Raw genomic sequence first — 72,089 nt, 5'->3', positions numbered from 1 at the left:
TTGCATATAGTGCCACACAGCTCCCTCTTATATATAGTGCCACACACACCCCCTTGTATATAGTGTCACACAGCCCCCCCTTGTATATAGTGTAACACAGCCCTCCTCCATTGTGTATAGTGCCACACAGCCTCCCCCCTTGTATAAAGTGCCACAAAGCCCCCCTCCTTGTATATAGTGCCACACAGCTCCTACTTGTATATAGTTCAACACAGCCCTCCCTCCTTGTATATAGTGCAACACAGCCCTCCCTCCTTGTATATTGTGCCACACAGCGATCCCCCCTCCCTGTTTCAGGTAGTGTCACCCAGCTTCTTCCCCCTCCCCTTGTATATAGAGTCATACAGCTCCCTCTCTCCTTGTATATAGTGTCACACAGCCCCCGCAAAAAATACAATTCTACTTACTTTGCCTTGTTTCTGCAATGGACGGAGTGCAGCATAGCCTCCAGGTGGGACACTTGCGCAGGCCAGTGTGAAACTGTGACATCATCACTGCCGGCCTGCGCAGGGAGCCTTCCCTTTGCCTTATAGGCTGCTAACGTGGCCTGCAGCCTATAGTATTCAATTATATCTGCATCCTGAGATGCAGATACAATTGAATCTGGCTGTTGCTAGCATTGGCGCCCCCTCTGGTGCTAGCAACACCATTGTGCATGAGGGGGCCCATGCTGCCCGGCCCATAAATGTTATGTGTCGGGTGGCGCAGGCCTCCTCATGCCTCGGGCATGGGGGCCCTGAGAGGATGGGGGCCCTGTGCCGATCTATGCGAACAGCGTTTAGGGCAGCTGAGTGGGCCCACACCCCCTCCGGGCCCCTGTGCAGCCAAACCGGCTGCACAGGCGACATGTCCGCCCCTGGTATCGAGATATAGCAGAGCTTTTATTTTTGAATTATGATAACTCTGCGGTAGGTTTATCTAACCACAATACTATGTAAAACCCATAATAACATATTGTAAAATCAGATAAAAGCCAAATGGAAAACTAAGCCCTGCTGCAACTGTCAAACTCAGCTCTGCTCCATCTGTAAAATGAATTCCAGAGCAAACTTGTCAATAGGTTTTTTGCACTTCCATTAAACCATGAGGGGACTGAGAAGTGCTTTTCCTGCACAGCATGTATTCTAAACTGATTTCCTTTCATTTGCATAGAAACATGAACTAAGCCTAAGTGAAGTACTGTATAATGTATTGTATATAAAGCAGTGGCACTTTATTCTGCTCAGCAAAATAACTAGAAAAGTAACAGCTCTATGTAAAAAAAGATGGCTGCTATTGCACATAGTGCAGTGGGGTTAATATGGGCACATTGTGTTACCTTACAGGGCAGCTTTAGGGTCTATTCACACTCGGCAGATATTTTGCAGACAATTTTGACATTGAAAATTTATTTCATTCATCTGAATTGGGTTGTTTGTGCAGCATGTGCATGGATTTCAGGAAGGCCCATTCAGATGAACAAGACAGTCGCAGACATTTCTGCAACAAATCTGCTGCATGTGAACACACACTAATGCCCTCTGCACAGGGCCCTGCCCATAATCACGGCTGGCCACGTACAGTTGCCTGCATTATAAAGTATGGGAGCACGGTCCGTAAAATAAAAGAAATAGGACATGACCTATTTTTTGCGGGTAATTTCTACAGCCCTGACACCTTCTCGTAATTATACATACGGGAAGGTGTTCGTGGGCCATAGAAATGAATGCAACCGTATTTTGATCCGCAATTATGGTCCGTAATTGCCGATCAAAATTACGGTTGTGTGCACGGGGCCTAACACTGTAAATGAAGTTGCTAATTCAGCTAATCTGATTAGTTGCTTTGTAAAAAGGTCTTTATTTTACTGCATGGAGTCAGTCTGCAGTTTGTAATCCTTATTATACGGAGATTTCTAAAAACATGAGCAAAGAGAATTGCATGAAGCAAGATCACAGCATTTATAGAGTTGTTAACTGTCTGGACGCCATGTCAAACACAACTGTGCATTAACTCCTATAGATCCACCCTGTGGGGACAGTGCAATTGAGAAGTAGCAGAAGCCGGTGTTGTCTATTGCAACCAATCAGCTCTCATTTTCAAATCTCAAGTATGAGAATGATATCTAATACCGGCTTTGTCATCATAGATAACAATAATTTATGGATCTGATGCTTAAAAATAGAGCAGACAAAAAGTATTAGTGGTCATTATAGCAACTATAGCAATAAGATTTCACCTTTTATTTTTCCAGTGCAATTATACAATAAAAGAAGGGATGTTATTGGTTGCTATGGACAATGTTGACATTTGTTTGCACTATTTTTTATGTATGAGGCCTATTATGCACTTTTTGGATAATGATCAATCTTGAAAATAACAATGTTAATATTTGTTGAAATAAGTTAATGGTGTATTGCATGCAGAAATGAAAATCGTACTAATGAGATTTTACAGAGGAGAAGAAACAGGTTACGGATTTCAATCTTCATATAATTAAGTGTTACAGTGCAGAACGTGGCAGCCCTTTAATTGATTTGTTTACTTCTGATCATTACTTGTTGGTTTAGATTGAATTTACATTGCTAGAAAAATATTTATTCCATTAATTGTATGCTTTTATCTTCTACATAACTTTCTTAACTTTTATAAACTGCAAAATAATACAACTACAACTGTACATAAATCTACATATATATATATATATATATATATATATATATATATATATATACACCAGTAGAAAAACGGCAGCACTCTGTTTCCAAATACGAAATCAAGTAATAAAGGGTGCCAGCTGATAGTCCTGATCCAAAGGCCTAACACATATCCAAGAAGAAAATTCAGCAGCACTCCGATGATGATGAAAAAAGTGAAGTTTATTGTGCCAACATGGCAAATGCAACGTTTCCGTCCCACCTTGGGACCTTTCTCATGCTTGAGAAAGGTCCCAAGGTGGGACGGAAACGTTGCATTTGCCATGTTGGCACAATAAACTTCACTTTTTTCATCATCATCGGAGTGCTGCTGAATTTTCTTCTTGGATATATATATATATATATATATATATATATTTATAAATATATATATATTTATAAATATATATATATATATAAATTTTTATATATATATATATATATATATATATATATATATATATATATTAAAATGTACAACACTATATTCATAAATTATATCATGTTTGTACACATTTTTTAATTACGTCTTTGGTTCAGTGTTCATAACTACCACATGTACCAAAGGAATAATATTTCATCACTGCTATAAGTCTTGTACAAGCTATTTTTCAACTCTACCTGTACCTGCAGTAGCTGGAAGAATAATTTCTCAGATTTTTCCACTGGTTGCAAACTTATCCCTCTTGCCAAATGCTAGAATGTACAAAAAAAAAGAAAGTTAATGTTCCTGCTGCAAGTTATAAACTATACAGTACATCTACTCTAAAACACTTTAGGAAGCTGACATGTAAGAAGCAATTGGGTCCCTGTTTCAGTAGCTGCAAAAGAAATTTAGTATTACTCACTAATAATTAATATAAGAAGCTGACCATATAATACAAGGACGTGTCAGGTCTGCCAGAGTGAAGGCAGCTCTTCATCAGTGTGTTTCCCTCTGTCTAAGTGCAGTTGCACATGACCGAGTGCCACTCGGGCAGTTTTTTATTCGATAGTTTTCACGGACCCATTCACTTCAGCGGGTGAATCGGGTTGGTGAAAATTGACCCGACCCGACGAATCCCTGGAAAAGATATCTTTTCACAAATCACGGACGGGAGACGGCCGGCACAAAATGGTCATGTGCATTAGGCATAATAGGGAGGGTTCCTAAGCAGAGGACTCCCCTCTATGACATTGCCATGCCTTAATAGGAGATAGGAAAACGAAAGACTCGTCTCTGGAATGCTGCCAGGTCGGGAATGAGACAAATTCAATCTTGCTTTCCTTTTACAAGGATTCTTTATTTGGGTATACTGCTACACGTTTCAACCCTTACAGGTTTCTTCATCAAGCATGTGGACAGAATGGTAAATGTCTGACTTATAAATACACACAACTGGGGAGATGATAATTACCGGGATATTAATTGGTGTCATGGTTCGGCTTCAACTGCAATGGGGAGAAATTTCCTCAACATGTTGCAGGAAAATTTTATGGCCCAGTGTGCGGAAGACCCGAGGTGAAGCTCTGTTGGATCTGGTCATTTCTAATAATGCAGTGCTTGTTGGGAATGTCAATGTTCGTGAAAACCTCGGTATCAGAGATCACAATATAGTTATATTTTACCTATACTGTAAAAAACAAACACAGGCTGGAAGGGCAAATACACTTAATTTTAATTATGCCAATTTCCCCAGGGTTTGGGCTACAATTCAGGACATAGACTGGGAACAACTAATGTCAAATAATGGCACAAATGATAAATGGGAGATCTTAAAATCTACTTTGTATAAATATAGTGCAAAATTTATTCCTATAGGTAACAAGTATAAACGACTAAAATTAAACCCCACTTGGCTTCCACCTTCTGTAAAAAGGACAATATATGACAAAAAAAGGCATTTGAAAAATATAAATCTGAGGGTACAGCTGTAGCCCATGTAAATTATAAAGTGCTTAATAAAATCTGCAAAAAATAATAAAATTAGCAAAAATACAAAATTAAAGGCGGGTGGCCAAGGATAGTAAAACAAATCCCCAGAAATTATTCAAGTATGCAAATGAAAAAAAGCCAAGGCCTGAACATGTAGGACCCCTAAATATTGGTAATGGGGAGTTGATCACATGGGATCAAGAGAAGGCAGAGTTACTAAATGGGTTCTTTAGCTCTATATACAAAACAGAAGAAAGAGCAGCTGATGTAGCCGGTGCCAGTGCAGTTAATACATCAATTAATATACTGAATTAGCTGAATGTAGATATGGTCCAAGCTAAGGTAAATAAAATAAATGTGCACAAGGCCCTGAGACCAGATGGGTTACACCCCAGGGTCCTTAAAGAGCTTAGTTCAGTTATTTTTGTCCCCCTTTTCATAATATTCAGTAATTGTCTAGTGACTGGTATAGTGCCAAGGGACTAGCGCAGGGCAAATGTGGTGCCTATTTTCTAAAAGGGCGCTAGGTCTTCCCCAGGTAATTATAGACCAGTTAGCTTAACATCAAACGTGGGTAAAATGTTTGAGGGGCTATTAAGGGAGTATATGCAGGATTATGTGACAAAAATAGTATTATAAGTGACGGCCAGCACGGTTTTACTAAGGACAGAATTTGTCAAACCAACCTGGTTTGTGTTTATGAAGAGGTGAGCAGAAGCCTAGACAGTGGGGCTGCTGTGTTTATAGTGTTTTTGGACTTTGCAAAGGCATTTGGCACTGTCCCTCATAGACGTCTAATGGGTAAATGAAGGACTACAGGTTTAGAAAGTATAGTGTGTAATTGGATTGAGAATTGGCTCAACGGTATCCAGGGAGTTGTGGTTAATGATTCCTACTCTGAATGGTCCCCCTACTCTGAATAGTTATAAGTGGTGTACCCCAGGGTTATGTGCTGGCACCACTATTATTCAACGCATTTATTAATGATATAGAGGATGGGATTAAAAACACTATTTCTATTTTTGCAGATGACACCAAGCTATGTAGTATTGTTCAGTCTATGGAAGATGTTGGTAAATTGCAAGCTGATTTGGACACACTAAGTGTTTGGGCACCCCCTTGGTAAATGAGGTTTAATGTAGATAAATGTAAAGTTATGCACCTGGGTACGAACAATCTGCATGCATTTATGTCCTAGGGGAGCTATACTGGGGGAGTCACTTGTTGAGAAGGATCTGGGTGTACTTGTAGATCATAAACCAAATAACAGCATGAAATGTCAATCAGCTGCTTCTAAGGCCAGCAAGATATTGTTGTGTATTAAGAGGCATGGACTTGCTGGACAGGGATATAATATTACAACTTTACAAAGCATTAGTGCGGCCTCATCTAGAATATGCAGTTCAGTTCTGGGCTCCAGTTCATAGAAAGGATTTCCTGGAGTTGGAAAAAATACAAAGAAGAGCAACGAAGCTAATAAGGGGCATGGAGAATTTAAGTTATGAGGACGTAATTAAAAGACTTAAACCTATTTAGCCTTGAAAGGAGACGACTAAGGGGGGGACATGATTAACTTATATAAATATATGAAAAAATATTGTGAAATCCTGTTCCATGTAAAACCCCCTCAAAAAACAAAGGGGCGCTTCCTCCGTCTGGAGAAAAAAAGTTCAATCTGCATAGGCGACAAGTCTTCTTTACTGTGAGAACTGTGAATCTATGGAATAGTCTACAGCAGGAGCTGGTCAAAGTAGCTACAGTGGATGGCTTTAAAAAAGGCTTAGATAATTTCCTAGAACAAAAGAATATCAGCTCCTATTTCAATGTGTAGAAATTTTTACCTTCCCTTTTTCCATCCCGTGGTTGAACTTGATGGACATGTGCCTTTTTTCAACCGTACAAACTATGTAACATATCGATCACTGTTAAATTATTGTTGAAAACAAGGGTAAGAGGCAGCACAGGGGGAGGGGGGAATTACACAACAGGTAATAAATAAATGATCAAGTTATCGCCTTGGTACAATGGAACGTGTATAAAAATTGCTATTTGAAATTGTTTAATAGTTACAGAAAAGTACGCGGGAATGCCCCAATAAAAACCAACATATTATGCTAAGAAAAATATATGTGTCTAGAACCATCTAAAAACATGGTGGTGTAAAAAGTGAATAATGTAAAGGTTAAATCCTTTATCTCTGTAGTATTTAGTTATGTCCATGTGAATTGTAAATTTATCGTAATTATCGGCTGAGGGGTCATGGGGTTGGCCTTGGTATCACAATTGTTTTTGAATTTCACATGTCGTCCCATACATATTAATTGTTATACCTCTAATGCTGCTAAAACATATGCTTTCAACTCCTTTGTGTTGTTGGTTTGGAGTTAGCATCTGTTGGTTGTCTTGCAACCTTAGAGGTACGGAAGCCATAAAGATGCATCTAAGTTTATCTTGACTCTGATAACTTGCTTCAGCATGATATCACACAACAAAAGCCACTGAAAAGTCAAGTCAAGTTAAAGTTTCTTGCCACTGTGTATTTAAGGTGTTAAGAGTCAAGATGAAGATAGCTACATCTGCACATATAAAGGCATAAAGAGCATTCACTCCCGTTTTTTCAAACAAATTTTTTAAAGCATTTTGAGGTTGTTAAAGAGGCTCTGTCACCAGATTTTGCAGCCCCTATCTGCTATTGCAGCAGATAGGCGCTGCAATGTAGATTACAGTAACGTTTTTATTTTTAAAAAACAAGCATTTTTGGCCAAGTTATGACCATTTTTGTAGTTATGCAAATGAGGCTTGCAAAAGTCCAAGTGGGTGTGTTTAAAAGTAAAAGTCCAAGTGGGCGTGTATTATGTGCGTACATCGGGGCGTTTTTAATACTTTTACTAGCTGGGCGCTCTGACGAGAAGTATCATCCACTTCTCTTCAGAACGCCCAGCTTCTGGCAGTGCAGATCTGTGACGTCACTCACAGGTCCTGCATCGTGTCGGACACATCGGCACCAGAGGCTGCAGCAGCATCGGCGTTAGCAGGTAAGTCGATGTAGCTACTTACCTGAAAACGCCGATGCTGCTGCAGAATCATCTGTAGCCTCTGGTGCCGATGTGTCCCCGCTCGTCTGACACGATGCAGGACCTGTGAGTGACGACACAGCGTGATCTCTTGAGAACACGGCTGTGTCTGCACTGCCAGAAGCTGGGCGTTCTGAAGAGAAGTGGATGATACTTCTCATCAGAACGGCCAGCTAGTAAAAGTATTAAAAACGCCCCGATGTACACACACAATACACGCTCACTTGGACTTTTACTTTTAAACACACCCACTTGGACTTTTGCAAGCCTCATTTGCATAACTACAAAAATGGTCATAACTTGGCCAAAAATGCTTGTTTTTTAAAAATAAAAACGTTACTGTAATCTACATTGCAGCGCCAATCTGCTGCAATAGCAGATAGGGGCTGCAAAATCTGGTGACAGAGCCTCTTTAAGCGAGCTCCTGACTACAGTTTGGCATTTGTTAGTTGGCTACCAACTGTCGGGATACGGAAGCCCAGGAGGTTCCATAAAATGTTAAACATGAAGTATGTTCCGCTCTCGGATTTGAAAGAGCGTTGTAAGGTTGCTATTCGACCTCTCGACTACTTCGTGATAACTTGATTCACACAAACAAATCTAAGTTTTTTTCTTCATTAGACTGGGGCGAAAAATAGGTAGACTTTGTCCCGTTATCACAATCTAAAGGTCAAGCCTATGGTTGTTCCAGGGTGTGCCCCCTGGGAATGGTGTGAGGATATCCTTCTGCGGATTGGTGAGTTGTTTGTTCGTTAGCCTGAAGTTACATAGTTACATAGTTACATAGTTAGTACGGCTGAAAAAAGACACATGTCCATCAAGTTCAACCAAGGGAAGGGAAAAGGGAAGGAAAAATTTCTACACATAGGAGCTAATATTTTTTTGTTCTAGGAAATTATCTAACCCTTTTTTAAAGCCATCTACTGTCCCTGCTGTGACCAGCTCCTGCGGTAGGCTATTCCATAAATTCACCGTTCTTACTGTAAAGAAGCCTTGTCGCCTCTGCAGCTTGAACCTTTTTTTCTCCAGACGGAGGGAGTGCCCCCTTGTTTTTTGAGCGGGTTTTACAAGGAACAGGATATCACCATATTTTTTGTATGTGCCATTAATATATTTATATAAGTTAATCATGTCCCCCCTTAGTCGTCTTTTTTCAAGGCTAAATAGGTTTAATTCTTTCAATCTTTCCTCATAACTTAAATTCTCCATGCCCCTTATTAGCTTCGTTGCTCTTCTTTGTATTTTTTCCAACTCCAGGGCATCCTTTCTATGAACTGGAGCCCAGAACTGAACTGCATATTCTAGATGAGGCCTCACTAATGCTTTGTAAAGTGGCATTATTACATCCCTGTCCCGCGAGTCCATGCCTCTTTTAATACACGACAATATCCTGCTGGCCTTTGAAGCAGCTGATTGACACTGCATGCTGTTATTGAGTTTATGATTTACAAGTACACCCAGATCCTTCTCAACAAGTGAATCCGCCAGTGTAGCGCCCCCTAGGACATATGATGCATGCAGGTTGTTGGTACCCAGATGCATAACTTTACATTTATCTACATTAAACTTCATTTGCCAAGTGGACGCCCAAACACTTAGTTTGTTTAAATCTGCCTGTAATTCATGAACATCTTCCATAGTCTGAACTATATTACATAGCTTGGTGTCATCTGCAAAAATAGAAATAGTGCTATTAATCCCTTCCTCTATATCATTAATAAATAAGTTGAATAATAGTGGTCCCAGCACTGAACCCTGGGGTACACCACTTATTACCGGGGACCATTCAGAGTAGGAATCATTGACCACAACTCTCTGGATACGGTCCTTGAGCCAATTCTCAATCCAATTACAAACTATATTTTCTAAACCTATAGTCCTTATTTTACCCATTAGGCGTCTATGGGGGACAGTGTCAAATGCCTTTGCAAAGTCCAAAAACACTAAATCCACAGCGGCCCCTCTGTCTAGACTTCTGCTCACCTCTTCATAAAAACAGATTAGGTTAGTTTGACAACTTCTGTCCTTAGTAAAACCGTGCTGGCTGTCACTTATAATGCTATTTATTGTCACATAATCCTGTATATAGTCCCTCAATAGCCCCTCAAACATTTTCCCCACGATGGATGTTAAGCTTACTGGTCTATAATTACCCGGGAAAGACCTAGAGCCCTTTTTGAAAATAGGCACCACATTTGCCCTGCGCCAGTCCCTTGGCACTATACCAGTCACTAGAGATTCTCTGAATATTATGAAAAGGGGGACAGAAATAACTGAACTAAGCTCTTTAAGAATTCTAGGGTGTAACCCATCTGGTCCCGGAGCCTTGTGCACATTTATTTTATTTAATTTAGCTTGGACCATCTCTACATTCATCCAATTCAGTATATCAACTGATATATTAACAGCACTGGCACCGGCTACATCAGCTGCTCTTTCTTCTGTTGTATATACAGAGCTAAAGAACCCATTTAGTAACTCTGCCTTCTCTTGATCCCCTGTGACCAACTCCCCATTACCATTATCTAGGGGTCCTACATGTTCAGACCTTGGCTTTTTTGCATTTATATGCTTGAAGAATTTTTTAGGATTTGTTTTACTATCCTTGGCCACCTGCCTTTCATTTTGTATTTTTGCTAATTTTATTACATTTTTACAGATTTTATTAAGCTCTTTATATTTTACAAAGGCTACAGCTGTACCCTCAGATTTGTATTTTTTAAATGCCCTTTTTTTGTCATGTATTGCCCCTTTCAGAGAAGGTGTAAGCCATGTGGGGTTTAATTTGAGTCGTTTATACTTATTACCTGTAGGAATAAATTTTGCACTATAATAACTCAAAGTAGATTTGAAAATCTCCCATTTATCATTTGTTCCATTATTTGACATTAGTTCTTCCCAGTCTATATCCTGAATTGCCGCCCTCATCCTGGGGAAATTGGCTTTCTTAAAATTAAATGTTTTTGCCCTCCCAGCCTGCGTTTGTTTTTTACAGTATAGGTAAAATGTAACTATATTGTGATCACTGTTACCGAGGTTTTCACGAACATTGACATTCCCAACAAGATCTGCATTATTAGAAATGACCAGATCCAACAGAGCTTCACCTCTAGTCGGGTCTTCCACAAACTGGCCCATAAAATTTTCCTGCAACAGGTTGAGGAAATGTCTCCCCTTTGCAGTTGAAGCCGAACCATGACACCAATTAATATCCCGGAAATTAAAATCTCCCATTATCACTACAGTACCCGCCTGTGCAGCCCGCTCCATCTGTTTATATAGCTGAACTTCCATCTCCTCAGTTATATTGGGGGGTCTATAGATTACACCAAAAGTAATTTTTTCAGTGTTTACCTCCCTTTCTAGTTCCACCCACAAGGTTTCAACCTCCTCACAGTCTTCACCCACTATTGTCTCTTTCACACTCGCCTTCATATCACTTCTCACATACAGACATACACCACCACCTTTCCTATTTGTCCTGTCTTTACGAAAAAGTGTAAAACCCTGTAGATTTACAGCCCAGTCATGTGAAGAGTCCAGCCATGTTTCAGCAACACCAACTATATCTATATTTTCTTCCAGTATCAAGGCCTCCAGCTCCCCCATTTTGCTTGCTAGACTTCTGGCATTTGTGAACATACACTTTAACTTGCCTGTCAGTTTTTCACTTTTATTATCAGAAATGTGATTTGACATTAATCGGTCCTTTTTATTTACACTGATGTTTTGTAACGAAAGGATCTCCTTATCTTGTTGTCTAGTCCTCTCCCCACATTCTGTTTCTCCCCCCACCAATATAGTCTGACCCCTCTCTAACCTGGCTACCCCTTTTTTTTCTACATTGACCTCCCTCCTCAGCCCTAGTTTAAATACTCCGCCACCCCAGCTAGAATTCTCTCCCCCAGCACAGCGGACCCCCTTCCATTTAGGTGCAAATCATCTGCAGAATACAGTTTGTACCCCAATGAAAAGTCAGCCCAGTGCTCTAGGAACCCAAATCCTTCTCCTCTACACCAAGACTTCAGCCATGCATTTAACTCCCTAAGCTCCCGCTGTCTTTCCTGTGATGCGCATGGCACAGGCAGTATTCCTGAGAATACAACCTTGGAGGTCCTTCCCTTCAGCTTGTAGCCTAGTTCTTTAAAATTATTCTTAAGGCTCCTCCACCTACCATTTATTCTGTCGTTGGTACCGACATGGACCACGACAGCTGGATCATCACCAGCCCCTCCCAGCAATTTGTCCACCCGTTCCACCACATGCCGAACCCTGGCACCAGGGAGACAGCAAACCATTCGGTTGAGGTGGTCTTGGCGACAAATAATTCTATCCGTCTTCCTGATTATAGAATCCCCTACGACTATCAATTGTCTTGGCTTACCTGCATTACCATCCCGCCGACTACTAGCTGGGCTGTTCTCCCGGCTGTTAGGGAGATCAGTATCCACTAGGGCTGCCATTTCTGAGACTGACACCCTCGCATCATCACCCAACTTGGCAATTTTGCCTGGAATGTCACAAACCGGATCGGCCTTCCTTGTCTTTGACCCCTTTCTACTGCCCCTAACTACATTAACCCAGCTACTTACCTGATCCTGCTCACCCATGTCTTCACCCTCCAGTTGTAACCCACTAACTGCATGCTCTGTGAGCAGCAAGCTCCGTTCAAAATTGTCTATCCTCCTCAGTGTTGCATTCTGCTCCTCCAGATCTCTAATACGAGCTTCCAGGTGAACAATATGCTCACATCTGCCACAGAGATATTCACCCTGGAACTCCGGCTCCAGTCGTGCATACATATGGCAAACTGTGCACTGAAGAAAACCTCCAATCTTGCTGTCCATTATCCCAGTTACAAAAAAACAGCGAACAGGTGTTAATCAAAAAGATAAAGAAGTAGAAGAGCACTTACCTGGGCTTTAACTCCTCTTTTGAACTCCGGTTTTTGGAACTCCACTTAATATACAAACCACTTGCTATTCAAGCAACAGAGTAAACTGCTATTTATTCGTCCAGACATGATAGACGGTTATGAATAAATTTTCTGTCATATAGTTATTAGTTGTTTAGTCAAAAAACAACCTCATCGATGGGAATTATGTTTGTTGTTGTCGCAGTGGATGTGATCATACGTTCTCGATTGCATCATTCAGCCCATCTGGGCTCCGACATTGAAATTTGAAAATCCAATACGATTCCCGCTTATTTAGAATAGTTAATCAATTTTATTGGTGCGCTGGGATTTGTTCTAGTGGGGCAATTCTGATGCCAGCAAAAGAGGATTTACGATATTGTAAGAGATGTCTAGACAGACAGTTTTTCAAATAGCCTATCTTGGCATTGAACCTGTAGATGTTGATTCTCATTTATAGTGTTTATGTGGTTCTGCCTATATACGGTATAGTAGACCACAATCACGCTCAATGAGATAAATTACAAAGTCCAAACTACAATTCATGAAAATTTTTATGATTAACTCTTCTTTCGTTACATTAGACTTCACGGTCTTGCTTTGCGCCATAATATTGTGACATTAGAGGCATTTTTTCTTTCCACAGTGCTCTCCTTTTTTATGGAAAGAGGTTGTCTTCATGAATGGATTAAAAAAAAAATAATTCTTTAAGAGAATAAAGACAGAAAAAATAGGGCTGATCCTTATGAACGTTGACTTGTCTCATAAATGGTTTCGAAAATTAGCACGAATAAAGAGGTGGTCAGGCATGCGCATTACCGCTCCATTCACACAGAGGACACGGGAACCTGTGTTCTCATAATTGCTGGGAGTACCAACAGTAAGACCCCCTGCAACATTTAAATTTTCCTGTGGACAGGTGATAAATGTTGTTTATGAGAAAACCCCTTTAAGCAACATATGCAGAAAAGGTGATCAACCAGTCAGGAATGCAAGTAGTTACTATGCAACCTAAACTAAAATAGACAGAAAAACACACTTAGGCAGATCTGAAGGAAGAAAACGTAGTTATATATGGGCATTTTTTACATAGAGCACATCCACACTAGAGTTTGTTTTGTGTTTTTTGCTGTTTTTTTTTCTTTTAGAATTTTTATGAATCTTTACTGTCATTTGCAAACTGTCATTTAAAAAAAACTTCTGACATATCAGCCGCTTAAGTGCTTGGTTGAACATCGATTCTGATTTTCCGCCTATTCTCAGATAGGTGGAGTTAGTCATTAAAGCCTGTACATGACTCTCCATGGAGAGACAGATAATTTCGACATGAGTTGAAGGGGTACAGCATTCTGCACCTTTGTTCTATGGATTGGTTTGATCTCAGTACCCAGACCCTGATAAAAACTTCTGAAACATAAAAAAAATTTTGTATCACTTTTTGGGGGATCTGGTTTTATTTTAGTTGCCAAAATTCATACAGAACTGATACAAACTGATGTTTGTTTGCATAAATTGGCATGCCGTAGAAATTGGGGAATACAGAATAAACAGTAAACACATCCTTCCCTACCTAATATGTCAAATAAATATTTGCTATTATTCTAAATCTGGCTATGGACACAAGATATTTTTCAATAGATCTCCTTTAATCATCTTTTTTTTTTTAAATAAATGTTCTTTTTTCGATTCCTGTTTAGTCAATACTCCCAAAGGGCATTTTTATGGTATTTTTATTGGAGCCTGAAAGTATCCCATATTATTTAAAAAGACTTGACCTGTAGACTCTTTTCTTCATAGAAGCCATGGAGTGCAGCCAAAATGCTGAAAGTGATTGGAACAAATATGAGCTGACATTTCCTTGATCCACTCTTCGTAATGGAGAACGACATCCTAGTTTAAATACACTTTCTTTAATGATCACCTGACCCGACTAGATGATTGGGAGGACACATGCTGATTAGGAATTCACCAGCAAAACCATAAAAGATAAATTAGAATAAAATGCATCCTGTAGGTGAATTAGTACACAAGCAGAGATTATCAAATAAAGTTAAAAAAAAAGACATACAGGTTTAATATTACATGTTAGGGCCTGTTCACATCACCGTTCGCTTTCCGTTCCGGGGTTCCGTCGGAGGTTTCCGTCAGGCGAACTTCGCAACGGAAAGTCAAACTGAAACCACAGCTTCCGTTTCAGTCACCATTGATATCAATGGTGACGGAAACATTTCTAATGGTTTCCGTTCGTCACCATTTTGGCAGGTTTCTGTTTTAATGACGGAATCAATAGCGGAGTCGACTGCGTTATTGATTCCGTCAAAAAAACGGAAACCTACCGGAATGGTGACGAACAGAAACCATTAGCAATGTTTCCGTCACCATTGATATCAATGGTGACTGAAATGGAAGCTGTGGTTTCAGTTTGACTTTCCGTTGCGGGGTTCACCCGACGGAAACCTCCGACTGAACCCCGGAACGGAAAGCGAACGGTGATGTGAACAGGCTCTTAAATGGCTTAAACATCTTTAATTCTATGAGCTTTGAGGCATACACCGCCTTTATTCAAGGTTTTCTTTTTCATGTTTATGACGATCTGTTCTTTTGTTCAGAAGTTAAAGCTTTTTAACAACCTCTCACTTTTAGGTAAAAAAAGATATGTATTAATTTCACCGTAAATCTGAGCTCCCTACAATTTCCCTGCTTCTCTTCACACAGCCATAGAGTTAAAGGTTACAATTTTGTCTGACTATAGCCACCACTTGAGGGAATGTGGGAGCGTACTGAATATACATTTGTTATTGAGCTGTATAAGGCTGAGTTCACACTGTCTGTTTTTTGTACGTTATAAGCATGGATTTTTTGTTTTGGTAGATATATGAAAGTTCATCAACTAAAATGGAAAAAAATGCATGCTAAAAACACAACAAAAATGCACAGTGTGAACCCAGCCTGTCTGTATGCAGTAAACTCTTTAGCTCCCTCTAGTGGTGGCTACAAGTAGCTAGGATTTTGTCATAAATCTCCTCAGGCTATACAGAGATTTTGTTAGTTATATATTTTCAGATCCCTTGGGCATCAACAACTCTACATACCCAGTAAAAGTAAATAGCTTATGGAGTGCAAGATTGCAGGTGTTGTTTCTTTAACCATTTCTTAGCACAATAGAACACATGTATTAGTATTATATTTGGGACATGTGTAGAATCTGTCATAATTTTGAGCAATGCCTATGATATATTTTTTTAAGTTTCAAAGCTTTTGATAAATGTTTCTAATACTAATGACTGTTCTGAAACAATTTTAGGCTCTGTGCTGCTTTTGACATGGTATACATGTGCAGAACTTTTCTGCTATAGAGTTTAAGTCTTGCAACTCCCATTTTATGTGTCAATCTCACAAATGGTTAAACTGTGACACTTTTCAGGACTCTCTTACTCCAGTTTTTCATTGAAGAGTTTGCCTCAATGGTCTAGCTGAAAACTAGTTAATGTTACAAAAAATCTGCAATCTCATAACAATGTTTTAAAAGGGCAATTACTCCGCAGCTGCTCCCTGATATTAAACTCTCCATGTACAGTTTAAACACAAAACAGTCTGCACCTGTTCCTGTCACGCTCCATTAATATGACTGCCTATTACCAGCATTCTGTATTAGACCTCTTCACAGACAGCACTGAATACACTGTCTACAGTATGTCACCTCATCCAGTGACCCTGTACACAAGGATCGAAGGAAATGAGAAGTATTACTGATCTATTGCATGTAGTTTACTGTATAAAAATAGTTCAATTATATCTATCTATATATATATATATATATAAATACAATCCAAAAAGCAGATAAACACAGCACACCACAGATCCAGAAAATCAGGCTATGTGCTCGTCACCAGGGGATGAATCAATTCCCCTTATTTATAGATAGAGAAGAACATAGTAACAGCACCAGGAATTCAAGGTAGATGAAAAGCAGGGTGGATTTATTCACCTCAAAAACAGCGACGTTTCGGTTCAACAGGAACCTTTCTCAAGCTTCCTGTTGGACCGAAACGTCGCTGTTTTTGAGGTGAATAAATCCACCCTGCTTTTCATCTACCTTGAAGTCCTGGGATAGATAGATAGATAGATAGATAGATAGATAGATAGATAGATAGATAGATAGATAGATAGATAGATAGATAGATAGATAGATAGATAGATAGATAGATAGATAGATAGATAGATAGATAGATAGATTAGATAGATAGATAGATAGATAGATAGATAGATAGATAGATAGATAGATAGATAGATAGATAGATAGATAGATAGATAGATAGATAGATAGATACAGAGTCAGGGCTGCCACCAGAAATTCCTGGGCACCATACTGGAAAGTAGTCTGGGCCCCCCTTATGGGGGTTGTGGAGCCGTTAAGAGAAAACACAAGTTTGCAGGACGGTCAGATGCAAGGTAGAATGAGGTTTTGCAGGAGGTAGGGCGGCAGGGGCTTTGTGAGATGACAGAAAATACAGAAATAAACTGTTTGTTTGAGGGAGAGTGAACATAAGCATGTGGCAGGGGCTCTGTGAGGGAGGGCAAGGACATGGAAGACAAAAGGTGGAAAGGGCTTTCTTAGGGCACAGAAGGTGGAAGGGGTGCTGCCTGGGACAGGGGGGGGGGGGGGCATAAAGTGGCAGTAGCTCTGTTGGAGCAAGTGTGCAGAAGGTGATATGGGGCTCTGTTATGGTAGAGGTGAAAAACAGGTGGCAGGGGCATTCTGTGAGGGGGCAGGGACATACAAGACAAAAGATGGCACGTGCCCTGTTAGAGGAGGGGGATACAGAAGGGTACTGTGGGGGACATGTGACTGGGGGACAAGTTGGCAGGGGCACTGTGGGGGGCATGGGCATTGATGACAAAAGGTAGCAGGGACTCTGTTGGGGAAGAGTACAAAGAAGGTGGTAAGGGTACTGCGCATGGTAGGGGACAGCAAGACAGAATGTGGTGGTGGTTCTATGAGTAGGCATGGGCACAGAAGATGGCTAGTGTCATTTGGGATAAGGGACATATGGTGGCAGGGGCTCTTTGAGGGTGTGGGGGCACAGGAAGTGGCATTGACTTTGTGGTGGTAGGGAAGAGGTGCACAGAATGTGGAAGGCATTCTGTGGAGGAAGGGTTACAGGGGCTATGTGGAATGGCAGGGGGGACACAAAGTTACAAGCAGGCACAGTTTTCTTACCTGTCACTGCTGCATAGGCTGTACTTATGGCCTGGCTTCACTGGCACTACTGCCGAGGGCTGGTGATGACGTCGCTAAAGTCTTAAAACGTCAGGTGCAATAGCCCCAATACATATGTCCCCCCCCCAAAAAAAATATGTGAGTGCATGTATGTGTATGTATATGTGTGTCACGGTCACAGGTTATGTGGACCCACTAGGCCGCTCAGACGTAGCGGAGAGGCAGCTGACCAGGTCTCAGTCTATACGAAAGTCTACAGCAGTTCGTAACACTCGGGTACCTGAACTAGTCCAGACAGTGGCTGTGGCTCCAGCACGGATGGAGGTCAGTGCAGCAGGTTGCACCAGACGTGGCGGGCAGTACAAGACGTGGCAGAAGACACTGGACGTGGCAGAAGACACTGGACATGGCAGAAGACACTGCACATGGCAAACGACAACAGGTGCAGTAGGACACGACTCCAACACTAGTAGGCACAGGAACAAGAACACAGCACGGGATACAGGAACAGGTAACAGGGCACGGGTAACAACTGGAACGGAAAAAACTAAGGGACAGACTTGGGATAAACTAACAACTCTCAGGCAAGGATCAGAAGGGCTGGAGCCTTCTTATAGACCAGGAAATCATGTGGGTTGATGATGATGATTTTCATGTTCGCGCGCTGGCCCTATAAGAGCGAGCACGAGTGTGCGCGTGCACACTATGGGACACAGCGTACCGGAGCGGTGAGCGCTGGCATCTCCTAGGAAGGTGATGGGGACCAGCGCTCACAGATCCACGGCTGCGGGCATCGGGAGGCAAGTGAACCTGACGGCCCGCGGCCATGGACGCTACAATGTGTATATATATTTTATTTATATATATGGGCCCAGCTCGATGACAGTGTGGCTCCAGCGATGGACCCAGGAAAGTTAATTATAATAATTGCTTTGCTTTTTTATGTAATACCAATTTTTTTTTGTGTGTTTGTGTTTTTGCAAAGGTTTGGTTGTTGGACTACTACAGATTTGAGGACTACTTAGATGACACCATTTTATTTATTTTCAATAATATGATTAACGAGGGTTGTGTTTTTTTATTTCAATAAAACAATTTTTCCATCTCCTTTTTACATTTTATTACTACTGCCTTAATGGCCAATGGCTAATTGACAGCATCCATTACTAAGGTGGGGCTTCATGTTAGTCGGTGGAAAGGCTAACACTAACTCATTACAACCCTGGTACCCACCGCCACCAGGGGTGCCGGCAAGAGACGGGTACGATTCAGTACCCGACTATCTGTATTGACCAGCGGGTACTGGGGAGGATGCAGGCTGGAATTATTAGGCTCGGAAAGCCAAAAAACAGTGGGCCTTCCAACCCTGGTACTGCTAGCCTGCTGCTGCTGTGTTTTATATGGGTGGTTGTGAAAAATTGGGTGAACCCCACGTAGTTTTTTCTAAATATTATTATTTATTTTTTTTAAATGATGTGCGGTCCCCCCAGCCCAGCGGGCGACAGACGGGCCCCTTCTTATTACACTTGCATCCGGGTCCCTTATGGCAGTACCACTAGTACTGCCCTGTTGGTGGCCCTGTATATAGTTCAAAAATCTAAAGTAAAAATTTGAAAAAAAAATTCTCTATATTGTGATATTTTATCTGAGTTTCATTGAACTCCAGGTACAACTAGTAGTACATACAGATGTAGCCATCTTTAACTTGACCCTGATAACTTGCTGCAGCGTGATATCACGCAACAAAATCCATTGAAAAGTAATTGAAAAAGTCAAGATATGCGATCTAGCCATTGTTTATTTAATGCGTTAAAAGTCAAGGTAAAGACGTCTAAATCTGTATGAACATTATTAGAACACTGATGATTGGCACCCTGTGAAACCATGTAAAGTACTGTACATCATGGCTCAACTTCTCATAAGAGCATGTGTGGTTTTACATAGGACTACAGATAACTCTACATTACATTGGTGAAGCAGTCCTTTAAAGTTAAATTACCAATTTAAAGTGTAACTATCGTTTGAGGTGACTTTTAAGAATAAGCTGCTATGTGTGTGTACATGAGGAATAGCAGTATTTCTGGCCATTATATGACTTGCATCAGCATTATTTTAGAAGTTTCCCCTCTGCAGGCTGCATCTCTGATTTGATCTCTAAATGAACTCAGCTCCAGTTTTCTCTGGACTCAGCACCAGAAGGGTGTAAACTAGTTGCTTTGATGTATCCAATACACAGCACACAGAGAAGAGGAAGTCTTGTTTCTGTCTCTCGCTCTCTCTCTCTCTCTCTCTCTCTCTCTACCCCCCTCTCTCTCTCTCTCTCTCACACACACTCTTTCCTCCCCCTTCTCTCTCTCTTTTTCTCCTCTCCCTCTCTCTCTCTCTCCTCCCTCTCGTTCTCTCTGCTCTCTCTCTCACTCTCTCTTTCACTCCTCCCCTCTTGATGGACTTCTATGGGCAGCAGCTGTAACCTGATCTATCATAATAACAATAATTCATATTCATCACTGCCTCTTTGAAAACATGCTTTACCAGAGAATTTAGAGTAACTGATCAGTGCAGGTGGTAGGAGAGAAGTCTGATAAGGGGAGAAAGAGGCCTTTTTCTGTAGTAAGACTTATTACAAAGCTTCTTGTATTGATTTATGCAAAAAAATTAAAGGCAAACAGAAGCAAGGGGTTGAATCCAGCGCTGTAGAAGATAAAACTGAATCTCGTTCCAAGTTTACTAGTATAAAATTAAAAAGGTCCAAAGGTATGGAGTCCTAATGTGCAGGAAGGAATGTCAGTCCAGTCGTAGAGCCTACGCGTTTCAGACGTGTTAGACGTCCTTAATCATGGCTGTTCAAAAACAGCCATGATTAAGGACGTCTAACACGTCTGAAACGCGTAGGCTCTACGACTGGACTGACATTCCTTCCTGCACATTAGGACTCCATACCTTTGGACCTTTTTAATTTTATACTAGTAAACTTGGAACGAGATTCCGTTTTATCTTCTACAGCGCTGGATTCAACCCCTTGCTTCTGTTTGCCTTCCACCTATCGTGCACCGACACGAAGATCCGAGCGACGTCCACGAAACATAAGCTACGTGTCAGGTGAGCTGGAGGATCTCTCCCTCAAAAAAATTAAAGGTCGGTTACTTTTTAACAATGAAAATTGTGTCCCAGTTTAAGTTACGTTCAAACAATATGCTGCTTAAATCACTATGAAGTCCACAAACCATTATTGCAAAAGTGACAACAGTGAAACCACATTGGTTGTTACCTTTGAATTAGCCTTTTAACAACTAATGGTAAATTGTCACTTTGTTAGTGATTGAACATGGTGAGAGAATGACAGTTAATTGTCAATTTCCTCAGAAGCTAATTTCAAAGGGAATACCAATATGACTGCACTTCTTGTCACTTTTAAAAAATGTCTGCCGGGCAGCAAAATAGAAAATCCAGCCTGGACGTCATGTGTACTCAGAATCCTGACACTTCTGAATCTTTTTTGTGAGATTCCGGCAAGTGAAACAAAATCTCGTTTAGCTCCGTAATCTCGCGAGATTTGGTTTCACTTGCCGGAATCTCACAAAAAAGATTCAGAAGTGTCAGGATTCTGAGTACACATGACGTCCAGGCTGGATGGTCATGTGTATTCATCATCAGGACACTGTAGTAATGTTAGGGTTTGTGTATGTAGCTGCACATAGTGATATAACTATATCGCTAGTGCAGTGTAAATGAATGGAGAGGAGTGCATGATGCCGATTGGTCAGCGTCATACACTCCCCTGTACAACGCCCACTTGGTCGAAAGTAAAAATACGCCCACTTGGGCATTAAGAAAGCTCATTAGCATAAACCAAAATCGCTCCTAACGTTGTGAAAATAGATCGTTTTTTAAAATAAAAAGCATTACTGTCACCTACATTATAGCGCCCATCTCCTTATGTAGGAGATAGGGCACTTATAATGTGGTGACAGAGCCGCTTTAAAGGCTATGTAAACCTTTGAGCACATTTTTTTTTAAATAAAACAACAAATTTTTTAATTGTTTCTTGTGAACATTTTTTTTTACTTTTTGAGATACAGCTTTTGTGTATCCTGGATACATACAAGCTGTATCTTGTGCTCAAACGCTGTGCTGACGGATTCGGGTTTGAGTGCAAGATACAGCTTCTATGTATCCTGTATCTCAAAAAGTAAAAAAAAAATAAAAAAAAGTTGTTCAAAATCCTTTTATACAATGGGTTTTTTTTAAAATTAGGTTTACATAGCCTTTAAATGAAAACAAAAAATCCGTAAAACTGTATGCGAAACACAGGTAGACAGGTTGAATCTGTTATTTGTTTTCCCGCTTTCTCTAAGCAGCTGTTTTTGTATTATGTTGCATACGTCCAACCCCCCTTGCATTTGCTATGAGGTCTTACTACTTGTTAATGATGTCATTTTGATATCTTGTACAGTGAACACCGAGACGTTTCAATTACTTTCTGCAAAGTGTTTACAGCTTAAGGGTCATCTGAGGCAGGACCGCTTGCTCCTTTTCAGGCATGTCTTTTATTGTATTGCTCACTTCACCACGGGCTGAGCAGATGGAGAATAGCTAGTAAAATCGCCCTGAATCCACTGCTTTTCTCATCTCTCCACTGTGCCATTTACATCCTGCTCACAAATGAGGTTAATAAAGCAATTTATGAGATGGATGCAGCCAAAGTGGATAATCCTGAAACGCTCAGTTAACTTTCCTATGTGCCCTCATGTCTTTTCTCTTTGATCAATGATCACTGTTCTAGTGCCTTATGTTTAGGATAAGTAGCTGTAATAGCCCCTGTTCACAAAACTTACACCTTAGTCAACTATAATATAGTCAATTTTCTAAGCCCTGACAAAGGTTTTCCCTGACCTGCTTTGCCATTTAATGTGTATTGTCAGATATATGTTCAGTTTCAAGTGCCCCAGAATGAATCAAAGTTCTTGTTATTTATGTTGGATTAAGCCTCATGGATAAAGCCTATATGGCAGCAGACGGTGTGTCAATGGCTCCACACTAAGGATCCATAGGCACCGCGTGTGCCGCCATATAGTGCCCCCATATGGCATCCAATAGTGCATGTCAGGAAATGTTTACATTGGTTGCCATATGAATAAGACACAAAAAAAGCCTCAGTACGCCGCTGTTTGAAATTGGTGGTACACGGTACAGTCTGACCTCATAGTTTGCTATGGGTGCCATATTATGGCTCTGTACAACTCGGGAGATGAGGGCAGGAGATCACAGTGATCACACCTATTTGTTGTTTGAGAAAGAAGACTGTGAGACCAGACTACAGCTCCATAATATATCAGGTTAGACGCACACTTTATAGTTTTTGATAAGTCTGTGGGGAAAAACCATTAAAGTGTAACTAAACGTTTGACAAACTTCTAACATGTCTTAGTGACATGTCAGAAATTTTTATTGGTGGGGGTCCGAGCACTGAGACCACACCAATTGCTAAAATGAAGCAGCAGAAGCGCTTGTGTGAGCGCTGAGCCGCTTCGTGTCTGTTCGGCTTTTTCCGGAAATCAATGTATCGGAGTATGGGCAAAATAGAAAGTCTATGAGTCCGTAGTCCGTCACATCGGCTTTCCGGAAAAAGCCGAACAAAAACGAAGCGGCTGAGCGCTCACACGAGCACTTCTGCCACTTCGTTTTAGGAATTGGTGGGGGTTTCAGTGCTCAGACCCCCACCAATCAAAACTTCTGACATGTCACTATGACATGTCAGAAGTTTGTTAAACGTTTAGTTACACTTTAAACTTTGGAGAAAAATGCTTTACTTCATGTGACATTTTTATTTTTGGCTTTAAGCAATACTATCATAGAAGGATTGGAAAATTATTTTGTGAGATTATCGAACTTTTACACAAATCACCTATAGAGGTACTTTAAATCACATACGTCTAGGAGATGAGAACATAACAAACACTAATCTTAATCGGTTGTTTAGTTTAGACCCTTTTCACCTTCTGGATTCACTAGAGACGTGTGAGAGCCCATAATTAGCTATGTATCCGTTTTCCCTGCAGCCTACCTTATAGGCATAAGAAAGTATTACATAGTGCCAAAGGAAATGAATGAGCATCCAAGGATTTTTATGTAACTTATTTATTAGGAAATAAAATATAAAAAGTTCCACTTTTACCACATAATCTTCCAAGGAAAATACAGAGCCAAGCAGGCTAAGCATCTTAACCACTTCCCAACCTGGCCATTTTCCCTTTATTCATTTTCATTTGTTCTACCCCACCTTTCAAGAGCCATAACTTTATTTTTACGATGAGGTTTTTTTTTCTTTGTAGGACGAATTGTTGTTTTTAAATGCATAATTTTATGTACTATATAATGTACTGGAAAACGTTCATAATAATTTTTTGGGGTGGAATGAAAAAAAGACAGCAATTCCTCCATTGTTTTTTTTATTTTTTTTATTTTTCGTCACTGGAGCTCTGTGAAAGTATCTCATACAATGCCTTCTGTGTCGCAGGCAGACAAAAATGGGCAGAGGTAGCACTTCCAAAAACAACAGCTTTTTATTCACCCTGTGCAACGTTTCAGACGCGAAGTTGCATGGGAGTGCTTGCAATGAGCTTTTATTTGCAGGTATTGAGAGGGTGGTGAGGAGCCGCCAACTATTGATGAACACTCTTTTGTACTGCAACTGGAAGCACATTGGATAATAAAGACAGAGACATTGGTCCCTCTGTGTCTGAGAGAAACAATCTTAGTTCAATTTTATAAACCTAAATAACATATACAAACATGTTTATAGTGTGACTTATGAAATTGCATACTTGCTTTGTAAGTTTTGTACTGTTTTACTTTTATTAACCTCGCTAGGAGGTGTCTCCTGGTTTTAATCATCCTATTAACCCCTTACCGACCTTCCACCGTCTTTTGACAGCAAGTAGTGCAGGTCCTTAAGGACCTATTACAGTGAGTGCCGATCAACGAGACAGCTCATTGATCGGCACTCGTTTGCTCCTGTCACAAGAAGCTATGTATGGGGACGAGCAGTCATTACTCCGATCGCTCGTCCCCATAGATTATTATCATGTCGGCAGCGCATCTCCCTGTTTACACAAGGGGATGTGCTGCCAACAACGATAATATTTTATGTTTTTAAAACTATACAATCAGCAGATGAACGAGCGTTTGTGCGTTCATCGGATGATCGCTGCCGTGTTTACACAGGGCAATTATCTGCAATGAGCGTTCTATGAATGATCGTTTGGCCGATAATTACTTAGTGTAAAAACCCCTTTAGGCTATGTTCACACGGAGTATTTTGGGGGAGGAATATCTGCCTCAAAATTCTGTTTGGAACTTTGAGGCAGATATTCCTCTCCCTGCACGCCGATTTTCGCGGCGATTATCGCGCCATTTTTCGCCCACGGCCATTGAGCGCCGCGGGCATAAAACAGCGAGAAATACGCTTTCTCCTGCCTCCCATTGAAGTCAATGGGAGGTCAGAGGCGGAAGCGCCCGAAGATAGGGCATGTCGCTTCTTTTTCCCGCGAGGCAGTTTTACTGCTCGCGGGAAAAAGACGCCGACGCCTCCCATTGAAATCAATGGGAGGCGTTCTCGGGCCGTTTTTGCCGAGTTTTGCGACGCGGTTTCCGCGTCAAAAAACTCGGCGAAATACCCCGTGTGAACATAGCCTTAGTCTACAGTGACGGCTTTTAGCATTGCTCACTGAGCTATGTTGTTTCCGTAACTCCCACAGAAGTGGATGGGTAGTTACGGAAACAGCGTAGCACGGCAAGCTACGCTGTTTCTGTAGCTCCAGAGTTCTGGAGATAGTGTAGCAATTGTGGTGGTTGTCGTAGCAACGGCCACCGGGTCTGCCTTGTATGGAGGCCTATGAGGATCAGCCTCTGGCTGGTCCTCATAGGCTTGCTGTCGGGGTGATTGTGACGTCACACTGACAGTTGGAATACATTACACTACCCAGGTAGTGTAATGTATTCTAGCAGCGATCAGTGCTGCAGGTAAAAAAGAAAACTGTAAAAAGTAAAAAAAAAAGTTAATAAAAATGTTTTATAAAAGTGTAAAAAAAAAGTTGCTTTTTAAAGTCTTTTATTATAGGAAAAAAATGAAAATGTTAAAAAAAAGTACACGTATTTGGTATCACCGCGTTTTTAACGAACCAAAACTATAAAACTATAATGTTATTTTTCACACAAGGTGAACACCGCAAAAAAAATAAACGAAAAACAATGCCAGAATCACTATTTTTTGGCCACCAACCCCTCCCATATAGAATAAAAAGTGATCAAAAAGTCGCATGTACCCCAAAATAGTACCAATAAAAACTACAACCAATAAACAAGCCCTTACACAGCTTTTTTTATAGAAAAATAAAAAAGTTATGGCTCTCAGAATTTGGTGACAAAAAATAAATTATTTTATAAAAAAGTGATTTTATTGTGCAAACGCTGCAAAACATTAAAAAAACTATATACATATGGTATCGCCGTAATCGTACTGACCCACAGAATAAAATAAAATGTAAGTTATAGCACATGGTGAACGCCGTAAGCAATAAAGAATTGAAACAGCCAATATCACTGTTTTTTGGTCACCTTAGCTCTAAATAAAATGTAATAAAAACTGATCAAAAAGTTGTATGTACCAAAAATTGGTACCAATAAAAACTACAGCTCATCCTGCCAAAAATAAGGCCTCACACTGCTCAATCGACCAAAAAATACAAAGTTAGGTCTCTCAGAATGTGGGGAAACAAAACAATTTTTTTTAACAAATAGTTTTTTCTTTGTAAAAGTAGTAAAATATATAAAAAAAACTATATAAATTTGGTATCACCATAATTGTATTGAGACTCAAAATTAAGTTAAGTTGTCTTTTTTATCGCATGGTGAAAACGGTAAAAAACGAAACCTAAAAAACAATGGTGTAATCACAGTTTTTTCCAAATTCACCCCGCTACAAAATAGATTTTCAGTTTTCCAGTACATTATATGGTACTTTAAATGATGTCAATATAAACTACAACTCTTCCTGCAAAAAATAAGCCCTGACATCACTCAAAGTTATGGTGTTTGGAATACAGGGAGTGAAAAACGGAAATGAAAAAGCAAAAATAGGATCAGTCCTGAAAGGATTAATTAATTAATAATAAAAAAACTTTTAAGACCACATGTGGGATATTGCCATACTCGGGAGAAATTGCTTTACAAATCTCCTTTATCCCTTGTTAAAATATAAAAAATGTACATATTATTTGTCAAAAAATTGGATATTCATTTTCACAGCCTAATTTCATGAAATCCGACAAAAAAACCTGTGGGGTCAAATTATAACTATACCCCTAGAAAAATTCCTTGAGGGGTGTCGTTTCCAAAATGGTGTCACTTTTGGGGAGTTTCCGCTGTTTTGGACCCTCCAATACATTGCAAACGCGACATGGTACTGAAAACCAATCAAGCAAAATCTGCGCTCCAAAATCCAAATAGCACTCCTTCCCTTCTGACCCCTGCTGTGGGTCCAAACAGCAGTTTATTTCCACATATGGGGTATTGCCGTGATTGGGAGAAATTGCTTTATAAATGTTGGGGTGCAATTTCTTCTTTATTCCTTGTAAATATTAAAAATGTCTATGTTTTTTCAGAAAAAAAGTAGATTTTCATTTTCACAGACTAACTCCAATAAATATAGCAAAACACCTGTGGGGTCAAAACGCTAACTATACCCCTAAATAAATTCCTTGAGGGTGTAGTTTCCAAAATGGGGTCACTTTTGGGGGGTTTCTACTGTTTTGGCATGACCAGACCTCTTCAAACCTGAAATGGTGCCTAAAATATATTCTAAAAAAAAAAGGAGGCCCCAAAATCCACTAGGTGCTCTTTGGCTTCTGAGGCCTGTGTTTCAATCCATTAGCACACTAGCGCCACATGTGTGAATTTTTTTTATTACAAATGAATTTCGGCAAAAAAAATAAAATTTGTAAATTTCCCCTCTACTTTGCTTTTTTGCCTGTAAAACGCTTAAAGGGTTAATAAACTTTCTGAATGCTGTTTCGAATACTTTGAGGGGTGCAGTTTTTAAAATGGGGTGATTTATTGGGGGATTCTAATATATAAGGCCTTCAAAACCAATTGAGAACTGAACTGGTCCCTGTAAAAATAGCCTTTTGATATTTTCTTGAAAATGTGAGAAATTGTTGCTAAAGTTCTAAGCCTTGTAGCGTCCTAGAAAAATAAAAAGACATTAAAAAAACAATGCAAAAATAAAGTAGACATATTGTAAATGCTAACTAGTGACTATTTTGTGTGGTGAAAAAAGAGAAAAAGGAGGAAACCTCCAACTCACCAATCCTGCGTCTCAAACACGAACCTCGCTCGGATCCCTGCGATGGCCCACGGTGAGTAATGTAGGAGAAAAAAGAGAAATGATCCAGCGCTGTGTGAGGATAAAAGGGATACTCCATTCCCACTTTTATTGATACAAAGATAACTTTAAAATTGAAAGGAGACGCAGTGTCAAGGTGGTTGTAATGCGGGCAGATGCTCGAGCCTACGTGTTTCGAACACCGACGGTGTTCTTATTCATGGCAAAAATATGGTATCCAGTAGTGGAGGTGAGGTATTTTACTTTGCTGAATGAGTTCCCAACCGCAATGCAGCTTCTATAGTCACACAATAGTGTCACAATTATATTGTTCTCTCTCTTTGCCTTCACATACTTTTAGATTGCATTAATGGCACAGTCATAGCATAGATTGGATGTGTCCTAGTTTCTGCTATGCCCACAGTTTTTGTTATTTGTTTTGTACAGAATGGTCTGAAATATAATTCTGTTCTGCTGTGTTTTTTATAATATACATGGAATGTTTTAGTCATAGCAAATGCGACATGATAGCAATAATGATAATTAAAAGGGGTTTTCTACAACCAACTGTGCAGAGAACTGCATTACAGTCCTATTCATTTTAATGGAGCTACATTGCATTTCACAGCATCGAGGGCGCCAATAAGCAGGAAAAATGCGGAGAGGACCTTGACCTCTTTGTTAGGATAAGTGGGAGTCCCAGAGGTCTGACCTTTACCAATCATAATGTCCTAATGATATCCTAACAATATGCCATAACATTACAAAATGGGAGTGCCCCTTTAAGGCCTTAAACAGTGACTACTCTCACTCAACCATGAGAAGGGCAGAAGAAGATGGGAAGAGAAGGAGGGAGTGCTCTTGAATGAATATGCCGTACTCATAAGCATGTATTGGTTTTCTATGTATGAGCGGTGGTTTTCTTTTACAGGGTTATAACATAAATGTCATAATGTTTTTGTGCCATTTGTCCTAGTAACCCTTTGGATCTAGAGCAGCATATTTTACTGATACGACACTTGGACTCATTCCGTGTGCACAGAGCCTGGGCGGAGGTTTAATACTATGGAGCCGTAGGCTGTGTACCGATGTATAGTGCCTCCAAACAAGACGAATTTATAGAGGTATTATCCCCTAGGTGAAATCTGACCATCTATATGTTTATATAAGCAGGACGCCATTGTACAATTTACTATGTCTCTCATGCATTAAACTGAGAGCAAAGCTATTTTCAAGGAATGTCCAGGGAGATTTCAGCACCTTCATAAAGTAAGACCTTTACATATACTGTAGGTACCGCATCTCACTTGGCTTGTGAAAAAAGGTTACGGTCACAGAGAAAAGCATAAAAAAGGTTTATGGAATGGTGACATTAACACAAAAAAAATGTGTTTTTCCAAAGAGAGCTTCAGGGAATACAAGTGCTAAGGCAGGGAGCTCATAGGTAGATTACAGTGGAAATGACTGCAGAGTTTTCATGACCACAGCACAGGCTCGTATAAATGTAAAGCAGGTGTGATAAACTACACAACTGCTCTCTCAATCTAATTCCCATTAACTGGCTGACATAATATTGGCATGTCATCATTACGAGGAGCCGTCACAAGACTTGAAAGTCAGGGAACAGGAACAGACTGACCAATGCTTACATCTATATCAAGTTAAGAAAAAAAAACTAACCCTGGCACCCAGTACAAAAACATATACCCAAACAATTCACATATACACACAAACTATGCAAATACATGATCACGTTTGATTGAAAATGCTGATCTGAAACTGAATAAAGCAGAGGAAAAAAAACACAGGGCGTATGTTACATAGAAAATGATAAAAGGCCTATATTTGTGTAGAGAAAACCTGTATTTAGCATGTGTTTTTAAGCGCTTTTGTTCTTGGTGCTGCCATGCTAGGACCTTCCTTCCCGGCACTCTTAGGTGTTGGCAATTCAACTGTATGTTTGCAAGAAATAGAGAAGCGTGTATGACTACAGGATCAGACTACACAGGGTTTGTTTGTAGTCTGTAACCATGAAGAAACATAGGTCTACTTAGGAACCTATAGGCCTAATACATTAGGATATTTTTATTTAACGGTATTTACAAAGTTGATTCATTCATTATTTTAGATGCATTAGATCAATAAAAACTATTGTTGCAAATTTGTTTATAGTCTATTTTTTTCCATAGTAGAAATGTGACTCTTTCACTTATAACAAAATACTAAGGAAACATGCACCACAATTTTTTTCCTAGCCCTGGCCCTGTGTGTAAACTCAGCTGCAGTGCTCCCCATAACAAATCCACGCATAATAGATTCACACAACTGTAACTGCTGCATTGCTCCCATGAGAGGCAGGCACAGTGACAGTAAAAACTTTCACCATAAGTAACAGCTGCAGTGTTCCCATCCATGACAGAAACTTTTACTGCTTACAGAAGCTACTCATGCGCCAAATGCTGAACATAGAAGTGCAATCATCTGGGGCTTCTGGCTCTGGCGCAGGAGAGTTAGAACAGAGGAACAGTCAGATGACAGCTCTTTAGAGATGAGCAAATCAATTCTCTACAGAGCTCTTCTGTTGTCTACAATTGGGTAGGGGAAGCAACTGCACCTCCCTAGGCCACGTAGCAGAAAAATGTAGGACATTGTTTTGGCAACTATGTTCTAGAATGAACAGACCTGTCCATTCTTAGGGCTCATTCAGATGAACGTGAATAACGTCTGTGTGCTGCGCAGCGAAATTACGCGCAGCACACGGACCCATTGATTTTAATGGGGCCGTTCACACATGCAGAAGTTTTCACGCAGCGAGTGTCCGTTGTGTAAAACTCACTGCATGTCCTATATTGGTGTGTTTTTCACGCACCTATCGCCAATTGCAGTCAATGGGTGTGTGAAAACCACACACCGCACACGGATGCACATCTGTGTGCGGTGAGTAATTTGCGCATCAATTCAATTGAAAATAATAATAAAAAAAAAGATGTGCTTTGCGAGTGGTTAAATAACACATGCCACTCGCAAAGCATTCTGATGCATAACGGACAAGATTCAGGCGCGTTTTTCACGTGCGTGAATCTGATCATCTCGTGTGAATGTAGACTAAGGGCATGGCCACACGTGGCGGATTTCCTCCGCAACTGTCCGCATCAATGCCGCACAGAATCTGCATTGCAGATTCTGCAGCGGATCTGCCCAAAATGTGCAGTAAATTGATGCGGACTAGCTGCTGCGGACTGCGGGAAAAGTGCTTCCCTTCTCTCTATCAGTGCAGGATAGAGAGAAGGGACAGCACTTTCCCTAGTGAAAGTAAACGAATTTCATACTTACCGGCCGTTGTCTTGGTGACGCGTCCCTCTTTCGGCATCCAGCCCGACCTCCCTGGATGACGCGGTAGTCCATGTGACCGGTGCAGCCTGTTATTGGCCTGTGATTGGCTGCAGCCGTCACTTAGACTGAAACGTCATCCTGGGAGGCCGGACTGGAGACAGAAGCAGGGAGTTCTCGGTAAGTATGAACTTCTTTTTTTTTGACAGGTTGCTGTATATTGGGATCGGTAGTGACTGTCCCGGGTGCAGAAACAGTTACTGCCGATCGCTTAACTCTTTCAGCACCCTGGACAGTGACTATTTACTGACGTCTCCTAGCAACGCTCCCGTCATTACGGGAGCCCCATTGACTTCCTCAGTCTGGCTGTAGACCTAGAAATACATAGGTCCAGCCAGAATGAAGAAATGTCAAGTTAAAAAAGCAAAACGCATCCGCAGCACACATAACATGTGCATGACAGCTGCGGACTTCATTGCGGAAATTAGAATCTCCATTGAAGTCAATGGAGAAATTCCGCCATGAGTCCGCAACCAGTCCGCCACTGCTCCGCAACAGACAGAGCATGCTGCGGACACCAAATTCCGCTCCGCAGCCTATGCTCCGCAGCGGAATTTTACGCATCGTCTAAACGAACACTGCTAAATTAAAATGGAAGTCAATGGAGAAACGGCTCCGCTGCGGATTAACGCTGCGGCGTGTCCGCAGCGGAATTTAAGTGAAATTCCGCCACGTGTGAACCCAGCCTTATTGTTTTCTTGGGAAGTAAGGAACAGCAAAGTTTGGTAACCACTTATGTATCTAAGGCCGAATTCAGACAACCGTGGTGTACGTTCATGTGAAGGCCGTTAAACAACAGTTGCCACATGGATGAATGTATTAGAATGGGGCTGTTTACTTGGTCCATTGAAATATAGAACATGTCCTATTCTGTTTTCACAGATCCCTTGATAGATTCATGGCTATGGGGATCCGTGAAAACGGGATCCGCACTGGGGCAACTCGGACGTGAAAAACAGTGGTTTTTCATGTCCGAGTTTCCGCACGTTTGTCTGAATTCGGCCTTACACTAGTAAAATTAAACACAAGTTCTTCTAAGCTAAAGATGCATGTTATTGGGAAAGTCAGAGAAAAAGTGTTACGTCTATGGTTTAACCATTTCCTGCATAGATCCAATTTTTACATTAAAAAGTTGTGTTACTTAGTCATATTGTAAACTAAACCATAAGTTGTTAAGTCTAGTTGTATTCACATTTGCATGTGGAATTTCTATTTATCAAATTAGTCAACTTCCTGAATGTTGCTTATTTACTCATTTAACTTTTCTATTCAAGGAGTACCCATCTTTTCTTTAATAACAGCTAAAAATATTATTTGTAAAATTGTTGCTCTTAAAGTGTTACACTGTAATCTAGTAAAATCAATGCAGGACACTAGTCTGTATAATGTAATCTGATGATATTGCACACATTGAATTTGTCTATACTGACAGCAGAACTCTGGTACCTTACTAAATAAGATGAATATTGTTCACCAAACGGATTGCCAGATAGAGGAGAAATGTGTTCCACATAGCAGGAAAGGTAATGAACTGTAGATCTTACATACTGTAAGTGAGGGGAATACGTGTAGACTCTGTATGAATTTTCAGAGGTTGAATTGCATTCAGAATTCACATTGTACTTTTCAAGGTGTCCCTTTAAACCAACAGTTTAATGTCAACAAAGTCTCTGCATAGTGACTTTGAAACACTGGAACATTTGTACAAAAGAGATTTTGCAGCTCTTCGAAAAATCAAACTTCCTTTTAAGTTATCCGTTTTCAGTATTCTTTTTTTTCCTTCATTTCAAGTCTGTCAGTGTAATGTATTTACCCAACATGGAATAATATATAAGAGTTGACAGGGGCAATGGCATACATACCAGAAAAGCAAACCATGCATCTGCCATGGGGCCCTTGGAGAGAGCAGCCAAGCTCTGGTTGGTCTTATCCCTATTGCTATTGGGTGGCTGTGCAGGACTCCTCTCTCCAAAGGAACTACATTGTTAAAGCAGATCTGTCAATAAAATATGCTGCCCTATTTAAGGACAGCATATTACAGGGACAGGTACACCCTACTATTAGTCCAACTATAAGTCCGCTGAACACTTACATAGCCTTTAACCCCTTCAGGACCGGGCTTATTTTGGCCTTCAGGAACAGCCCCATTTTTCAAATCTAACATGTGTCACTTTATGTGGTAATAACTCTGGAATTGTTTTACTTATCCAAGTGATACTGAGAGTATTTTTTTCATAACACAATGTTCTTTATGTTAGTGGTCAATTTTGGTCATTATGTTTACTCTTTATTTATTAAAAAAAAAAGTCAAAAATTTAGCAAAATTAGGATTTTCCTACATTTGAAATCCTCTGTTTTTAAAATGGAAAATGGTACCAAACAAATTAAAAAATGAATTGGGTTTACTATGTTTTCTTTATGTAGGCATCATTTTTTTTATTTACTTTTATTTTTTTCAGGACTTTATATGGCTTATATGTTTGAAAGCAGTTTTTCAAATATTCAACCAAATTTGCAAAACGTATTTTTTTAGGCATCACTTCAGTTCTGAAGTGGCTATATTTTTTTTCGAAAACTAAACCCATCAATAAATGTATCTCGAGGTATAGTGAGCATTTTGACCCCTAAGATGTTTCATAAAATGTATTAGAATTGGGCCATGAAAATTAAAAATACGCATCATTGCATTCCAAGTAATAACTTGAGGGCTTGATTTTCATGGGACGATTTGTAGTTTTTACAGGTATTATTTTAGGGTAAATGCAATTTTTGGGCACTATTTTTATTCCATTTTTTTGGAGCTAAGGAGAACAAAAAACATAAATTTTAGCTGTTTTTTATAAATTTTTTACGGTGTTCACCATGCAGTATAAACAACATGTTTACTTTATTCTGTGGTTCAATATTATTATGGCGATACCAAATTTATATAAATTTTAAATGTTTTACTACTTACACAATAAAAACACTTTTTTCTAAATAAAATTATGTTTTTTTGTCCCCATATTCTGAGAGCCATAACTTTTTTATTTTTTTGTTGATAGAGCAGTGTGAGGGCTTATTCTTTTGCGTGACAAACCGTTGTTCTTTATTGGTACCATTTTGGGGTACTTGCGATTTTTTGATCAATTTTTATTCAATATTTTTGGAAACAAGTTGACCAAAAATTACTATTGTTTTTTTTATCATTTTTACAGTGTTCACCGTTCAGCATAAGTAATAAGATATTTTTATAGTCAAGGTCAATACAAATGCGGTGATACCTATTATGCATCCTTTCATTATTTAGTTTTTTTCTAATTATGAAGGACTTGATCAGGGAAACAGGGCGATTCTTGTTTTTATTATTAAAGGCTATTTATTGAAGGTGGTTTTATTTTTAAAACAAATGAGTATTAGTTTAATACATTTTGTAAATAAATTTTATTAAAAATCATTTTTACTTTTTAAGATACAGCTGCTCCGTGTTCTATATACATATAGCAGCTGTATCGTACGCTATTCACTGAATCCGTCAGTCCCGTGGCCCTGAGGAGTTTAGTGACAGCAGGTCCTGTAGGACTGATGAATTCAGTGAATAGTGAATGATACAGCTGCCATGTACAGAGAATACAGAGCAGCTGTATCTTAAAAAGTAAAAATAACTTTTAATAAAATGTATTTACAAAGTTTATTAACACTGATACACATTTTTATTTAAAAAAAAAAACACTTTCAAACATTTACATAGCCTTTCCAACTTTTTTTTTTTACACTTACTAGGGGACTTGAATGCCTGATCTTCTGATCCCCTGTCCAATACAAGACACTACTTATGTAGTGCCATGTATTGTTACTTTGTGCTGTCATTTTTCAACTGACAGTTAGTCTTTTAGGTCCTGCCTTTGGCAGGGAACTAATAGGCTTCTGTACATGGCCAACCAGAAGGCCATTGTTAGGATTTCTGGTTGCCATAGCAATCATTAGCACCCCGCGATCGCTTGCGAGGGGCCAATGGGGTTCAGAGCGAGCCCCGTCTCTCTGTGATGCCTCCGTCGCTATTGACCTGGCACCTAAGGGGTTAAACAGCATCGATTGGAGATAACTGTGATCTCCGCCGTTGCAGCAGGATGTCAGTTGTATATTACAGCCGGCACCCGCTGCGGATGGCGTGGGCACAACTGCACCCATATGTGTTAAGGCATGGTTAAAATGGGCGTACAATTATGCCCATATGCAAGAAGGAGATAAATAACAGCAACACTGAAGAAAAAATTTATAAAAGCAACACACTTTGATAGAGCATAATCAATATATGCACTCCAAGAGCATTAGTACTGTGGGCTGGGCACAGTTCCAAACAGAAGCGTCCCCCCATAATTTACCACAAAGGCAGCTCCATAATATATGAACAACCACAAAGAAGAAAGAAGAGCTTATAGCCAATATTATGTAAAAGATATAATTTTATTAACACATATGACAAAACAAGTTTTAAAAGTTAATGAAAGGACAAGACCCTAGTATAAAAATAGTAGCGATTACTGACACTCACAGTGTAGTGTAGTGGGTATCTGCATCACCGAATAATGGTTATATATAAACTCTAATAGAGTAGATTCCCATATTAAGACGTTAGTAAACCATACAACAGTGTAGTACGTCAAGTGATAAGGTAGAGGAGTGAAATAGACCAATGATTAAAGTACAGTGCTAATGCATAGATACGGTGTTTATAGCAGATGGCAATAGCTTACCCATAGATGTAAAGACAGTGTTCAGCGCTAGCTCCAGTACAAAGACCCCAAACGCGCGTTTCGCAAGAAGGTGCTTCCTCAGGGGGGGATGTGTTATGTATGTTCTGTAAAATGCTGCCCTTATATATTATCACGTGAAACATGGCGCAGTGTGATGACAGTCGGCGCATCTACCGTGACACAGCCGATAGCGAGGACCGCCCCTCCTCTGGCTCCAGGCGCTGGAGCGCACGTCCGGATTCCCGACGCGTAACGGGAGTTCCGGACATGCGCAGTGCACCCAAGGAGACGGAGAGGGAACAGCGTCGCCGCCAATGCCCAATATACTACAGATTAAACAACGGGTTCATATATTGCTTCCACGCCATTCTACAAAAAGATTCAGATCCGTGTTTTCTTACACTGTTCGATGCAGAAAATAAGAGAGGTTGGAAATTCCCCTCATTCCGCCATTCGGGCAGCAGACATAAGTACAGATTGTACAAGAGCCTAATAAAAAACATATATAAGACAGATCATGATTAAAAAGATGCATAGATGACAAAGATTATAGGAATGGAACAAAGCTTAGATTTTCATTAAGGCCTAGAGGTCTCATGGATCCTATCATCACGATCCATTTACATTCTCTTTGTGCCAGAATTCTCTTCACATTGCCCCCTCTGATACCACAATGTATTTTGTCAATACCACGTATTGACAATGTTTTTGGGTTACACTTATGGTATTTTTTTAAATGTCTGGGTAGTGTTTTCAGGGTTGTGGGGTCCTCAAATTCACTCGCTCCAATAATATCACGCACATGTTCCCTTGTGCGGATTCTCAATTCCCTGGACTTAAGTCCTATATAAATTTTTGGACAACCACATGTGGCATAGTACACCACATGTGTTGTGCTACATGAGATGTAATCCCTGATCTCAAACTGTCTCATCCCATCAGCTGACAAAAAATGGGTTGCTCGACATATATTGGTACAGGCCAGGGGCGTAGCTAAAGGCTCATGGGCCCGGGTGCAAGAATTCAGCTTGGGCCCCCCTACCCCTCCCCAGCACCACCATCATCATCAGACCCCTGCGCGCTCCTATGCCCAGATGCCTTGCCCAACAGCCCCCATAGTATAATGCCCCCACACAGTTAATGCTCGCATAGCTGCCCCCACACAGTTAATGCTCCCATAGCTGCCCCCACACAGTATATTGCCCCATAGCGTATACTGCCCCCCCATAATAGCCCCATGACGTATACTGCCCCCCCATAATAGCCCCATACCGTATAATGCTCCCCATATCAGCCCCCCATACAGTATAATGCCCCCCCCGCAATATCAGCCCCCCATACAGTATAATGCCCCCATATGTGCATAATTACTTACCTATCCCCGTTCCCACGTCGAGTGGAGGATCCTTCGCCTCCTCCGGTGTGTACTATGAGTGACTCAGCGCAGGAAGGCGCGATGATGTCGCTACATCCCACCTGCCTGCGTCGAGCTGCTCTCGGCACAGGGAATGCTGGATCAAGGAGATGTCAGCTCCTTGCTCCAGCATTGATTGGAACCGGGACCTTGGTGAGTGACTCACGAACCCCCAGGGGGACGCGACCCACAGTGTAGGGATGTCACGATACCAAAATTTGGACTTCGATACCGATACTTCGTTTACTTTGCCAACAGTAATAAAGAAAAAAAAAAAGTTCTTCCATTTTATGATGTGAGGGATGAGGTGTGATGATGAATTTTGAATGTGCCTCAGATTAATAGTAATTAACCTCATCATGTTTCATAATGGGTTAATGTGTAAGGTACATGATGGGGTTAATTACTATTAATCATTTTCATTGAGCGCGGACACATTTCCGTAGCGCTACGGATGGGTGTCCGTGCCGTAGAAATTTTCCGAAAATTATGGAACATGTCCGTCCTTTTGCATTTTGCGGGCCGTTCTCCCATACTTTGTATGGGAGCACGGCCCGAAAATGCGGGTGGCAGTCGGCGGCCGGCCGTGCCCGCAATCGCGGGCCCTGATTGCGGGCACGGTCGTGTGAATGGGGCCTAAGTGATAGAAAGCAATTTTTATTTTATTTTTTTACAGAGTACACATCATAAATGATGCAAAAAAATTGTTGTGCAGGTTATTACGGGCGCGCCAATACCGATTATGTGTATGTTTTATGTATTGAGACTTATTTTAATGTTTATTATAAAAAAGGTGTATGTGTATTTTTTTTATTTAACATTACTTTGTTTTTATTTTATTTTTAAACTTCAATGTACTGGCCTATAGCTATATGCCAGTACATTAGCCTGAGTACGGATAGTACACAGGCAGTTGTTAGGACATACCTCAGTATGCCCTAACAACAGGAAATATGGTAGGACAGCCCTGGGGTCCTTCAACAGACCCTGGGCTGTCTGCCCATATATGGTATGTCCCTTAATCGCGTCACAGATCCAGGGGCATCCCCCCTGCTCATTTTCCCCTGAATGCTGCAGTCCGCTGTGATCGAAGCATTCAGGAGAATAGCGGCGGAGATGAGCGGTTTCTCTGATCTCCGCCGTTATAGAGCAGGGCTGCAGCTGTGTAATACAGCCATTGCCCCGCTCCTGATATAAGTGCGCGCGCAGTCAGCATGAGGAGATGCGGCCGGCGCTGCACTAATAAGCGGCGGTTCAGGCATTGAGGACAGAACATGGGGGTGTTTTGTAGCGCGCCCACCATGTTCTGTCTTCAGTGCCGACGCTCATTAGTGCAGCGCCGGCCGCATCACATCATCCTGACGGCGCGCACATGTCAGGACTCAGGAGCGGGGCAGTGACTGTATTACACAGCCGCAGCCCCGCTCTCATACACTCATGTGTACTATACTGTATTGTGCAGTTTGCGGTGGAGGAGGGGGGGGGCTGTGATTTAACGCTCCCCCCCTCTCCACCGCATACAACACAATACATTACAATGCATCACATACATTACATTACAATACATAATGTTACAACACAATACATTACATTACACTGCAGCTTACCTGGAGTCCTCCGCACCGACTCTTCTGCTCTGTCTGGAAGCCGTGTCACGTGACAACACGGTCACATGGTACACTAAGTGTACCATGTGACCGTAACCCGGAAGTGCCGGCTTCACGGCACAGAAGATTTAGTTAGAAAACATGCTGTATGGCAACGGGGGCCCGTGGGCCCCCCAGGCTTAGGGGCCCGGTCGCAACTGCGACCGCTGCGACCCCTATAGCTACGCCACTGGTACAGGCTTTACAATCGCCACAGGGATAACATCCCTTTCTAGGTCCTCGAGAGCCAAATGGACACTTGTTATTTATTGTCACTTATATTGGCCATAGTCGTATAGCCCTTTTCCCTTTATGATCACTCTGTACTCTCAGTAACGATCTATAACACTGGGGTTTTAATAGGGGTCCGCCTCCATCTTGACATGCTATAAACCATACATAATACATAGTTTGTTACTTACAATATTTGAAGTCCTTCGATGTGATGAGTGCGCATGCCTGTGTCGGCTGCTGGCGGCGACGCTGTTCCCTCTCCGTCTCCTTGGGTGCACTGCGCATGTCCGGAACTCCCGTTACGCGTCGGGAATCCGGACGTGCGCTCCAGCGCCTGGAGCCGGAGGTGGGGCGGTCCTCGCTTCCGGCTGTGTCACGGTAGATGCGCTGACAGTCATCACACTGCGCCATGTTTCACGTGATAATATATAAGGGCAGCATTTTACAGAACATACATAACACATCCCCCCCTGAGGAAGCACCTTCTTGCGAAACGCGCGTTGGGGGTCTTTGTACTGGAGCGAGCGCTGAACACTGTCTTTACATCTATGGGTAAGCTATTGCCATCTGCTATAAACACCGTATTTATGTATTAGTACTATACTTTAATCATTGGTCTATTTCACTCCTCTACCTTATCACTTGACGTACTACACTGTTGTATGGTTTACTAACGTCTTAATATGGGAATCTACTCTATTAGAGTGTATGTATGACCATTATTCGGTGATGCAGATACCCACTACACTACACTGTGAGTGTCAGCAATCGCTCCTATTTTTATACTAGGGTCTTGTCCTTTCATTAACTTTTAAAACTTGTTTTGTCATATGTGTTAATAAAATTATATCTTTTACATAATATTGGCTATAAGCTCTTCTTTCTTCTTTGTGGTTGTACACTTTGATAGAGCATAGAAATAATCTGTATTTTGTCAGTAAGACGAGAAATATCTCTAAAAAATAAAAACCTAACAGGCGGTTTTCTTGTTTATATCCATACATGCTTCTTTTGCACCAGTTACACAATGCTGTTCAGTACAGGGTAACCAGCAGAAGAACTCAGCTTAGCATACTTGGGCCTATTCCATTTTCATAGCTCTTTGCAATAACAAGCAGCTTGGAACTTTGGCACAAAGAACGTGCACCATCACCTCCACCTAATCATAAGCAATCCCACACTGTCCAGTCACTGGATTTACAGCCAGCACAGAGTCTTACAGGCTTATCTGACTCCAGCTTGTGGGAAGCTAAGGGAAAATGAGAAAGCTCAGATGGTTGAGTACTTGTGTATAAATGACACTGTGATGCTGTGTAATGTGGAAAAAGAATGTCCATGTTATTGCATAAATAATAGGCGCTGTCGTTGTAATATATAACATATGGTATATACAGTATATTGAAGAGCCACAGTACCATAGGCCTGCACATCTTAGTACTCACATGTAAAATACAGGTAACATTTTTTGCATTGGTTTGGTAACACTACGTGCATACATAAACAACTACATGGTGCATATCAAACACTTATTTTATTTAAAAAAAAGGCATCAACATTTTTAGTTAAGTGCATTGTAACGGGACAGTACAATTAAGCCTCTTTAACCTTGAATAGAGATGAGTGAATCTGTGAAAATTTACATTCTCTACCGTTTTGGATTTCATATTAGGCTCTATTCACATTTGCATCATGGCTTCTGTTTTTGTCTTAGTATTGGCGTGCTGCTTAAAGGAGTTTTTTCCATCTTGGACATTTATAGCATATGCACAGGTTATGCCATATATGCCCTATAGATGTGGGTCCCATCTATCTTCAGGACCTCTGACCCCTTTGCTACCTTCTCTTGCTCTCACTGCTGACTAGGTGGTTGGAAGTATAGAAACAGCCAAGCTCGTTGAGTTAAGCTGTTTCCTTAACTAACATAGAAGTGAATAGGAGTAATGGAAACAGCGTAGCACGGCACACTACGCTGTTTCCGGGACTCAAGATAAATGTCCAAGATGGGAAAACATCTTTAATTTACAGGCCTAATTTCGGACCAGCTCTTCTCTTTAGTCTTCTCTTGTTGCTGGACACTGCCGGTACACCCCTCTCTGACTGGCTTCAATGTTTCCTTTATGTTTTCTCTCTAACCGCCTAACTATCTCTCCGTACAATGTGGGCTGCCCCCTCACCTACTGTTAGCTCTTCAGGACCTTGCTGCCACTACAGGCCCAATAATGGATGCAGCCTAGCCTGGTTTTCAGCAGTCTCCTTTGGGCTCCTGAGTTCCAGTTTCTCTCTCTCTAACTCATCACCTCTCTCCTTACGTCCACTGCAACCTCAGCAGCCTCTTACAGTCGCCTCTATCACCAACACACTTCTTCTCTTTCTTGACTTCTGTCTCAGCTTGCAGTTCAGGTCTCGTCTAGCTCTCTCCTAACACTGAACCCAGTTTGAAGAGCTCACTGCTGTTGCGTCCATCATCAACCTGTTAGAGACTATCAAACACAATCTAAGATGGTGTCCGGACGATACATCCCGGTTCCAATGTTTAAGTGACAACAAGCCAGTTTCTGCCTCACCTTAGTTTGTATCCATGCCATCATCAAATGTTGCGCATGCCGTCTTTGTTATTAGACAGACACCAATCTTCTCCATGTAGTCTGTTTCGTCCCATCCTTGTCTGATCTTGGCTGGTTCTTTCAAGATCGAAGTGCCACCTACAGTGAAGGAAATGCAATACAACTACAACAGCATAGTGCAAGACAGTAAAACAAGGGTACTTAAAGGCACGGTGCCAGTTAAATAACCGCAGAACATATCCCTAGGAAGACTAAAGCATAATAGGATCAATGCAATAACCCATATTTTACTTGGGGATGCAATCCCAACCTATTACATATCTACAGGATGATTTTACGTGTCACATGATTAAGCATTCGGCGGCCCACTCCGCTTCATGGCTGAGCTATTGTTACTCCTTCAGTGCCCATAGACTTTGAATAGAGCAGCCATTTGCATGCTTGGTCGCCACTCCATTCAAATCCTCCCAGCAAGCGGTCTCACCGGTGGTGGGGAAAGGAGACAAGGGACCCCTGTTTTAGCAATTAGTGAGGGTCCCAGTGGTTGGACCCCCAACGATCTAACAGTTATCACCTATCTAGTGGAACCAAATAGGTGTCTGGTTCCTTTCATCTACACTAAAATCCAAGCAACACATATGTTTTACTTGCCTCTCCTCATTCCAGTGGGCGGGTTCTCTTCATTTCTGTGATGTTGGCCGCCATCAGGATATTGTGTACGACGGCACCAGGGAAGGATGACGACTACAGTGAGGAGTGGTATGTAAATGTAGGGGTCTGGACTGGGGTCTGAATTTAATTAATGGTCTGAAATTATTTTGGGGTCTGGGTCTGAATTTTTTTAGGGTATGGTCTGTGTTTTAAATAAATTTAAAGGTCTGGGGTCTGATTTTTTTTAGTGGTCTGGTATTGGGTCTGAATTTTTTTATGGTCTGGTCTGTTCAGCATATCTCTGGACAGCACAGTATGTCTCGGAGGGCAAATCTCTGACATGATACAAGGTGGCACGATAACTCTCTGGGGTTAACTACTGGTGTCATGCACTGTATTGGAAAAGCATAAGACTTGGAATTTGTTTTGCTGTTGGGGTGAGGATCTGCTAGAAATGTGAGTTGGTACACCTGATATCTCTGGCGCAAGGTATTGATGGCACCCTAACTCTGGAGCACAGTATAACTCGAGGCACAGTATTAGTGACACTATAATTCAATGGGGCACAGTATAAATCTGTGGGACATAGATAGTTTTGATGGCACTCTAACTTTCTGTTGCACAATATATATATATATATATATATATATATATATATATCTGTGCAGTATTGATGAAAATATAACTCTCTGGGGCACAGTATTGATGTCAGGCACTTTACTGGAAGTAGTATTAGACAGGAATTTGTACTGATATAGAGAATATCAACTGGAAATGTAAGTTGGTATATCTGATCTGTGCAGTTTATCTCTGGGGGCAAATATGACGGCACAGTATATCTCTGTGGGCACATATAGCGTCACAGTATATCTTGGAGGGCGCATCTCCAACAGGAAACAAACATCTGGGTTTTCGCTTCCTATCAGGGTTCACTTTGTATAACTCCAGCAGTGGAGAGGTTTCTGGTCTGACGTCTGAATTTATTTTGGGGTTTGGTCTGGAGTCTGAATTTATTTAGGGTCCGGTTTCGGTCTAAATTTATTTACGGTATGTTCTGGGGTCGGAGTTTATGTAGGGTATGATCTGAGGTCTAAATTCATTTCAAGCTCTAGGTATGGAAGTTTTTTTCAGAAGTCTGGTCTGAGATCTGAACTGGGTTTAATTTTGGGGTATGGCCCGGGGTCTGAATTAATTTTAGGGTCTGGGGGTCTGAATTTTTTTGCCGATCTGGTCTGGGTTCTGAATAAATTCTGGGGTCTGGCCTTCGGTCTGAATTTATTTTGGGGTTGGGTCTAGGGTCTGAATTAATATTAGGGTTTGGTCTCTGCAGCATATCTCATGCAGGGAAAATATGTTGAAACAGTATTTTTCTTGAACACAGTATTGGTGGCACTTTAACTCTTTTAAGCATAGTATATATCTCCGGGGCACAGTATTGATGGCAGTATAACTCTGGGCCATAGAATTGGTGGCACTAGAGCTCTCTGGGGCAAGGTATAAAGCTCAGTATTGTTGGCAGTATAACTCCGAGGAACATTATAAATTTAGGGCACAGTATTGGTGGCACTAGAACTCCCTGTGGCACAATATAACTCTGGACAAAGTATTGGTGGCACTATAACTCTCTTGGGTACAATAATAACGTCAGGCACTGTATTGAGAGTAGCATCAGACTAAGGTTATATTTCTATAGATGGTGGGGATCTGCTGAAAATGTGAATTGGTAAATCTGGTAATGGTCTGAACTAATTTTGGGGTCTGGTCTGTGTAGTATATCTCTGGGTCACATATGGTGGCACAATATATTTCTGGGGACACATATTGCAACACATTACAGTGTATATAACTCTGTGGCATAGTATAATCTCTGGGAAAAGTATTGGTGGCACTATAATTTTATGGGGCCCAATATTAATTGCATGATAACACTCTGGGGCACAGTATAATCCAGGGGCACAGTATTAGTGGCACTTTAACTCTCTTGGGCACAGCGAATGTCTGGGGAACAATATTGTTGGCACTATCACTCTTTTGGGCACAGTATTGGTTGCACTATACCATACCTCCCAACTTTTGAATTCGGAAAAGAGGGACATTTTAAGCCACGCCCCCTAACTACGCCCAATATTCCGCATAAACACATCAAATCACAGCCAGATCCTTCTGCAAATAACGCGCGCACATTCTCACTGCGGATCTCTAGACTGTCTGGATATCACAGATATTATGGATCCGGTTATATCGTCTTTATGTTACTTTTCCTATCTTGGGTATAACATTTGCTCATCACGGCGGCAGCAGCTGCAGGACAAACAAAAAGGCTGAGAACAATGAAAATCAAGAGGGAGTGCCTGTGGTGGATGACTTTTCAATTGACAGGTAGCAGAGTTACATGATGTGTAACTGCTACCGGTCAATGGAAAAATCATCCACCAGAGCCCCCTGTAGATTACTCCACACACAGCCCCCGTGTACATAGCGCCAGACACAGCCCCCCAGTAGATAGCGCCACACACAGCCCCCTGTAGATAGCTCCACACACAGACTCCCTGTAGATAGCTCCACACACAGGCCCCTGTAGATAGCGTCAGATACAGCCCCTGTAGATAGCATCAGACACAGCCCCTCTGTAGATAGCGCCACACACAGCCCCCTGTAGATAGCGCCACACACAGTCCCCCTTGTACATAGCGTCAGATACAGCCACCTGTAGATAGTGCCACACACAGCCCCCCTGTAGATAGCGCCAGACACAGGCCCCCTGTAGATAGTGCCAGACACAGGCCCCCTGTAGATAGTGCCAGACACAGGCCCCGTGTAGATAGTGCCAGACACAGCCCCCCTGTACATAGCGCCAGATACAGCCCCCTGTAGATGGCGCCACACACAGTCCCCCTGTAGGTGCCACATTGCCGCCAGAGCGGAGAGTGGTAGAGGTAGGCTTTATTCACACAACAGGGTCTGAGTGTCGGCCGATTAAATCGGCCGTTTTGGGACGTTTTTCCCGGCCGTTTTGTATCCGTTACGATTCTGTTCTGGGCCGTGTTGCCATTTTTAATGGCCGATTTTGACCCGTCTTGCATACGTTTTTTTTCCCCTGTCCGTTTTAAAATCGGATGAATTTCATTTAAATTTGTTGCCACACACAGCCCTCTGTAGATAATGACACAGCCCCCCTGTAGGTAATGCCACCCAGCCTCCTGTAGGTAATGCCACCAGCCCCTTGCAGGTAATGCCACCCAGCCACCTGTAGGTAATGCCACACAGCCCCTTGTAGGTGGCACACATCCCCCCCCCCTTCCAGTAGAAGTCACTGACTTCAATGTCCATATATGGACAGTGTAGTCACTCACTTCTCCTGTAGCAGAATCCCCGGCCACAGCGTCGGGGATGCCGCTTCAGAAGTGAGCGACGTCGCTGTGTCCATATATGGACATTGTAGTCACTCACTTTTCCTGTAGCGGAATCCCCAATCCCCGGCCGGGGATTGGGGATTCCGACTCCTACAGGGAGCAAAAAATGACCCTAATCCTCCTCACATGCACTCTGCACTGTGAGGAGGAGGAGAGAGAGCACGAGCGACGGAAGACACGGCCGTCACTCGGGACACATCCGGTGATGGCCGTGTATTACCCGGCCCCACAGACTTCTATGGGAGCCGGGCGGCCGGGTAAACGGCCGAAAATAGGGCATGTCCCATTTTTTGACTGGTGTCGATGCTGGCCCGGGAGTGAACCAGTCCAGTCACCTGACCGGTGAGGTCAGATGATAGGTCAGGTGACTGGACTGGTCCACTCACGGGCCGGCATCGATCCTGCCTTCTTCTGATCGCTGCTGCAGTCAGCAGCGATCAGCTGTTCTGATGCAGCGCCCAGTGGGACATTTACAGTTCGCCTGGGACGGCGGGATAGTGGTGAGAAACCTGGACTGTCCCGCCGGATCCGGGACGGTTGTGATGTATGACTATACCCTTCCGGGGTTCAGTATTGTGAGTAAAACCAAACTGACAAATGTGTGTTGCTATAGAGGGTAAGGATCTGCTGGATATTTAAGGAGCCAAAGAAGTCTGGGAGACAAACTCTGCAGCATCGTGTTTGGGAGAAGTCATCATTGCAGAAGTGGACAAATACAAAAGAAAAAGTAAAAAGTAAAACTGTCCACAGACAGTAAACGGCTAGTCAGTCAGTGATCTGTAATTTACTAAATTTATTGTTTATTCTACCTCTTACAGCGTCTGATCAGTACTGGATTCACTGGTATGGTCTACAATAAGATGATGGGCAGCAAAATGTAAATATATAAATCAACATCTCCCAGTATCCCCTTACTTCTACATAGTAATTAGGTGAAATAGGCACCGGAGGGCCTAAAGTACCAGATGAACCTTTTATTATGTCTTCTTCTTAATTGCCCACTAAAAAAAATAAAAAAGGCAAAACCAAAACAAGTGGAAAAAAATCAGTACCTCTGGAAGAACAAAGACCGACCAATCAATTTGAACAAAAATCAGAACACAGGGATGTTTGTACATCCCTAATAGATAGTAAATTGTTCAACTAGCAACAAAATGATCAAAATGACATAGAACTGCATCAGCCCTGAACAGCATGAAGCTTAATAAATGTAATTGCTCTATATCCGTTTATATGACATAGTCCCAATGAATGTTACCACTACCCCCACAACTCTTCATTGTAGATCTTTGTAGATCTTGCCTCTAGAGGGTATGTGACTAATATTTGATGTGACCAGAAGGATTCTGTCATCTTTTACTTTGTAGCTCTCATTGTGAAAGCTGTTTCTGTTCAATACGTCAGCAGTGGAAGACTATTATCTGTTAGGGTATGTGCACACACACTAATTACGTCCGTAATTGACGGACGTATTTCGGCCGCAAGTACCGGACCGAACTCAGTGCAGGGAGCCGGGCTCCTAGCATCATAGTTATATACGGTGCTAGGAGTCCCTGCCTCTCTGCAGGACAACTGTCCCGTACTGTAATCATGTTTTCAATACAGGACAGTAGTTCCACGGAGAGGCAGGGACTCCTAGCATCGTACATAAGTATGATGCTAGGAGCCCGGCTCCCTTCACTGTGTTCGGTCCACTACTTGCGGCCGAAATACGTCCGTCAATTACGGACGTAATTAGTGTGTGTGCACATACCCTTAAGGTATATCTACCGGTGTAACAAAGTCCTTGACCCCTGCTCTATCCTGCCAGTCAACAGATGGGCTGGGATTTCAATGATCAACAATGGAGCTGATACAAATCACAAAGATATGAAGCATTAACTGCTGCAATTGCAAATGAATAAAGAGAAACTAGAGTTGATTTTACTTAACCTAACTTTATTTAATTTAACCCTTACCCATCGCTCCACTGGCGATTTACGTCGGGAAAGAGTATTTAAATATAGCGCCCGCTCAGAAGCAAAGTGGGCACCATAGCCGCCGGGTCTCAGCAGGGACCCAGCGGCAATGCTTGTGTTCAAAAACATTTCTGATCGACAGCATTTAACCCCTCAGATGAAGGTGTCAGATGTGACCACCGGCATCTGAGGGGTTTTTACTGCCCCTTCCTCTTTAGGGCCGGTCACCGGTTCCCGCACGGCAGGATTGTGGGAGCCGGTGTACTACTATAGCAGCTGGGAGCCTTGTGAATGCTCCCAGCCCTGCTATATATAGGAAGATTTTTATTGAGACCTGCCTGCTGCAATAACAAAATAACAAAAGCATAACAACGAAAACTAGTCAGGTCCTCAAAGGGTTTAATAGCCGATGTAGGAAATGTTTACCAAGGTATAATTTACAGAGTAATATACTATAAAAAGCATATTGACATGAATGTTTTTGTGATATAGTTTATAATATGTGAATAGTTCCGTAAGGTTTCCCTTTTTATTTTGGAAACAATAGCAAAGTCGGTTACGCTATTGTTTCCGCTAAAAAATGGAAACCTTGCAGAACGGAGACAAAATGGAAACCAATTGCAACAGAAACATTAGACCCTGATAGGCTGCCTGTCTGTGTAAAACTGACAGGCATAATACACTGCACTACAGAAGAACTGCAGCATACTATCTTAAAAAAAAAACACTATTTTTTGACTTACACAGTGTTTTACTATTGAAAAAATATAAAAAGAATAATAAAACCCCACATAATTTGAATCATCACATCTGTAATGACCCGTGATATAAAATGTAATGTTATTTATCGCGCATGCTAAAAAAAAACAATGCTAAAATAGCTATTTTGTGTTCATTCTGCTTTCCAAAAACAGGAGTAAAAAGTGATAAAAAAAATGTAACTCAAAATGCTACCAATGAAAGCTAAGAGTCACCCGGCAAAATAAGCCCTAATAAAGTTTCGTCAACAGAGAAAAAATAATGTTATAGGTTTTAGAATGCGGTAATACAAAAATGAATTATTTTCCAAAAAAGTGTATTTATTGTGCAAAACTAGTAAAACATAAAAAAAACATTAAAAAAACTACATGAATTTGGGATCGCCTGACAGAGTAAATTTAACACATTATAAATAACGCTATTAAATGCTATTAAAAATCCCAAATAACTATTGTGGTTTTTCATTCCCCCCAAGAAAATGAATAAAATGTATTCAATACATTATATGTAACCCAAATTGGTGCCATTAAAAACTACAACTCATTCCACAAAATTAGCACTTATACGGCTACTTTGATGGAAAAATAAAAAAGTTATGGCTTTTAGAATGCAGAGATGCAGAAAAAAAATTGCTGCGTCCTCAAGGGGTTATTCTACACGTAAACTGATACAGCATACACGGAATGCACAGCACAGTGAAAACTGCAACTGCATGTGATGTGTTAATTTTGTATTTTCCTGGTGGAGTGATTCCCTGGAACATTTCCTGTTTTATTATCATTCCTCCCATCAGGATGGTATATTGGGAAGGCCCAGTCTCACAAGTGATAAATACAGTAATTAAATCTTTGTTAATGGCACATCACACCTTTAAATGAGAGGCAAGAAGAAACGTCTGCACATTTTTTGTTTTGTAGACTTTGAAAAATCTTTGACCTTATTCACTTAATAAAAAAAAATAAAAAATACAAATTCCGCAGTGCAAAAGATACAGAGTATTTTGAGCTACTAACAAATATTATGAAACGTCCATACTTGATAATGACGTGGATAAAAACGTAAGATAACTATAGTGAAAGTTTTGCCCAAAAGCTTCTCTTTTGTCTAACTTTTACTTAAAATGTAGAACATGAAAATAGTTATTTTTTAATAAAAAAATAATAAAATAAATATTTCTTTATATACATACTATATATATATATATATATATATATATATATATATATATACACACACACTGTAAATACACATACGTACATATATGCGTACATATATACTCGTGCACGTCTCAAACTCGGCCGGGTAAATGGGCCGCACATAGAAAAAATGTTACGTTGACAGGTCGCATTACTTTCAAATTTGATAAAATACAAAATTATTGTTAATCAATTCGTTATTTTAACTACTTTAACACAAATTAATTACTATAATAATACTACATTACTATAATAATACCGCTAGGTTTAAACTTACCGGAAATTTGCGAGTTTACTCTACGTGCTTATTTGAACAATCCAGTTTTCCAGTTTAAGGCCTGATTTACACGAGCGTCTGCGTTTTGCGCGCGCAAAAAAGCAGCGTTTTGCGCGCGCAAAAGGCGCTTGACAGCTCCGTGTGTCATCCGTGTATGATGCGCGGCTGCGTGATTTTCGCGCAGCCGCCATCATAGAGATGAGGCTAGTCGACGTCAGTCACTGTCCATGGTGCTGAAAGAGTTAACTGATCGGCAGTAACTCTTTCAGCACCCTCGACAGTGCATTCCGATCACCATATCGAGTAACCTGTTTAAAAAAAAAGAGGTTCGTACTTACCGAGAACTTCCCGGCCGTTGCCTTGGTGACGCGTCCTTGGTGACGCGTCCTTGGTGACGCGCCTCTCTTGACATCTGGCCCCACCTCCCTGGATGATGCGGCAGTCCATGTGACCGCTGCAGCCTGTGCTAGGCTTGTGATTGGCTGCAGCTGTCACTGAATTGTCATCCCGGGAGGTCAGACTGGAGGAAGAAGCCGGGAGTTCTCGGTAAGTCAGAACTTTTTTTTTATTTACACGTTCACGTATATTGGAATCGGAAGTCACTGTCCAGGGTGCTGAACCAGTTTAACTCTTTCAGCACACTGCACAGTGACTGTCTCCTGCCGGGTTCAGTCAAAACGAGTTCGGCCGAACCCGGTAAAGTTCGTTTCGCTCATGTCTAAGACACTCCGTTCGGATGTTTGTAAACAGAAAAGCACGTGGTGCTTTTCTGTTTACATTCAGTTTGACGGCTCTTGCGCGAATCACGCAGTTCGCACGGAAGTGCTTCCATGCGGCATGCGTGGTTTTCACGCACCCATTGACTTCAATGGGTGCGTGATGCGCGAAAAACGCACGATTATAGAACATGTCGTGAGTTTTACGCAACGCACTCGCGCTGCGCAAAATTCACGCATCGTCTGCACTGCCCCATAGAGTAATATAGGTGCGTACGACACGCGTGAAAAGCACGCGCGTCGCACGCGCGTATATTACGCTCGTGTAAATGAGGCCTAAGTGTCACTATATGCAGTCTTGCTGCTCAGTTGGCAGCGTTTGCCAGACACAAGAATGTCAAGAATGGGCAGGCAGCCCCTTTTTAGATATTGCCACAGTGCCCTCTGTAGATACTGCCCCCCCCCCCCGTATATAATGCCACAGTGCCCTCTGTAGATAGAGCCACACCCCATCCAGGATAATTTCCTCAGGGCCCACTGTAGATAATGCATGTGTCCTCTGTAAATAATGCCAAAGTGCCCTATGTAGGTAATGCCACCCCCCCTAGATAATGCCACAGTGCCCTCTGTAGATAATTCCCCAATGCTCCCTGTAGAAAATTCCCCAGTGCCTTCTGTAGATAATGCCACAGTGCCCTCTGTAGATAATTCCACACACACAGCTTTGTAAATAGTGCCACACACACCCCTTTGTAGATAGCGCCACACACCCCCCTTTGTAGATAGCGACACACACACGCCTTTGTAGATAGTGCCACACACACCCCTTTGTAGATAGTGCCACACATATCCCCCTATATATAGCTCTATTGGGGCTCCCTCTAGGAGTGAAATCCCCAGCCAAAGCGTTGCCGGCACTTTGGCCGGGGATTCCTCTCCTGGAGGAGCCTTTGACGTCACTGTCCATATATAGTGACTGTTATGTGAGAGGCCTCGTCTATCAGCGGAATCCCCGACCAGTGTGTCGCCAATGGGCTGGCCGGGCATTCCAGTCCAGGAGGAGCCACTGACGTCACTGTCCATATATGGACAGTGACGTCAGAGGCCTCGTCTATCAGCGGAATCCCCGACAAGAGTGCTCTGGCTGGGGATTCCACTCCTAGAGGGAGCTTCAATTAAGCTATCTATAGAGAGGGGGAGTAGCGCTGTCCACAGGGTGGTGTGTGTGGCATGACACTACCTACAGGGAGGTGTGTGCGGCGCTCCTCCTTCGGTCTGCTCTCACGCTGCCATCGGGACCCATGGTGGACATGGGTCAGCATGGGTACTATGATTGGTATGCAGGTACATTGCTCAAAAATCTGCAAGCTGCAAAGCACTGTTTGTTCTGACACCTTTCTATCATAGCCAGCATTAACTTTTAGCAATTTGTACACAATAGCTCTTCTGTTGTATTGGACCAGACGGGCTAGCCTTCGCTACTTGCTCGCATTTAATAAACCTTGGGCATCCATTTACTCTGTCACCAGTTTACCGGTTGCCCTTCTTTGGATTACTTTGGCTGGGTACTAACCACTGCATATCTGTAACACCCTGCAAGATCTGCCGTTTAGGAGATGCTCTTGCCCAGTCGTCTACTCTTTACAATTTGGCCCTTTTAAAAGTCAGATCCTTACGCTTGCTCCTTTTTTCTGTTTCCAACACATCAACATAAAGAACTGACTGTTTACTAGCTGCATAATATATCTCACCCCTGGAAATGTGTAATTGTAATGAGATAATGTTATTCATTTTACATGTCAGTGGTTTTAATTCTATGGCTTAACGGTGTGTAAATCCAGGTCCACAGCAGCGCCTTGATAGACACAATATGGACAAAAGTATTGGGTCACACCTCTTAATGATTGAATGCAGGTGTTTTATTCAGTACTATTGCCACAGGCGTACAAACACAAGCCAAATGACAAAAATAAGATTGTCCCGGAGCTCCTATTCATACCAAATTTTAATCTCATCCATCCTTTAGACTAACTCAAGTGTCAGTCCAGACTTCCTTGAGTTTTGTTCTCCTGGTCGCTTCTTTCAGTGTCTCATCCTTTGAATCTCTCTCTAGACATTGCGGTCGCAAACAGGCTTTCCACATCTCCTCCTGTATACACGCCTCCAAACCACCCATCCTATGGACCTCTCAGTGTAACCAGCCAGTACTCCCGTGTCAGTGACAGAAACAGAGCACAAAACACTGCACAGAACCTCCAGGAAAAACTCACTCCCCACGCCTTTCCTGAAATATTCATAGGATTACCAGAGCCCAAGAGATCGGGTAAAAAAGTTTTATTTTAAAACCAACAGGTAAAAACAGCATCACACACCATGGTCCAATATATCCCTATAGAGGGCCATACTGCGTGATGCTGTTTTTACCTGTTGGTTTTAAAATAAAACTTTTTTGCCCTATCCCTTGGGCACTGCTATTCTGTGAGTATTTCAGGAAAGGTGTGAGAGGTGAGTTTTACCTGTTCTATTCAGTGTTTTGTGCTCTGTCTTTCTCACTGACACAGGTGTCGTACCTTGAAATCACTCTTCTTTGTTTTTTTGTTTTCTGTATAAAATCCAGCACCTAGCCGTGCAGTCTGCCTTTACAAACATTTATGAAAGAATGGGTCGTTCTAAAGATCACACTGAATATGAGCGTGGTCCTGTAAGGGCATGACCACACATGGCGGAATTCCTCCGCAACTGTCCGCATCCATGCCGCACAGAATCTGCGTTGCAGATTCTGCTGCGGATCTGCACAAAATGTGCAGTACATTGATGCGGACTAGCTGCTGCGGACTGCGGGAAAAGTGCTTCCCTTCTCCCTATCAGTGCAGGATAGAGAGAAGGGACAGCACTTTCCCTAGTGAAAGTAAACGACTTTCATACTTACCGGCCGTTGTCTTGGTGACGCGTCCCTCTTTCGGCATCCAGCCCGACCTCCCTGGATGACGCGCCAGTCCATGTGACCGCTGCAGCCTGTGCTTGGCCTGTGATTGGCTGCAGCCGTCACTTACACTGAATCGTCATCCTGGGAGGCCGGACTGGAGACAGACGCAGGGAGTTCTCGGTAAGTATGAACTTATATATTTTTTTACAGATACATGTATATTGAGATCGGTAGTCACTGTCCCGGGTGCAGAAACAGTTACTGCCGACCGCTTAACTCTTTCAGCACCCTGGACAGTGACTATTTACAGACGTCTCCTAGCAACGCTCCCGTCATTACGGGAGCCCCATTGACTTCCTCAGTCTGGCTGTAGACCTAGAAATACATAGGTCCAGCCAGAATGAAGAAATGTCAAGTTAAAAAAGCAAGACGCATCCGCAGCACACATGACATGTGCATGACAGCTGCGGACTTCATTGCGGAACTTTGAATCTCCATTGAAGTCAATGGAGAAATTCCGCCATGAGTCCGCCACTGGTCCGCAACAGACAGAGCATGCTGCGGACACCAAATTCCGCTCCGCAGCCTATGCTCCGCAGCGGAATTGTACGCATCGTGTAAACGAACACTGCTAAATTAAAGTGAAAGTCAATGGAGAAACGGCTCCGCTGCGGATTAACGCTGCGGAGTGTCCGCAGCGGAATTTAAGTGAAATTCCGCCATGTGTGAACCCGCCCTTATAGGACGCCACCATTGCAACAAGTCAGTTTGTGAAATGTCTTCCATCCTAGATATTCCACGATGAACTGTGAGTGGTATTATTGCAAAGTGGAAGCGTTTAGAAACCACAGCAACTCGGCCACGTAGAGCCAGACCACGTAAAGACAGAGAGCATAGTCGCCGACTGCTGAGGCGCATAGTGCATAAAAGTCACCAACGTTCTGCTGACTCGGTACCTGCAGAGTTCCAAACCTCTTCTGGCATTAACATCCATGCAAAAACTGTGCGCCGGGAGCTTTACGGCATTGCTTTTCATGGCCGAGCAGTTTCATTCAAGCTTTACATCACCAAGCACAATGTCAAGTGTCAGATGGAGTGGTGTAAAGTCTGCCACCACTGGAGTCTGGGGCAGTGGAAATACGTTCTGTGGAGTAACGAATCACCCTTCCCTATCTGGCAGTCTGATGGACGAGTATGGGTATGGCGAATGCCAGGAGAACGTTGCCTGACTGCATTATGCCAACTGTAAAGTTTGGGGTTTCTCAGCGGATAGCCTAGGGCCCTTCGTTTTAGTGAAGGGAAATCTTAATGCTTCAGCATACCAAGACATTTTGGATAATTGTATGATTACAACTTTGTGGGAACAGTTTGGGGAAGGCCCTTTTCTGTTCCAGCATGACTGCACCCCAGTGCACAAAGCAAGGTTGGGTGATAGAAAAGGGAGAGAACCTCCAGCTCACCGGTGTGCGTCTCCTGACAGCGTCAATCGGATCCCCGCGACGGCCCGCGGTGTAAGACAGCAATTGTAGAGAAGAATTGATCCAGCGCTGATGATGAGTTAAAAGGGAAACCGAAGTCCCAAGTTTATTGAAGAAAAAATAAAATAGAAGGGAGACGCAGTCCCAAGGTGTGAGTAGTCAGGACTTGAACCTGAGCCTACGCGTTTCGAACGCAGTCTGCGTTCTTAGTCATGGCAAATGAGTTAAAGACCGTGTGTCTGAGGTATCCTTATATGTGGATCAATCAGCTGGAGAAGCCAATATGCAAATGCTGGTAATTGGTAGATACCAAAAATTAAGGAGTGGCTAAATGGTATGAATGAATACGAACCAAAACTAATTCAAAACCTAACCATCATATGTATATTGAGAATACAATATTGATATAATATAATAAATATAATAAGAAAGATAGCGAATATGAATGTAACAAAAACGTTGGAATGAAGGGTGGTGAGCCCGTATATCATGAATGAATACATACAAAAGAGACTGAGACACACGGCCTTGTCAGTACTTATACATACATGAAAAGCAAACATGACATGTTGACAAATCGAAACATTAAAAAGTGTGAAAAGATATGGAGAGATTAAAAAAGAAATGAAGAAAGATCAAAGACGCTGTATTATTATAGAATATTCATGGTCTGTGATAATTCAAAACACTTGTAATAATGGTTGTTCAAGAAAACTATCGGAATACAACAAATGCACATTGTATTAGGTAAATTAATTAATATAAATGGAAACAAGTAGCTCAAATATAAGCCCAAAAAATGCATCAGATAACCTGTCGGTATTACAAAGAAACATCTCTCTGGCCAAGCGAACCGCAACTGATAAATAGTTAATGAAAAAAAAAAAAAAAAAAAAACGCATTAGCACAGCTCAGTGAGTGTGAATATGGTCTAATATAGTATGCAAACAGGCTATGTAAGCTGGTGGAAAGAGCATTAAATAAAATTCATTGAAGCCCGCTGATAGTTAGTAATGGTAATAGACAGAACAGCAGAGTTGGAAAATGAAAAAGTATATGAGTATTCATAAAAGGGGACATTCGATGAATTACGATGATATAACTTAGTTGCGTTTTATAGCTAATCAATGCAAGTCACATTGTCATGAGACAATGTAATGATGAAAATAGTAAGTTACATACCTAAAAAACCAAACAAGTGAATAAACAATAATTGTATATATAACCATAAGAAAAAATCATATGTAGATGGTATTATTGTGCATAAACCGAGGTTAAAAGATTGATACAAATATAGTAAAACCGACTAATGGCTGGTTATCATGAGAAAACATAAGCTAATGTCTTAGACTATAAATCTGAGATCCCGAAAAATAAGCTAGAAATTCATCTGCAAAATATAATGTACGATCTTATAATGCCATTGAATGCATATTGATATAGTTCTAATTTAATTAATAATTTTTGATATTAATCCAAAAATTAATTAAGCTTTGAATTGTCATAGTAAATATGATGGTTATATATACAATTATTGTTTATTCACTTGTTTGGTTTTTTAGGTATGTAACTTACTATTTTCATCATTACATTGTCTCATGACAATGTGACTTGCATTGATTAGCTATAAAACGCAACTAAGTTATATCATCGTAATTCATCGAATGTCCCCTTTTATGAATACTCATATACTTTTTCATTTTCCAACTCTGCTGTTCTGTCTATTACCACTACTAACTATCAGCGGGCTTCAATGAATTTTATTTAATGCTCTTTCCACCAGCTTACATAGCCTGTTTTGCATACTATATTAGACCATATTCACACTCACTGAGCTGTGCTAATGCGTTTTTTTTTTTTTTTGTTTTTTTTTTCATTAACTATTTATCAGTTGCGGTTCGCTTGGCCAGAGAGATGTTTCTTTGTAATACCGACAGGTTATCTGATGCATTTTTTGGGCTTATATTTGAGCTACTTGTTTCCATTTATATTAATTAATTTACCTAATACAATGTGCATTTGTTGTATTCCGATAGTTTTCTTGAACAACCATTATTACAAGTGTTTTGAATTATCACAGACCATGAATATTCTATAATAATACAGCGTCTTTGATCTTTCTTCATTTCTTTTTTAATCTCTCCATATCTTTTCACACTTTTTAATGTTTCGATTTGTCAACATGTCATGTTTGCTTTTCATGTATGTATAAGTACTGACAAGGCCGTGTGTCTCAGTCTCTTTTGTATGTATTCATTCATGATATACGGGCTCACCACCCTTCATTCCAACGTTTTTGTTACATTCATATTCGCTATCTTTCTTATTATATTTATTATATTATATCAATATTGTATTCTCAATATACATATGATGGTTAGGTTTTGAATTAGTTTTGGTTCGTATTCATTCATACCATTTAGCCACTCCTTAATTTTTGGTATCTACCAATTACCAGCATTTGCATATTGGCTTCTCCAGCTGATTGATCCACATATAAGGATACCTCAGACACACGGTCTTTAACTCATTTGCCATGACTAAGAACGCAGACTGCGTTCGAAACGCGTAGGCTCAGGTTCAAGTCCTGACTACTCACACCTTGGGACTGCGTCTCCCTTCTATTTTATTTTTTCTTCAATAAACTTGGGACTTCGGTTTCCCTTTTAACTCATCATCAGCGCTGGATCAATTCTTCTCTACAAGGTTGGGTGAGTTGGTGTGGAAGAACTTGACTGGCCCATACAGAGCCTTACCTTAAACCCATTGAATACCTTTGGGATGTACTAGAAAATAGATTGTGAGACAGGCCCTCTCCAATATCAGTGTCTGGCCTCACAAATGCTCTTCTGGAGGGATGGGCAAAAACTGCCACAGACATTCTCGAGCATCTTGTAGAAAGCCTTCCCAGAAGAAAGAAAACAGTTTTAGTGGCAAAAGGGGGACAAACTCCATATTATTGCCTATAGATTTAGAATGGGATGTCATAAGTGTAATGTGTAGGTGTCCAAATTCTTTTGTCCATATAGTTTTTGATTTATTCATTCCATATGAGCTTATATGTTCATAAGCTGCAGAATCAGACATATATGAATCAAAGAAATAGATGACAATACCCATATTATACACATTGCTCTATGGTGTCTTTTGTCAAACTTGACAAGCCCAAGTTTTGCAAAATTATTTTACCATCCTGTTAATCTAGTTGCACGCCTTTGAACTCTCTCCAGCTATTTTCTATCTTTATATAGAGCACCACTTATTATTTATTTAGAAAAATATTATGGAAGAAAATAGGTTTTTATTGCTTTTTCATTTATGCTTAAAGGGGTTTTCCCAACCAGGGACATTTATGACTTCTCCACAGGATATGTAATAAATGTCAGATAGATGCGGGTCCCATCATTGGGACCCGCACCTATCTCTAGAACAGAGCCCCTAAACCCCGTTCTACCTCTTTGTGTGTCGGCTGATCTCCGACCATGAAGGTGTAAACAGCGTAGCCCGCTGAGCTCTTATCTCCTGTGCTGCGGGACAATAAACCTGTCTTCTCCCTCTGCTTACACAGCGTGGGAGATAAGAGGTAAGAACTGCTGCTGGTGATACAATACCATGAAGAAGAGCTGGGAGGGTATAGTACCGACATGGGTAACATTGCTTTTTATTGGGGGGATGTGATGTGAGGAGGCTCCGGGCAGCAGCAGCCTGACAGACATTGCAAACTGACACAGACATCACATACTCACGGTGTCATACTCTGCTGCTGCTGCTTGACGCCTCCACTGCATTCAAACCTCCCGCTACCTTCATGACGTCTCCCTCCTCGACTCCTCAACACATGATGTCACACCGCTGTGGTGGAGAGGGGGAGGGGTGGGTTCTATGTGAACAGCGGGTCCTTATGATTTTACTTTGATGCAAAAATCGGGGCCCCGGCTCTGTGATGGGACCTGTTCCTTTCACCAAAGTGAAATCATAAGGGCGCGTGAGCAAATGAATTCCAGCAGTGGAGCAGCGGCCCCCGTTTTTTCAAATTTTTGACCGGGCCCTTGACGGCAGTACTGCCAGTACTGCCCTGATGGCGGCCATGACTGTAGTGATAACGGGAGATTTTAATTACTCAGATACTAATTGGTGTCATGATTCGGCTACAACTGCGAAGGGGAGAAATTTCCTCAACCTGTTGCCGGAAAATTTTATGGCCCAGTGTGTGGAAGACCCAACTAGAAGTGAAGCTCTGCTGGATCTGGTCATATCTAACAATGTCACTGTTCGTGAAAATCTTGGTAACAGTGACCACAATATAGTTACATTTTACCTATACTGTAAAAAACAAATACAGGCTGGGAGGGCAAAAACACTTAATTTTAAGAAGGCCAATTTCCCCAGGATGAGGGCTGCAATTCAGGACATAGACAGTAACTCACTATGTTGTCTGCAGCCTGAAGTGCATCCTGTAAACTTACCTTACTGCTTACCGTCTGGATGCTGAGGAGTACGAGGTGCAACGTCTGTTCAGTGGTAGCGCCAAATGACAGAGACGGAGCTGACAGCGGTGAGGTGGGGCAAAAAAGCCACAAGACTTGGCTAGCCAATACGCAGTGCCGCCCTGCTTTTTGGCTAGCTGAATTTTGTGACATTTCTGGCCACATTTGTGACATAAAGAATTCCTGGCTGTCTCTTTCTGTTCATTTACTGAATTTAGTCGCTGAACATAGATATGAAAAAACAGGCAGGCAGCAGTAGGAGTCAAGACACACAGGAGCAATAACAACAGCAGGCACTGGGACCCGCTAGGGTGACCTAAAGATTTTATGATGGTCAGCATAAGCAAATTAATAGGGCAAAATGGGGGATCACCGCCAATGTGCCACATAGCAGGTGAATATTCTCCCTCCATTGGAGGTATGCCACTGAGCATAACCAATATCTAGGTTACCACAAAACCTGGGTCTCATGAGTCCGATGCAACTAATGTTTGCAAATGCACACTATTACAAGGTTATTAGATAAACTCTGATTTATAGAATTAAAGGAGCTTTCCCACAAAATACATATATTGCATATCCACAGGATAAGCACAAAAGTCTCATCGGTGTATATCTCTCCTCCGGGACCCCCATTTATTAGCTAAATGAGGGGTTCCCTGACCTCTGATCCGCCTAGTGAGGCAGCTGCCACATTCCAGGCAAACATTCACATGTCCAAGGCTCTCTCTATTATAGCCTATAGGAGATACAGAAATAGCCAAGCAAGCTGACTTGACTATTTTCGTAACACCCATAGACTAGAATGGAGATAAATGGAGAAAAAAGTGGATACAATTCTCCAGCGCTGTCCAATTGTTGTGGAATTGAAGGATTCAATCCAAGGCAAGAAGTTTAAATAAGATATATGTTTAATGGATAAGAATGCTACGCGTTACGAGATCGGACCGATCTCTTCATCAGGCAAAGAAACATACATGATGCTGGAGGACCCAGCAGAGTTTAAGTAGCTTAAAAAGACCGCCCAAAAAGAACGTTTCTGGGGTCAAGGGTCAAAGAAAAAAAAACAAGGAAAAAAAAACCGTTAATAACAAATGCAATTGAACAAATACCCAAAATTGATGATAAACATAGAGACTGTACACATGAACTTAATTACTGTTCTACAGAGTATGTGGCTCAGTGCAGGAGAAACATGAGAGGGTTTTTGCCGTTGTGCTCGTGGAACTAAAAAATGGTTACAATTTAAAAATTTATTTAAAAATTCCGCAAGTATTACTGTCATTGACATTTCTAACCGTATGATCAAAGATTAAAACTTCAAGAGCTTGGGATACTGTATATCATACTAACAGTTAAGGAATGTTCCAGAATATGTGTCTGCCGTTTACAGCGGGGATCGCAGGATGAATTTGCATTGAATCCTTCAATTCCACAACAATTGGACAGCGCTGGAGAATTGTATCCACTTTTTTCTCCATTTATCTCGATCTACTGAGGGAGCCCTGACAGCCCCTGCACGGATTTACCAGCTGCAGTCCTTTGAGACCATACAGGCACTTCTGGGTGTTGTGCTCCTAGCACAACACCACAAGGTAAGCACAACCGTTTACCCCCGACCCTTTGTCACTTTAAACAAGAGATAATGCACGATGTGCGCCGGGTGTTTTTTGTTTTTTTCTCTTCTTGTCTATAGATAATAGACTAGAATGGGACTCCCACCAGTCAGAAATTTATGGTGCATACTGTGAATATGTCATAAATTTTAGTTTTTTTGTTGTGAAACACCCTTTTCAGTATACCTACGTACTTGTTCTACACCAGAAGGTTATGTGTGTAACGGTGGGATATGAAAATTGGGAGATCTTGTTACTTAGGCAACCATAGGATGATGGAAGCCTCTCCAGCACAGCATTTTTATGGTTAATAGGAGCTTTGCAGAGGAGGTTCCGCAGCAGGATCTGTCAGCAATATCTCCTGCCTTCATAACTTTTAGCGAGTAATGAGAACACCAGAGGCATAGCTATAGGGGGTGCAGCGGTAGCAGTCCCACCTGGTCTTGATACCTGTTGGGCCCCACTGCTAGGAAGACACCAGTATTATAATAACAAGCCATGGGCTCTGTACACTTTGCATTGGGGTCCAGGAACTTCAAGTTACCTGTCGGGAGAACGCTGTAACTTTGAAGGCATAGTTTATTCTTACATCAATATAGTGTATGTTTGTTATTTATTGATACAGGATTTCTAAACCACAAATGGTCAGTAGATAATTAATGTTTTTGATTAATTAGTCATTGAATCCAATGTTTCCATTGCCATGTGTCTTGCTAGGAAGTCTTTTTAGTACTATTAAATACAAAGCGCCACAAAAAGAAATAGCTGTCCAGATTTGGGCTAAAAAGTTGGAATCACAAATGTCTAATCTGACACCAGTAATTCTGAAGTGTAATAATTTCAGGAAGACAGGAAACTTGGGATGTCTCTGCGCTGTACTTGTCACTATTAGAATTATAATGAGAACATATTCTATCCAAAGCCAGACCAAGTGGAAAATTCAATTAGATGAACAAGTTTTGCAATTAGCAAATGAGGCATCTACCAGGAATCCTGTGGTCCACTGCGAGGTTCATACATAGATATAAACAAGGAATAAGACGTTTGAACATAAAAAAAATGGACTAAACCATAGTCACTTGTTATTGTACATAAACTGACGTTGATAATGTAAGAAAACTAAGACAAAGCAATGCAAAGTTCTGAACTATATCTCACATACATAGCATTTTGGAACATTAAAGAGGTTATCTCACTAAAGACATTGACCTCCTTACCGTCGCAGACAGTTTTATCCTTTTGGACAGAGACCCATGTTTTAAATTTGATGTGTCACTTTACGTGAAAATAACTTTTAATGCTTTTACTTCTCCAAGCGCTTCTGAGATTGTTTTGGTGTGACACATTGTACTTTATGTTAGTGGTAAATTTTGGTTGATACTTTCTGTGTTTATTTGTGAACACACCAAAATGTATTTAAAATTGTAAAAATTATCATTCTTCCAAATTTACCATACGTCTGCTTTATGTTGGCATCTTTTTTTAAAAAAAATACCCATTTCATGTTTTAGGACATTAGACCGTTTATATGTTAAGCAAGCACTTTTTCCACAATTTCAAGATTATTTCCAAAACCGAATGTTTTATGGATCATTTCATTTCTGAAGAGGCTTTGAGGGGCCTATATATTAGAAATACCTAAACATCACCCCAAAATCGATAGAGTCTGCTAGGATTAATATAAAAGCATTTTTTAGGTAATAGTTGGTGCATATCTTAACTGCAGTGAATGTCGCTGTGTTTATTATTGATAAACGCCTAATATATTTTTAGACTTTTACAACCTCTAGCTTTACACTCTAACCTGTTGCCAACATATGAAGTCTATGCTCGTCCTGGGCGGCTGGACGTTGGCGCATCATGACTAGCATAGACATCATGCTGATCATGCGGGCACAGCAAGTGTGTCACACGATCAAGAGCGGGGCAATGCTGTAATACTCCGCCGCAGCCCTGATTTAACGGCGGAGATATGAGAAACCTCTTATCTCCGCTGTTAACGCCTTGAATGCTGCAATCAAAGCTGATTGCAGCATTCAAAAAAAATGGGAAGGGGAACGCCCCTTATATTGCATTCCAGGGAATCCCTGTGACGTGATTGAGGTATATACTTTATATTAACAAGCAGCCTAGGATCCATTGAGGGACCCCAGGACTGTCAGACCATATTTCCTGTTGTTAGGTATGCCCTAACAACTGCCTGTGTACTATCCATACACATTCTAATGTACTGGCATATAGATATATGCCAGTACATTAAATTTAAAAATCCAAATGAAAAATTCCGCTTTCGAAAAAAAAGTCAAATTAAAAAAAGTAATGTTAAATAAAAAAATATGAAAAAAATACACTCAAATGCAATTTTTTTTTACCATTAATCAACTTTTCAAAATATTAGCTCCAAAACATAAAATAATATACACTTCGAATTTATAACATCATTTATGATGATCGGTGTATACTGTAAAAATAAATAAATGAAAACTGCAGCAAAACTTTTTTTCTGCATTTTTGCCCAAATAAAACTTTATATAAATGAAACAATAATGTAAATGTACCAACAAATGGCATCTACATAAAGTACAACTTGTCACGCAAAAAACAAAGTCCCATACAATTATGACGAACAAAAAATAAAAGTTATGAGCGCTGGGATGCAAAAAATGTTCTGTCCTCAAGGCAAAAACTGGCCGCGTCTTTAAGGGTTTAATTTACTCTTACAAACAATGTTTGTACACAGTGGACTTTATACCAAAATAAATAAATCTCAGTCTCACCTGTACTTTACTCTGGAAACAGGGACATACTAGCCTACAAGATCAGAAATACCAAGCCCTACAAAGGTGCTTAACCTCTTCACGCGCTGCTCCGCAACTGTACGTCCTGCAGAGGGCTTGATTCCCGCATCAGGACGTACAGTTGCAGAGTAGTTCCCAGCGCACACTGTCCTAACGGACAGTGTCCGGAAACCGGGAGGTGAGCTGTCCCCGACAGCTGACACTCCAGTCTTGCCGGTCAGCGGACCATCGCCGCTGATTTTGGCAATTAACCCCATAAATGCGGCGACAGATTGCGTTCGCCACATTTAAGGGGTTTGAAGCACATCGGCAGCCCCCACAAAATGATTGGGGGGCTGCCGATGCTTGTCGTGGCAATCGGAGGCCAGACAATGACCTCTGGGTTGCCATGTACAGAAGCCTCGGAGGAGCAGCCTCCGGCCGGTCCTCCGAGGCTTCCTGTCAGTGTGACTGTCACGTCACAATGTCAGTTAGAATACATTACACTACGTAGGTAGTGTAATGTATTCCAGCAGTGATCAGAGCTGCAAGTCTAAATTTCACCTAGTGGGACAAGTAAAAAAAAGTAAAAAAAAATGTAATAAAAATGTTTTCAAAAAAAGTCTAAAAATAAAAGTTATAAGTTCCATAAACAAACACTGCTTTTTTTCCTATAATAAGTCTTTCATTATAGAAAAAAAATGAACACGTTAAAAAAAGTACACATATTTGCTATCACCACATTCGTAACGACCCCAACTATAAAACTATAATGTTATTTTTCCCGCACGATGAACACCCCAAAAAAATCTATAAAAAACAACACCAGAATCGCTATTTTTTGGTCACCACCCCTGCCAAGATAGAGAATAAAAAGTGATCAAAAAGTCGCATGTACCCGAAAATAGTACCAATGAAAACTACAACCCGTCCCGCAAAAAACAAGCCCTTACACAGCTTTTTTAACTGAAAAATAAAAACGTTATGGCTCTCAGAATATGGTGACACAGAAAATTAATTATTTTATAAAAAAGTGATTTTATTGCGCAAACGCTGCAAAACATAAAAAAACTATATACATATCGAATCGCCGTAATCGTACCAACCCGCAGAATAAAGTAAAATTGGCATTTATAGCACACGGTGAACGCTGCAAAAAATAAACTAAAAAAACATTGTCAGAATTGATTGTTTATGTTCACCCGGCTTGCAAAAAAATGAATAAAAAAGGTATGTACAATGTAAGCAACCATGAAAAAACATGGGGTATTAGTTGTCGTTTTGGCCAAAAGAACGCAAGCTCACAATCCACGCCACGGATCCCAACACTTGCGAGTCCCTACCTAGAACTTTTTGCTCCAAAATCTAGGATATGACTTAATAGCACGTCATTGTGCAGGGGTTGATGCATGGAGCGGGCTCACGTGCTGAGCCCGCTCCATACGCTGCGGGTGTTGGCTGTGTATTACAGCTGACACCCAGGACAAACAAACAGGAACAGCGATCGTGCGGTTATAGCCTGCAAATATAACAATATACTGCAGTACATTAGTATTACAGTATATTGTACCAGCGATCCAATGATGCTGGTTCAAGTCCCCTAAGGGGACGAATAAAATGTGTAGAAGAATTAAAGTTATTAGTAGTGAGAAAGAAAAAAGTTTAAAGTTAAAAAAAAAACCTTTTCCCATTTTTCTTCTAAAGTAATGTAAAAAAATAAACAAAATTGGTATCGCTACGTCCGTAAAAGGCCGAACTATTACAATATACCATTATTTTACTTGCACGGTGAACACCGTAAAAAACTTAAATAATTTAAACCGCCAAAATCGCTGTAGTTTTCGTAATTACCGCACGGCGAAAGCTGTAAAAACGAAAGCCCCAAAAAATGGAATCAGATTTTTTTCCTATATTCCTATATTTTCAATTTTTTTTCCATTTCCCAGTACATTCTACAATTCCTCCCGCAAGAAATAAGCCCCCACATCACTCTACTGACGGAAAAAGAAAAAAGTTATGGTTCTTGGAAGGCGGGTAGTGAAAAACGAAAATAAGAAAGCAAAAAATGGATCAGTCCTGAAAGGGTTAATTAATTTCTAATGAAAAAAACTTTTGACCACATGTGGGGTATTTCCGTACTCGGGAGAAATTGCTTTACAATAATTGGTTGTTTTTTTTCTCCTTTATCCCTTGTGAAAATGAGAAAATTCAACATTTTAGTGGAAAAAAATTGTGATATTCATTTTCACAGCCTAATTCTAATTAATTCTGCAAAAGACCCGTGGGGTCTAAATGCTCACTATACCCCTAGAAAAATTCCTTGAGGGGTGTTTCCAAAATGGGGTAACTTGTGGGGTTTCTACTGTTTTGGTCCCTGCAGGGCATTGCAAACGCGGCATGGCACCAAAAAACAATCCAGCAAAATCTGTGCTCCAAAATTCAAATGGTGCTCCTTCCCTTTTGAGCGCTGCCATGGGTCCAATCAGCCGTTTATTACCACATATGGGGTATTGCCGTAATCAGGAGAAAATGATTTACAAATGTTGTGGTTCTTTTTTTCCTTTATTCCTTGTAAAAATTAAAAATTTCTATGCTTTTTCAGAAGAAAAATCTATTCTCATTTTCACTGCCTAATTCCATTAAATTCTGCAAAAAACCTGTGTGGTCAAAATGATAACTATACCCCTAGATAAATTCCTTGAGAGGTGTAGTTCCAAAATGGGGTCAGTTTTAGGGGGTTTCCCCTGTTTTGGTCCCTCCACGGCGTTGCAAACACGACATGGCACATAAAACCAATCCAGCAAAATCCGTGCTCCAAAATCCAAATGGCGCTCCTTCCCTTCTGAGCCCTGCTGTGGGTCCATAAATTTAGCAAAAAAACTGTGTGGTCAAAATGCTAACTATACCAGTAGATAAATTCCTTGAGGGGTGTAGTTTCAAAAATGGGGTAACTTTTGGGGTGTTTCCACTTTTTTGGCACCACAAGACCTCTTCAAACCTGACAAGGTGCCTAAAATAAATATTGATTAGCATTTCTCTGGTAAAACCTTCTGTGTTACAAAAAAAAAATGTATTAGAAATGAATTTCGGCAAAAAAAATAAAATGTTTACATTTCACCTCTACTTTGCTTTAATTCCTGTGAAACGCCTAAAGGGTTGTGAATGCTGATTCGAATACTTGAGGGGTGCAGTTTTCAAAATGGGGTAACTTCTGGGGATTTCTAATATATAAGGCCCTCAAATCCACTTCGGAACTGAACTGGTCCCTGAAAAAATGGCCTTTTGAAATTTTCTTTCAAATATGAGAAATTGCTGCTAAAGTTCTAAGCCTTGTAACGTCCTAGAAAAATAAAAGGACGTTCAAAAAATTATGCAAACATAAAGTAGACATATGGGAAATGTTAACTAGTAACTATTTTGTGTGGTATTACTATCTGTTTTACAAGCAATACGTTTAAATTTAGAAAAATTCTAATTTTTGCAAATTTTTTCTACATTTTGGTGTTTTTCAGAAATAAATACCAAAATTATCGACCACATTTTTTCACTAACATAAAGTACAGCATGTCACGAGAAAACAGTCTCAGGATCGCTTGGATAGGTAAAAGCATTCCAACGTTATTACCACATAAAGTAACACATGTCCGATTTGAAAAAATCGGCTGTGTCCTGAAGGCAAAAACAGGCTGGGTCCTGAAGGGGTTAAGATCCAGCAGGACAATTGAATATTAACTAGCAGACTTTTATGCCCTAGACCAAAACCTCTTCTCCTTAGGCCCCTAGGCCAAAAGTAAAGGACGAAGGTAACTTTTAAAGACACATTGTCCTCTAAAAATACTCAGCCAGGACAAAATCCTCTAAATGTTTTTTTTTAATAAGCATCACTGTCTGGAGTCCCCAACCCTTATGCAGTACTTGATCGGAGCCTGTAAGACTGCGTCCAGATGGTAATTACTGTTTGCTTCTTCCCTTTGGGTCTGCTGGAAAATACCTACTGTACTTATCAAATCAAATAACCAATCGAAATTAATTTTAACCCATTAGTGACCGCCAATATGCCTTTTAACGGCGCCCACTAACGGGCTTTATTCTGATGCATATGCCTTTTTACGCCACTGCATCAGGATAAAGTAAACAGAGCAGGTAGCGTCAAATCTCCCTGCTCTCAGCTGCTAGAGGCAGCTGAGGGCTGGGGGCGTCCCTGCTCTGCCGTGTGAGATCGATATAAGTATCGATCTCACCCGTTTAACACCTCAGATGCGGTGCACAATAGCGTGCACCGCATCTGAGTGGTTTTGGAGAGAGAGAGGGAGCTCCCTCTCTCTCCAACCGACAACCGGCGATACGATCGCCGAGTGTCTGTGTCTCAAATGGCAGCCGGGGGCCTAATAAAGGCCCCCAGGTCTGCCTGGAGCAAATGCCTGCTAGATCATGCCGGAGGCATGACCTAGCAGATGCCTGTCCATTTTAAACGGACAGGCAGTAATACACTGCAATACAAAAGTATTGCAGTGTATTATAATAGCGATCGGAGAATCGCATATTAAAGTCCCCTAGTGGGACTAGTGAAAAAGTAAAAAAAAAGTTTAATAAAGTTAATTTTAAAAAAAAAGTGAAAAAAAATGAAAAACCCACCTTTTCCCCTTACAAAATGCTTTACTATTAGAAAACCAAAATAAAGTAAAAAAGTTACACATATTTGGTATCGCCGCATCCGTAACGACCCCGACTATAAATCTATTACATTATTTAATCCACACGGTGAACGCCAAAAAAAAACTATGGAAAAATTGCTATTTTCTGTGAATCCTGACTTTAAAAAAATGTGATAAAAAGTGATCAAAAAGTTGCATCTATTCCAAAATTGTACACAATAAAAACTACAAGTCGTCCCACAAAAAAAAAGCCCTCATACAACTGCATCGGCGGAACAATAAAATAGTTATGGCTCTTCAAATATGGAGACACAAAAACAAATAATTTTGAAAAAAAAGCGTTTTTACTGTGTAAGGCTTTATTCAGACCAACGGGAATTACGTCCGTGCAACGCGCGTGTTTTTCACGCGCGTTGCACGGACCTATATTAGTCTATGGGGCCGTGCAGACATGTGCGTGATATTTACTCAGCGTGAGTCCGCTGAAAAAAGTCACGACATGTCCGTTCTTTGGGCGTTTTGCGCGAATCACGCACCCATTGAAGTCAATGGGTGCGTGAAAACCACGCATGTCGCACGAAAGCACTTCCGTGCGAACAGCGTGATTCGCGCAACAGCTGTCAAAAGGATGAATGAAAACAGAAAAGCACCACGTGCTTTTCTGTTTACAAACATCCAAATAAACCCGCTGAATAAAGTTATTGTGTTATTTATATCACACGGTAAACGGCGTAGATTTAAGACGTGAAAAAGAGTGGTGAAATGTCAGGTTTTTTTCTATTCCCCCCCAAAAAAAAGTTCATAAAAGTTAATCAATAAATAATATGTACCTCAAAATGATGCTATTAAAAAATACAACTTGTCCCGCAAAAAACAAGATCTTATACAGCTATGTCGACGCAAAAATAAAAAGGTTATAGCTCTTGGAATGCGACGATGGAAAAACGTAAAAAATTGCTTGGTCATTAAGGTTTAAAATAGGCTGGTCATTTAACCACCAGATAATCTGAATAAAGGCACCAGAATTATTATGGGTTGACGCTGGGGTTGAATACAGCATTTATTAAAACCTTCTTTTTGGGATTGTAGAAAATAGGAGGCACTCACCACAGTAGCAATAAAACTTTTTATTGAAGTTGATCTCGGTTATAATGTGGAGGATGCCAACGACCGTTTCACGCTACAAGCGCTTTGTCAAGGCTCTGTAACAGACTGAGATCAACTTCAATAAATAGTTTTATTGCCACTGTGGTGAGTGCCTCGTATTTTCTATTTTCTACAATCAAGTTTTACACATGTGCTGTCCTCTACCGATGAGCACCCCACGGGCAACATTTTGACAGCTGCATTTCCACGTGTTTTGAGCCACACAGCTTTTATATGCAGATACTGTGTTTCTCCCTGCATTGGGGCAGTGCCAGCCTTCTTTCTCTTCAAAACATTAATATTACTTATTTTTGGGATGTCCCTTCATAGCACATAATTATACATGACTTTGATCTTACTAAGTAAAAAACTTCTTTATCGAAAGGCCATTACCGCCCTATAACGACCTGTTTTTCCAGCCCCTCAATGCCATGTGTATGAAATATTGCTTCGTAACGTCTGGCCAATCGTATGACTGGAAAAAAATGCAGGTCTGAACATTTGCTTTTTAGCCACCAAACCGATCAGGCCTTGAGTGCACAACCAGGCAAGGTAATCTACCATCACAGCATAACATAGTTCAGGGGAAACAGTTATACTTCGGTTACATACTACCCCAACCTATTCCCTCCACGCTTTACCAGCTGGTGAAGACCACAGATTCTTGAATCAGGGGAAGAAGTTGATATCCAGTAGGGTCCCTAGTGATTCCGGGTAAGGGGTTTGTTCCAGCTTCACCTTTGAATAGAGTTGGTAAAAGTTCTGCGACAGAAAACGAGAAAGAGCATTAGTGACAGAATATTGAAAACCAGGGATATGTCTGGCCTTAAAACGGACTGATTGGCCAAGCGGTCTTACCATAGTTCAACTGCAACTATGATAGGGAATAATTCTAACAGGATAAAATTCCTACACCAACCCCTAGATTTCTAATCGGACGACCAAGGACCAGCTCTCCAGGAGGGGCCTAAAACTACCCCAAAAGCACTAGTGACATCAGTGTAACACTACATGAAATGGCTGTCAGTGTCACACGACCGCGAGCAAGTGTGTCCGTTGTAAATTTTCAAAAAGGATAGCCAAACACGCAAGTCAGAATTAAGAACGAGTAACGCAGATTCTATAATGGGTATGGGAAATCATGGCCGTCTCCATAAAAAGCTGTTTATGGAAGTCTCATAGGCATCACTTGACAGGAAAAAAACAATAACTTCTGTAAAAATTGAACTTGTCTCATGGTCACCTGGTGAGACCCCAAGAGAAACTCAACAGTGTCCCGTAGCTTGGACAGCTTGTCAGCGGGTAAACAGAAAATCACGAAAGTAGAATTCATTTTGATACCCAGGAACGACCGTCACAGGGTCCATTGTCTTGTCGGAGGTACCCCAAAACGGTCCACCAGGCATTGAAAGAAATCAAGTAGGAAATGAGACCTTGCGGTATCAACTGGCCTAACAAAAAATAACTTGTCCAGGTAGTGGGTAATTCATGAACCACCAGTTTCAAACTGAACAACCTATTCTGAAAAGGAATTACAAACTTCAGAATAATAACAGGAAATTGAACACCCCATGGGCAAACACATATAATAATAAAAAGCCCCATCTAACTGACACCCAATGAGGCGGAGAACAGTCTAGTCTGCATGAATAGGCAAACGGCGGAAGGCCAATTCGATATCCGACTTTGCCAAGAGTGCTCCGTGGCCCATTGAATTGACAAAAAAAACAGCCCTGTTAACCTGTCAAAGGACACAAGAGTAAAAGCAGCAAGGTACTTGCTAATCCCATCTTTAGCTGAATCCTTATTCGGATAAGAAAGATGGTTAATAAGCCAAATGTTGCCGGGCTCCTTTTATGTGTGCAAAGA

General features: G+C 41.1%; 1 long non-coding RNA gene across 1 annotated transcript; it reads left to right on the top strand.

Annotated features, from left to right (window-relative positions):
* The first annotated feature begins 28,116 nt into the window (after positions 1–28,116).
* On the top strand, positions 28,117–29,409 carry LOC142657183 (uncharacterized). Its single transcript, XR_012849833.1, has 2 exons — positions 28,117–28,215; positions 29,158–29,409. It is a non-coding gene; the product is annotated as an uncharacterized LOC142657183 (long non-coding RNA).
* The last annotated feature ends 42,680 nt before the right edge of the window (positions 29,410–72,089 follow it).

The sequence above is a fragment of the Rhinoderma darwinii genome, chromosome 7 (genome assembly GCF_050947455.1).
Source record: "Rhinoderma darwinii isolate aRhiDar2 chromosome 7, aRhiDar2.hap1, whole genome shotgun sequence".
NCBI classification, from domain to species: Eukaryota; Metazoa; Chordata; class Amphibia; order Anura; family Rhinodermatidae; genus Rhinoderma; species Rhinoderma darwinii.
Note: the sequence above shows the minus strand (reverse complement) of the source record. Positions and strands in the feature narration are given on the sequence as shown.